The sequence below is a fragment of the Anas platyrhynchos genome, chromosome Z (assembly GCF_047663525.1).
Source record: "Anas platyrhynchos isolate ZD024472 breed Pekin duck chromosome Z, IASCAAS_PekinDuck_T2T, whole genome shotgun sequence".
Taxonomy (NCBI): domain Eukaryota; kingdom Metazoa; phylum Chordata; class Aves; order Anseriformes; family Anatidae; genus Anas; species Anas platyrhynchos.
Window position 1 is genome coordinate 47534494 of NC_092621.1, and position 72089 is coordinate 47606582.

The following is a 72089-nucleotide window of genomic DNA, read 5'->3' on the forward strand; positions in this document are numbered from 1 at the left end:
GCTTTTATAATCCTCAGGGATTCAGCAAGTGATCCAGCACCTTCTTTCAATTCAAGGAGGTATTTTAATGTTCCTGCTTTTAGGAACTAATGCTGCATATGCAATACATAAGGTAAAGTTACCTTTACACCAACACAACATATATGACAATCTGTAAGGGCCAGGGAGTAAGAATCTCAAGCCTAAAACTGTAGTTTGAACCCAGCCCATCTTCCTTCCCCTTACTGCAAAGTGTATTATTTCGGAGAGCAGAGCAAGACTACGCCTTTGCACCATGAGAGAAGACTTACTGTCTTTTTTTCTGCTACACTTCTTCAAGAGAAGTTGTCCAGAACACAGATTTGTGTCATATATTTCTTTAAATACATGAGATTCAAGCCTTTGTTTATACTCAGCAATCTTCTCACCACAGACCTCCCAAGACACAATTCTACTGAAGATGATGGGGTGATGGGGGGGGAGAGCAGGGTGTACAAGCAGAAAAGAGCAGCTGTCCTAAAGCACACCTATTCCTTCCCTGACAAAGTGAGGCATTTGCTGTTATTGCACACTGCTACACTACAAAAATGCATGCTCTGGAACAGTGGTCTCTGAAGTGGGGAGCACACAGTCCCACAGGGTGTTCAAGAGAACCCACTGTCATGCAGGAAGAAAAAAAAAAAAAAAAAGGCAGGAAATGAAGCTTTATTAACATTTAATACATATATTGACAGTGGCACCGTTGCTTGGTCTTTATGTCAGTCACATATACGGTATCCCATGGGAAGAGTGGGTGCTTCACAGTATGGAGCAGCTGACAGGGGCATCCTCATTCACTCATTTTCAGGATATTGAGACATACTGCAGTTCACATATGCCTAATTAAGTGGCTCTATGGACTGTATTTTCTCATTTTAAAGTAACTCTTACAAATAGCTTAAAATGATTCCTTCAAAGGAACTATAGATTGAAGAATCTGGATTGTACTAATACAAGCAGGAGTAAACAAAATTGCAGAGCTGATTCTTCTACTCCTAGTAAAACCTCTTTGTTATTACCTTGTAATGTGGCTGACAATGACAACCTAATCAGATTCAACAACTGCTAGACAAAATAGAACTCAAATCATCAAGACTACTTGAAATACAGATTTACATCCACTCATGTTAACGATGATCCTAAGTTTATGTTGTGCCTTGAGATATTAGCTAATGGCAGTATGAAACCATCAGGATTAGCAATACAATTAAAACAAAAAATCCAAAGCATGAAGACAACCTACTTCCCCCTCTCCCCAAGCCACCCAATGATGCTGGAAGTCATGCAATATTCAGTTCAGTACTTTAAAAAATTTCATTAAACATAATGATTAATTTATGATACTTCAGAAAAGGCTTCCAACGTAGAATACAAAAAGCCACATACCACTAGGAACATCATTTGTTCTTCATGCTTGGGTTAAAATGGCTGAAATATTGCCCCTAAAACAATATGGGACAAAATAAAACACATCCATTTTCAGAAAATACTGTTGGAAAATACACAGAAAATACTGCTGAGTGTTTGAAGAAATACGTATTAGAACAAATCGTGCAGTATGAAAGGTTTGCTACGAAAGAACAGGTCTCAGCTTATGGTATTTGCTGGATTGCTTAAATGATGCAATGCATGAACTACTGCTTGTTAGTGAGCCAGTAAAGGGAAGATGTACTGGAGAAGATGCATTCTAAACAGCTTCATTTTATAGAGGGAAAAAAAAAAAAAAAAAAAAAGTTTACAGTGAAATCCCTTCTCTACATCATTCATAGACAAGAAACTGCAGCAAATAAGTCTGAACTGGAAGCGCACAAATTGCTACCAGATGTCGTCAATGTTGTTAATTTTATAAAAACAAAGCCTTTAAATACTAGAATAGTTATAATACTTCGGAGCAAGAGAGGCACAGTACTTGAAACAGCTGCCAAACTGAAGGATGAGTATGCGTCTTCACAAGACGACAAGCAAGCATTCCAAATTTGCTGACCTTTTCAGTGATGGCAAATGCTTGTCAGGACTACGGTACCTAGCAGATACTTTAAAACATAAACAGACCATACAAACAAAAAAAACCTGTTCCTTCAAGATTAAGTTTTAGCAATAAATACTTTTTTTTTTTTTTTTTTTTTTTTTAATAAAATAAAACAGTTTTATTGCAAGAGCTTTTAGAAAACATTTGGAAATGCTTAGAGCACCACTTGACTTTGCTGCCAAAACCTGTGCAAGTACCAACTATAAAAACTCTCATACCTGTACAATTGAGCTTTGAAAGAATTTTTCTAACCTGGTTAAAAATCTTCCAAATGAAGAATCTGAATTGGGTTTTGAACCCGTTTGTTAAAAACACAAATCCAACACCTTCATTAGCTTGCAAGAACAAATGACTGACACCTGGAAAGACAAACTTACTAGTAGAATTTTAACTAAAAAAAATCAACATAATTGGTAGATGGGATTTAAAAAACAGTATTGATGTAGTAAGAGCACCCAGAAATGCAATTTTTCCAATTGTTTCTACATACTTTTTTGAGGTATCTTTTTCAGCAATGACAGCCATTAAAACCAAGTACTGAAATAAACTGACCATAGAACAACACAGTGTTGCTGTATCAACATTAAAACAAGATTTTCAAAATTTATGAACCATATTCTGTCACATTACTCACCAGTGAGCAATGGTCTCTAGTGAGACCAAAGAGGTTTTTGAACTATTAAAACACTTTTAAATTGTTTACTTCATCTGTATCTCATCCTGTTTTCATTTCAATTTTTAGGTTTTAGGATGTATATTAGCACAGCAGTACCAGGTATAATAGTTTGTTGTTATGAAAGAAATTAAGAAGTAACAAGAATTTTCTTGTTTTTTAAAAAAAAGATTTATTTTTTTTTAACGTCCTGAAAATTCTTTTCCCTAGGTTTATAAAACATTTGTAATGTAAACAAATATATGCTGTAAGTGTGCATACTCAGAAAAAAAAAATGTTGACTGATATAGATACATAATCAAAAGTCAAGACGACTGTCCTAAAAAACCACAGCATGTGGAAAATGCACTTGCATTAGCCAGTCAATCTATCCAAAGCTGTTCTATATTAACAATAAGTTCATAGAATCATAGAATCATAGAATATCCTGAGTTGGAAGGGACCCTTAAGGATCATCAAGTCCAACTCTTGACACCGCACAGGTCTACCCAAAAGTTCAGACCATGTGACTAAGTGCACAGTCCAATCTCTTCTTAAATTCAGTCAGGCTCGGTGCAGTGACCACTTCCCTGGGGAGCCTGTTCCAGTGTGCAACCACCCTCTCTGTGAAGAACCCCCTCCTGATGTCAAGCCTAAATTTCCCCTGCCTCAGCTTAACCCCGTTCCCGCGGGTCCTGTCGCTGGTGTTAATGGAGAAAAGGTCTCCTGCCTCTCGACACCCCCTTACGAGGAAGTTGTAGACTGCGATGAGGTCTCCCCTCAGCCTCCTCTTCTCCAGGCTGAACAGGCCCAGTGCCCTCAGCCGTTCCTCGTACGTCTTCCCCTCCAGGCCTTTCACCATCTTCGTAGCCCTCCTCTGGACACTCTCCAACAGTTTCATGTCCTTTTTATACTGTGGTGCCCAGAACTGCACACAGTACTCAAGGTGAGGCCGCACCAGCGCAGAGTAGAGCGGGACAATCACCTCCCTCGACCTACTAGCGATGCCGTGCTTGATGCACCCCAGGATACGGTTGGCCCTCCTGGCTGCCAGGGCACACTGCTGGATCATATTGAACTTGCTGTCTACCACGACCCCCAGATCCCTCTCTTCTAGGCTGCTCTCCAGCGTCTCATCGCCCAGTCTGTACGTGCAGCCAGGGTTTCCCCGTCCCAGGTGCAGGACCCGGCACTTGCTCTTATTGAACTTCATGCGGTTGGCGATCGCCCAGCTCTCCAACCTATCCAGATCCCTCTGCAAGGCCTTTCCACCCTCATTCGAGTCCACAACTCCTCCAAGTTTGGTGTCATCAGCAAACTTGCTCAAAATACCTTCTATTCCTACATCCAGATCGTTTATAAAAATATTGAAAAGTACTGGCCCTAAAATGGAGCCTTGAGGGACCCCACTAGTGACCGCCCGCCAGCCTGACGCAGCGCCATTCACCATAACCCTTTGGGCCCTGCCCGTTAGCCAATTGCTCACCCATCGTATGATGTTTTTATTTAGCTGTATGGTGGACATTTTGTCCAGTAGGATCCTATGGGAAACCATGTCAAAAGCCAGTTGTTCTTTAAAAATTCAAATGTGATCCATTCCTGGAATACTATTAGTAATAAACTTGACAACCACTTTTAATATTAACATACCATATTATCCGTTCAGTCACTTGTCAGGTTTAAGACATTCTACACTGGTACACAGCAAAACTTACTTGACTGCAGTCTGGTATGCAGCAAAACTGAAATACCCAGCATAAAAGCTTAGGCTTGAATTCCAAATAATTCAAAACAAAAAATACCTAAGCCTCATCAGAAAAAGCATCTAAAGTCTGTAGTACTGTTCAGATCAGAAGTGCCTTTTTTACTTTTTATTTCTAAGCTTACTTCCTTTCCACTCTTCCCACTTCTCTACCCCAGTGAACACCATGTGGACTTTTGAGCAAATTATGCATTGCACCACGCTTGATGACAGATTCAGTGCCACAACACTGGGATCAAACCATGTCCATTCTGAAGCAAGGAGGACACAATAGTGAAACCAGAAGTACATACACAGACAAAATCTAGAAAGCCCAAGATTTATTATGCATTAGGAAGCTTATTAACTTAAAAACCAAACCATATAGTACAAAAGGTTTGATATCATTGCTTAACATGGAACAAGTTTCAAAATATATATTTTTAAAATTTGTTCAGTCAATACACAATCCTTTTAAAAAACTGTATATCTGTCAGTATCATCATTACATTTATAATACATGATTTACACAGCACCCATCTGGAAAAATTAGAACTCCTTACAAATATCTACATATATTGCATACATATAAAACATTCATAGGAGTATTTCAATAAAGTTGGGTTTAATGGTCCATTTACACTGCAGCAAAATACATATATAAATCTGTATATTTTTCATAAAATGTCTCAAAAAATTAGTATATTTGTAGCCATAACTCCTTTAAAGCTTCTTTTAGAAAGGAAAATTTGATATGAATATATCCATAAGATTCAGCAGGTAAGACAGTGATATAAAGGCTAAATATGATTAATAACCAAACACTAAATAGCAGTTAAGGCAGGGGTGAAAAGAATTAATAGGAAAGATTATTTCATATGGCAGATAAAGTGACAAAATGCAATAAATATACATACTTATTGTTGTAAACTACTCTCACACCCACTGCTTTTCCTGTTTCTGAAGTCAGGAGTGTACACACTTCCAATGCTGCTCATTTTATAAGCAATATTCTATTTATTTATTTTAAAATTGGCAAAACATTAATGCAACCAGTGCTTTCAGATGCCACCTGGATTTGCTTCAACTGTGCAGAACTGATTTCTCTGGAAAGTGGGTTTAAGACTTCAATATGACCTTAATTTATGGGTAGCGACTGCCACATGTGATCATGCACCCTCAGAAGTCATCTCAGTTTTATCAGTGCATTCTGGTAACTACTGGACTTCTTGTTACTAAAAAATGTTTGAGAATGTCTTTGAGAAATAAAGACCTTTTCTGACAGACAGTACTTCAGAAATCAGAAATATATAGATCAGTCCCTCTCATACCATGAGGACTAGATGGGCCATACGTGCAGACAAAAGGCAAAAAAAATGCAAAACAACCTCGGCAGTGATGGCAGAAACTGTTCTGCCTCAAGTCTGATCATTTTGCATATGACTTTGGGAACTAAATATTCAATCTTTGAAAAATATTCACATTTTTGCCCAATATAAGGATTTGACATAGCACTTGCAGTCACATTGAATACAATCACACATAGCTGTGACCTCATAAACTAAACAAGCCCTCTGGCAAGTGTGGTATCAACCCGAAGTACCATAATAATGTGGTCTTCCCTTGCACATGGCTACATTCCTTTTGGAGGTCCACACACATCCTACCAAGCTTGCCAATCTACAATTCAGTGCATTCATTTGTTCCATAGTCTCCTCAGAAGTCAGCCTTCATACACTGCTATCTTGCAGCAATGGTTCAATGTCCTCTTCACTACTTCGGTCTAGGTTGTTGCTCAGAGCACTGCTGATGCTGTTGCTGTGTTTTCTGTTGCTGCTGACTTTGCTGTGTTCAGGAATAAATACGGCGACTAGAAAAGCTAGAAGAACAATACATGCTCCTACCAGGAATGGTGGACCAGGAATGACTGCTCTCTGCAGGGAAATAAGAACAACAAAGAATTCATGAAGTTTAAAGTACACTGACTTCTGTCTTAAGAACGATACCATTAAGACTAGAGATACTAAGAGACATTTACACTGACTATAAACTGTATGCAAACCAGTTCATATGTGCTCTGCAATATGACTTTTGTGCATCTACAACTCTTCACCTGATCTGCACACTGATAAGAAAACCAGAAACATGCGCAAAACAATTGACACGTGGCAGACTTTTACTCTACAAAATTTTATACTGCAAACTTCACATAATTTTAAACTTACTTCTTCCCTGGGATCTACCATTGCGTTTTTTTCAGAAGTCTGATCTGGTGATAATTCATTGAGCTCCACATGAAAGAGAAAGAAAATAAAGCCATACACTGCTGGTCCCAGGCCATTGCACAGACCTCTTATTCCAGTTATTATTCCTTGGACAACACCTAATGAAGAAAAAAAATATATTTTTGTTGTTGTTTTTACAATCAAGAATGTAATACTTAAAGCAAACAGCTCAAAGTGTATTCTTATGGCTGTTTCAAAATAGCACATCCTACAGTTATTTCTACATGCTAACTTCTTAAATACTTTGAAAATAATTTTCTGGATTTAAGTATCATCTATACGACCATAGCTACATGTATGTTATTATACTTGAATTCCACTGGAATCCATTTGAGTTCTTAATTTATGTGCAAGTTTAATTTTCTGCACTGCAGTTATTCTACCCTCATCCAATGAAGGTGGCAAAGGTTAAGTATGGTACTTGCCCAGTTTATTTTCAAGTGAAATTTAAAGTAATTTATCTACATATTAAGGAATGTTATTAGCAAAATATGCACAAACTGTAATAAATGGCTTTCCTTCTTCAGTCTAAAACCAGGATTTCAGTACCAGGTGTGGTACTGAAATTACTTGTGGTGGTAAATTCAACAGTACTACAATAAATTCATAATACTATATTGCTTGCAATTTTAGCCTGAAGTATTTTGAAATGCTGATTAGAAAGCTTCATTTATCAAACTTCCATGGTTATATTTTTGTTCCAAACTCAAAAAGTGATAGAGATGACAGCGTAAAAGGGGCAGTATTTTGACAGTACTAAAGACTAATATGCTACATGGCAGTATTTTTATGATATTAGTTGTCTGCATAATGCTCTCCTTGTGGCAGTAACTTGTAGAACCACAGGAAAGCAAATATGCCAAAAAGAAAGTTAAGTTCTTTCATCATAGGTTGACAAGTAAGTTGAAAAATCTTTGTTGCCACTAGGTGGCAAAACTTCACTCTGGACAGAATTATATGATCAAGCTATTGGCAGTGGTTTCCTCAATGTAAAATGAAAGATCAACATCTTTTAATTAAACTATTAATTTCACAACTTCGGTAGAAAATTGGTCTTTTAAATCTTTTAAATGTCTTTGTTAGAAACAAAAGTTAGAGCAGAGGAGGGGGCAGAATGATCAAAAAGACACATAAAATACTGCCTTACACGCCCTTCAAATCGTAGAAATCTACCTCATAGAACAGTACGTCCTTAGTGCTTCCTATATTAACTGCCCTTACCTAATTTTAAGTTGTTTAAGAGTTAAAGCAAGAATTATACTTATGATTTATATGTACGGGATTATTTAAAAGAGAACACTAAATTCAATTACTGTGTGGCAGCGTTATTCAATTCACTTAAGAGGATTCTTTCTGATTTTTATTCCCATCAATCACAGTCACGTATCATATCTTCCTCATGTTTCTGTTATCTCAGATTATTTAATTAAGTGCCCTTTTCTATTCCCTGAAAATCTGAGTATTATAGGATAAAAGGCAAACTCTTCCATGCAGAATAGATCATTTTCTTGTATAGGTTTATTCTAATTTGGTTTTAATATATGTTTTTAGTTTCTGTTAAAAACATAGTACTATTAAATTAGTACTCACTATCTGAAGTACTGACTAGTATCACTATCTGAGTATTCATTAGTACTATCACTATCTGAAGGTTACTTTAGAAAAAAAAAGAAGGGAAAAACATGGAAGTTATTTTTTGTTGTTGCTTTTGCGGTAATTTTAGGGGAAGCTAGAAGAGAACTAACTGGTTAGACACAAACTATGTATTTTGCACTGCAAATTTGATAAATGCGTGCACCTGCTTCCTCTCTACATGGGTTTGTAGTCTTCTACAGCTGCTACCAGCAAAACTCATTACTCACCAACATATGTAAAAAGTACACCTAGGTGAATATTCTGCTTTCTGAACAGGAACGTCATTCAAAATACTGAAACAAATTCATTCAGTGCTCACCTTGTTGATCTGACTCTGCATTTCGTGAAACCAGAGCACTAATTGCTGGGAATGTAATGCTTGACATGGCTGCTACAGCTCCGGCTGCCCACATCATCCTGTGTTAAGTACACAATCTGAATTAAAAGTGAGAATACCCATGTAATTACTTCCCTGTCACTTTTCTTCCCTCCCTGCTACATCCACGCTGCAAGAAGGGCCACAAGTGCATGCACATTTAAGGCTTAATGCATTTTCAAAAATGCTCTTATTATAATACCTAAACTGTAGTAATTATCTGGTCAGGGCCTTCTGCTTGTTTCTCTCCCATAAATTACTCTGAGCTTGTTGAAATAAAAGAGCATTTAAATCTATGCTAGCTATTACAATGGAGATAAAGGGAGAACAAATGAAGTGCTATACTGGCTTCTTGTCTCCAAAGGCTGTACAAAGTTTTTCATTGAGTTTTCCAGTGAAACAGTGTAACTTGTGGCATTGGGTTTAAACAGCAAGGTTTTGGTAGAAGCGGGGCTGCACGTGTGGCCTTGTGAGAAGAGACTAAGAGTTGAGCCACATTAGGTAAGAGCCAGCCAGCTCCAAAAGGCTCCTGCTGCTGGCCAAAGCTGAGCCCATAACCAAACCTGGTTGTGTCTCTATGACAGCATATTTAAGAAAGGGGAAAAAAAAAAGAAAAAAAAAAAAAGAAAAAAAAGTTATATTGCAGCAGCTGTGAAAAAGGAGTGAGAAAATAGGAGAGAAACAGCCCTGCAGACCCCCAGGTCTCCTTACAGGATGGCAGGATGTTCTCCTGGCTCCAGAGCAGAAGTTCCTCTGTGGCAAGGCCCATGGTAGAGCAGGCTGTACCCCTGCAATACATGGGTGCCACAGTGGAGCCAATCTCCACGCTGCAGACCACAGAGAAGGCCAACAGAGTAAATCTGACCTGTCAGAAGCTGAAGCCCATAGACAGCCCATGCAAGAACTGATTCCTAGCCAGGACTGCATCTCATGGGAGGGACCCCATGCTGGAGCTGGGGAAGAGCATGAGTGGCAGAGACGAAGCATTATGGACTGACTGCAGTGCCCATTCCCCTGTGCTGCTTAGTGGGGAGGAAATAGAAAAAGGTGCATGGTTTCAGGGGTGGGAGGAAAAGATGGGGAAAATGTGTTTTTAGTTCGCTTTTTGTTCTCAGTGTTCTGATCTCTTATTGACAATAAATTACATTAATCTTCCCTGTGCTGAGTACATTTTGCCCATGATACTAACTGGTAAGTGATCTCCCTCTCTTTATCTCACCCAGGAGCTTCTTCATTGCATTTTTCCCCTATTCTACAGGAGAGGAGAAATGAAACAGCACCGTGGTGGTGTTTAGCTACCTACTGTTAGTACACAGTATACACCACTCGCATAATAACTCTCTAGGAAGTGCTCTGATACATTTCATGGCTCTGTTAGCAGGACAAACTTCCTAAGGAAAGAGCTGTTGCAGCTCATCATTTCAATTCACATTACTTAGACACAGTTTCTCTAATAAAAGCAGCTCTAGATAGTTTCTGTGACCATAAACAGTTACAGCAGAAGAACAAAAGAGTAGAAAAAGGTAGAGGCCCAGAAACTGTTTGACAAAATGAATCTATAGAAATTAGTGGAAAGAACATACTACTTATCAGTTTGTGAGTTTAAGAAGTTTCACCCATTTGTGGACATAAAACTCATGGTAAAAGATTACAAAGATTAATTTCTCAAAAGGGCTGTTACTCTCCAATGTACAGTACACACTTGGAAAACTCTATCATTACTATACATGCAAAATACAAACTGAACTTTGGCAGTGTAATGCAAATAATCATGTTTAATTCAGAAAACATTTAAATATCCGTTACAACAGAATTAACTGCAAGGATTTCTTGGAGAGATACTCTTAGTTCTGTATCAGAGATGCACATATGAAAACACACACTTACCAAGACTGAGATCCAAAACCATACCAAGCCAACTGAAGAATTTGAAAGGCAAGACCCAGGAGAACCGTATTTTTGTTCCCTATTGACCTCATCAAGACACTGAGGAACACGGTCTGCAAGAGAAATTGTTCATCCAGAAGTTTAAAAAAAGTCTGATCGCTAAAATGACCTTCCAGCAGCTGAGTTCATTCATACTATTCATGCATGTACTTTCCATTTATGCAAGTCTAAAATGCAGACTACCTTAATATCAAAAGTTGATGCTACTCTTTTTAACTATTACTGTGTTTCTACTTCAGAACATCCGGAAGTGTATGTTTTGCCTTGTCTACATACATAGAAACAGACACTGAAATGTTACTATAAACAGGCTTCCGTTTCTACTCCTAAAATACTGTTTCCTTACAGGCTAGAGAGTTCCACAGAAAAACACTGGTGCCAAGTTAAGATACAGGATGAATTTACCAAGATCAACAAATTCTCAAGAATAAAAGACTGTTGGCTTAGGGGAAAAAAAAAAAAAAAGTCTTTAAGTGAACTTTAGGTGAATTACTACCTGGCTTTACAGTCAAAACTAATATGTAAATCCTATTGATCTTCTGAGTTCACTACACGCACTAAAATTTGGCCAAGCCCTTTTACTACGTTTAATTTCATATTCTGCTTACTCTTTACACCACTTCTTTTCTATTTGCACATAGAAACTAATTCTAAAAGTGGACTGCTGTTTTTCATCTGTTTGAAGAGGCATTACTGCTAAGGGTGAAGGAAAGCCAAATTCATATACAACAGCAATAGACCCATGGCAAGAAGATGACAGTTCTCAGAACGGCATCTCAGAATGGCAAAATCCATACGGACAGCCTCACTCAGTTAAAAGTGCACTTTTCTTTAACGTGAGAAATTCAGCAATGCATCAGTAAAAAGCCACAAAACAGGAACCAGAAGGATTGCAGAGCACAGCATGCTTCCTCTTTCATATACATCTTACTGACACTAGTTTTCTTATGTGTCCCCATTCTTAGATGCAAATACTTTGAAAGTTAAACAACAAGAATATGATAGTGCCATGGCTATGTTATCAGTTCTTTCTTAGGACAACCAGCATGCCATTTCAAATCAGTATTTATGAAGCAAAGCTTATTTCAATAATCTGCATTCTTGAAAGAGTTATAAAAAAAAAAAAAAAAAAAAAAAGAACAGTGGAATTTCCTCCTTCTAATATTGAAAATTATGAAGCCAAATGGCAGCCATTTTTAGCAAAATACCAAAGTATACTAAAGTATTAGTAAAGTTTTAGTAAAAATGCTGGTCTGAATAAAGTATGATTAGCAAATGTGAGTGCACATAAAAGCATCAAAACACAGCAAGGGTTAAAATAATGACTTGTACTGATAATCAAGGACAACTGACATCAGTGGAACCAGTAAACACCAAGAAATGTGTTGTTTACAGCAAAATAAGAGTTCCACTCTGCAAAGGATGGCAACAAGGTTACAGCATATTACATGTGCCATTCACCTCTGTTGTCACAACAGGAAGGCAAACTATAGCCATAAAGACACACAAATGAGGAAATACACCATTGGCAACAAGATTTACATGGATAAAGGAAAGAGACAAAATATCTCACTGAAACACTTGTTTGCTTACTATAAAGTATAAAAGACCTCCAATAAACAGCTCACTGTTGCCAGTTAAGAGATAGAAAGAAATAGACCAAAGTCTCAAAATTCCTCAACCTCCACATTGAGCCTAAATAACCACATACATATGTCAATACACGCATGTTCTTGTACGAGTTAGATAGCATGAGCCAACTGAACAGGTACAAGTAGGATGACTTGCTTAAAACAAATACCTTATTTTCCTTTCAGAAGGTCTTGCATTAACAATTGTTAATGCAATTTCTTGCATCATTTTGATCATTTCAAGCCAGCATTTCAGTACATTTACTGATTCACTTTTAGTTTCATTTCCAGTATTTCTGAAGAAAGGGTATTTAAAGAGATATTTACACAATCTACATGAATGTAACCTTTACTGACTGTAAGATATATTGATGTTCTAGAGTACTTAAGTATATAGACAAACTTAATAGTCAGAAGAGTGTTCCCCAGCATCACGTTTTGTACTACTCAACAAAACACTAAAAACAATAAAGCTTACCTGAGCTATTATTGACAGGATGCCTACCACTGCTATAAATGCTGCAATGCTAGCAGATCCAAAACCAATAATCTAAAGAGAAGCAGAAAATGCATAAAAGAAATGCCAAACAATCCAGAAATATCAGTAGCAAAAAAGTAACTTCTCAGAAGAAAATATTGATCCCTGCTTGTAACATGAATTCATACAGGAAGCGTTCATGTTAAAGAATAACTGCTTGCAAAGAAATGCAAACAAGAAAAAAAAAAGTGGGCCTTAGAAAAAGGAGTCAGAGAAAGTCAGAAAGTCATACATCTATAGAAAGAAGTTCTCTATGACCTCCCACAGACACAATAGTTCTTCAACAGGCAGGACCCCACCTCGAGACATGCAAAATGTCACATTCAGTGGGAACAAAGGTCTGCTTTACTTTATTATACACATGCTTAAACTATGGCTGGGATTACGCATCAGAACTCAAGCTTCCAGTATCATTCAATTTTTGATTTAGCAAAGTATCCCACCTTTACTCCTTCAAGATGTATTTTGACAAAAATCAGTTTCCTAAGGAAAGCCTTCAACAAGAAATAGGTCTTATGCGATTCCTATTTAAACATACTTAGTAAGATGTGAAGTGACTAACATTTACCTGTCGCAAATACAGAAAAAAACTAGAATACTGGCCAGCCTCAGGCAGATAGGAGAGAAACACTGTAATGCAGATCGGGAGAACAGCAGAATCTTTTCTAACCTTCTTCAGAGACTGGAAGAAAAAGCAAATAAAACAAGTATTAGAACATGAAGTCTAATGAAAGACTAAGGAAAGTAGATGTCACATTCACTTTTTGCAATCCATTTTTGTTCACGTATACTAGTCCAAAAATCATACAAGGAAATAATTAAGCTGAAGTTTGAAGCTTATATAAGGTGCTTTGCACCAGAGTTTTATTCCAAAATTTTCTATCTGATTTTTGAAGCTATAGTTCTATGTCAAATTGCAAGTACTCACTGAAAACATGATATAACACTTACGGAAATACATTGCATCTAACTTATTGTTCCCTTCTCCCAAGCACTAAGTGATAAAAACAAGAGGAAGCGATCTTAAGTAGTGCCAGGGGAGCTTTATAGGATATCCAGGGCTGGATATTAGGAAAAATTTCTTCACTCAAAGGGTTGTGAAGTATTGGAACAGGCTGCCCAGGGAAGTAGTTGAATCACCATCCCTGGAGGTCTTCAAAGAACTTGTAGTGCTTCATGACAGTTTAATGGTGGGCTTGGCAGTGCTAGGTTAAAGGTTGGGCTAAATGATCTAAGAGGTCTTTTCCAACCTATATGATTCAATGATTCATCTCCATAATAATCTGTTCTGAAAGATGCTAGCAAATATTACAACCTCATTACAACTGTTTCTCTTGCCGAATTATGAGAATATTTTTCCTTCTACATTTCTTACACCTGTTATGCATATGATTTATATTAAGTAACAAATACATTGTAGAAAAACTATTCTTCAACTGCATTATTTCAAGCACATCACTCATCTTTCAACATTCACAAGTTCCCAGCAAGATAATTTCATTAAGGTTATTCTCTCCTCACTTAGATATCAAGGTGTAATACAATATCAGCTCAGTAAGTGTGAATAGATGAACAAGTCAGCAGGAAGACTGCATTACATGTTTTAACCCTTCGGTATATGGCTATATGAAAAAAAAAAATCTTAATAAATTCATTCTACGCTAAAAAATTATAATATAACCAAAACTGCAAATCAATGGCGAGGAGATTTTGCAAAAACAAGCACTAAACAAACAAACAAACAAACCTAAATAAAGCACAAAGCATAAAATGAATTTGAAAAAATCTTACAGTATCAGATTTTGTGATCTGTAGCTGCGTAAGAGTTTAGCATTTCTCTTGCCATAGAAAAGAGTGAGCTGGTAAGAGAGGTAACGCATTTTCCTTTGAAGTTCACGTCAAACATTTTCAATTCAAGAAGCATTTAATCCACAAAGTTTAGTTTATTTGGTTGATATTTTTTTTTAATGTAGCTAGATCTTTTTGTGCATGAGCAGAGAACAGAGACTACCATGTTGAGACTACACATGACTAACAGTCAAGTTACCAGTACGATTAAAGATTCCTAAAGCTTACAAAACATAATTCATTAAATTATTTATTGAAGTACATCTTACTGCAAAAGGGTCTGCTTGTTCCCATGATATTGCAGCTCCCCATGAAGCAGGTCTCATTTTTTCTGGCAGGGATTCTGGTACAACTAGCAGGATGAAACAGATGTCTATAACAGCCACCAGTGTGGCCACTATTACAACAAGGTTATCTCCATAGCTGGCAGAGAGGTATGCTCCGATGGCAGGACTAGTTACCAAACTTGCTGCAAAGGTGGCAGATACCTATGTACAAGAACAGTTTACAAACTTGTTTAAGTAGTTATTCTGCCACTGTAGAATAATACCCAAATTCGAACCAATATCCCTCACCCCAGAGCACAGTTCTAAGGAAAAAAAAAGAAGTCAAAATTTAAGTCAAAAATTACTATGACAGTGAATATAGGCCCTAATAAAAAGTCTCCATCCTCCTCCACAGCCCACCATACAGAACATATGCATTCAAAGTCCAACTTTGACTGAAGCAAGGAAGGGAGCTCTTACTTTGAGTTTGAATAAATGGATTTTATTTTCTAAATATGAGAAATTTGATGAGCTTTCACTAAAAAGTTGTCAGCATGTTTAATGCCTGTCTAACTCAACTTGAGCCTCACCAATCTGGGTGAAAGAGATTGTAAAAAAAAAAAAAAGCATGTAGTGCTTTTGTTAAAAGTACGTAGGTACAACTGTACCACTGGACAGCACAGCAAACTATAATTAGTTCTAACAACAAATTCAACAGCTGTATTGCTTCAAATTACATTGTAAAGACATGCAGCTACTAACGAATCTTTCTACATTCATATACAGTGGAAAACAATAAAAAAAATCACAGCACTGTAGTTAAATTTCACTACTAAGATCACCAGAAAAGTGTATTAAAAAGCTAGATTTTTTATTTACCACTGTTTTCCAGCCTCCAAACCAAAAACACACTGCATGTCTATTCTGTAGAATAGTTAACACCAGAAGCTAGTTTAGCTTTATGACTAGCTAAAAAAAAAAAAGTCCTAAGAAAAAGCTGTAACAAAATGACTACAAGTAGGTGTTTCCTCATGGAAACAATTGCACTTCAGTCTAATACTTTATAGAATTTCAGATTTTCTTTCGCTTTACAGGCAGGCAAATGGATGCTTCAAATACACTTATGTCCCCTTACAGATAGGAAAAAAAAACAGGTGATAATGAATTCCAGAACTTTTAATCTCATTTTGTGTTCTTCTACAAAAAATATACACCAGTTCAAGAGAACTAAATCATTTATCTTCTCAAAATTGAACCTTTTTAAGGACAAAAACAAAGGGAAACCTTATTGTACAATGTACAATACTGCCAAGAATCAATGTATTAGTATCTGTATGGTGAAAACAGATGCAGGGATAAATGAAGGGATAACTGAAGTTAAAAGGCTAAGGATATCCACATACTAGACCACCAGCTGAACAAAATCTAAATACAGATATTCAGAAGAACAAACTAACCAGGAATTATATTATTTCTGGAAAGGCTAGTGTGTACAAAGAGAACTATACCCCTCTTCCCTTGCTAATTAAAAAAGCCTATCAGTAAGTTACTAAATAGTCTCCATTATGAATTTTCACCCTCCCACACTATTTTGACTGTAAAAAAAGCCCTTCTATATTACAAAGAAATCACATACAAGTACAAGTGGGGGAGAGATATTTTAAAACCAGCACTAAACGACTTGCACTGGCATCAGTATTTCTTATCCTGCCTGCAAAACCTAAAAGATATTTTGTTCCACAAGCCCTACATGCAAGTAAATGTGTTAAATTCTGAGCACAGAGCATCCTGTGAAGCAGTAAAAAAAGTCTAAATTAGACTTCCCACATTCTAACAATATGTCTTGATGCACGGTTCATTCCTTTCTCTATTAACTTTATTACTTAAAGTTAAAAGACACTGCACCAAAACACAAACTCAATACAAAGGTTATAATCTGACCTTTTTTTTCCCCAAGTTTAGTGTATCTTACCCGTCCATAGGCTGTAATTCTTTCATGTTCTTGTGTTACATCAGCTACATAGGCAAATATTACAGAAAAGGTAACAGAAAAGATTCCAGATACTGAAATCATAGCGAAGTACCACCTAATGATTTAAAAACAACAATTAGAAAGTTTAAGCTTTAGCTTTTCTCTTCAAGTGAGATTGTATCTTGGTTATGAAAAGCAATCATCCAAAACTAACTACTTAGAGCTTTACAGGAGATGAATAAAAACAGGACTGTGAAGTTTGACTTAAATATTGGAAAACAGTATTTTAATTTTTGATATCCTAATATTTACTTTACAGCAAATAAAAGAAACAGCCTTTTCCAGTCATGATACCTATACATTTCCACATTCTCAAAATTAAGAATGCTTAAATTATGAAAATGCTTAAATTATGAAAAATGAATTATCTTAGAACTCAGTTTTTCAATCAGTTATCATATGTAAAGCTTTGTACATAGCTTTGTTCAGAGTTTTGCTTTCAAAGTCCTTTCACTGAGATAAATTTCACAAGAAGTACAAATTAAACTGAAACCAAGTCTTTTCCACTCAGTTACAACTTCCAAGTTTCCTAACCAAACTTAAGGGATCTGGTTTGTGGCAATTAGAATTTACTGACCACAGAAAAGTGTAAGTTTCCCTTAGCTTTAGAACTGACCACAGAAAAGTAAGTTTCCCTTAGCTTTAGAAATGTTTATTACATCATCTTGTGCGTCCTTCAGGGGATAAAATACAGTTAAATTTAAAAATGAATTAAGGTTATCAAACTGTTTCAGAAGTTTTAGTTATGCAAATACAGTAACCTAAAACACTTTCTGTAAGTTCTACATTTAAGATCCACAGTTTTAGCACCCTTTAAACAAAAACAGCTCCACAATAACGTAATTGTGTCTTCAAAGAGAAGTGGCTTCATTCTTGCCTTACTGTCCTCATCCCACTTTCCCAAACTACTCCTGTGATTGAATTTATACTATACTAAAATATAATATCCCTCTTACTGTACGTATCACTTACCACGGACTTATTCGCATTAATGGAATTGGGGCACAGGTGAAGAAAACAGTAAGAAGAAGAAAAGACTTTCTTCCCCATGCATCTGATAGAGCACCTATTAGTGGAGCACTGAGAAAGGACAAAAAACCCTGTAATAGAAGAAAAATAATTGATGATTACATTTGCATTTCACTTTAACCAAAATATAAAAAAAATTCAGCCTAATTGGCAATATGATTTGAAATTAAATGCAAAAAGGCAATTGAAATTGTATACAATTTCTTCTGCAGTCTACTTTTCTGTGATTTAGATGTTTTATGTTTCAAATTCACTGAACTTAAATGGACTGGGGAAAAAAAGAGGCATAACATTTCTCATGCTCAATTTGATTCTATATAGTGGTAACACAGATAGTAAAAGCTTCTTAAAACATCCAAAACCTACAGTCAAGTTTCACGAAGGGGACCTTCTTAGCTTCTATCACAAGACTTCTTAGTGCTAGAACACAAAATTCCCTCTAACTTGGACTTGAACATCCTAAGGGAAACCTCCAGGTAATTTAACTGTTCTCTGAAACAAACCAAACTGAGCTGTGAAAATGGAGGGATGCTTATGGCTTCATACAATTTATTGTGCATGGGATATTGGTACTTTGAAACAACTATGAGGCTCATTTAAGCAAGGCTGACAACCTGAGACAATGGAACACCATAATGATGGTTCAGTGATATATGACAGATTACAAATACAAGTTGTTATGGAAAAAACTAAGGATCATATACTGGGTGTTTTAAAATCTTGAATATCTACTACATGCAACTGGAGAGCAGACAATAAGGAAAATGGGATATAGAAAATACTTGTATGTAACCCCATTTTCTCTATTGCATTAATCAAGAGTTACCACATTTGGACAACAAAACATTTCATAAAATCTTAGAATCGAGGCCTCAGATCTGTTTTGTATAACATAGAAGAATTATAGTAAGCAAAGTTTTTTATGTATTTGACTCTGCAAAACCCTCAGAAGTGACACCTTCCTCCTAATTAATCAATCCAACTCTGCCATAAACACAAACATCATTAAATACATGGTTTTGTAAACACCATGTTACTCTGAAAGACTATTCCAGTTAACTTTATATTTAAATTCCAGAGTTTAACTAATGATGTTCCATTTCAACATGTGCATGTAGGCTACTGTTTTAAGAAATCATTATGCCCAGTCCTCATGAACTTCTCAGATTCCTATAATTTCAGTAAGTAAATTGCTACAAAAGTTACAAAGCCAGACCATCAAAACCCAGCAAATTTAGATGTCTTGTTCAGTTAAAATTAATGTTTTTGCTCCCTGCAGATTTTGGTAAAATGCAAATATGTTTTGCCAACTAACATCCAGAACACTTTTAATGTTTCATAAACATTTTGAAGAAAATTATCAGACACCGTAGTCCAAGTTCACTCTAGTCTATCTTCCATTTTATTATACCTGTTACAGCAATACATACATTTACACCATGAGATTTATGCACTTTTCTGCTGATATGCTCTGTAATAGGAATCCTCAGCTTGCTTCTTTTAAATTATGTTCCTCATTACATTACACTTTTTACAATGTAAGAGATGAAAGAAAACATTAGGAGTAACAAGAACTTTGCTTTGCTAAGAAGTAACTTTAATAAAGTTAAAACAAAGTTATTTTTTTCAGTTTGAAACATCCCTACATTCATAGTGCATGGTTTTCTGCCATTCACCATGTGAGATAGCAAGTTATTCCTAAAGATATCATGCTGTTACAATTTGTTACAGAACACAAAGCTAAATAGTTTTTATCTATCATAAATCATCTTAATGATAAGTGCTTTGAAGTCTCTTTTTAAGATGATTAGCAAAGAGTCTTTCAAGTTTTAGTTATGCCACAGAACTTTTTACAAACTTTTTTTGTGACAACAATCTAGCACAACCACCACTGGAATGCAATGGTCTCAGACATAAGCCATGAGCTATCCTGTATCTTTTGACCATCACAGAGCACTCAAAATTTAACTCAAGAAAGACAAGCTTGGGAGGGAGGTCGGGAGGAGGAGGTTAAGAGAAACAAAACAAAACAAAAAAATAGCTTTTATACTGCATCTTAAACAAAATCTCAGTGGTTAAGTACTTCATTTTTTTAAATCTCGGTGTAATCATTGGAGCTACATTGACTTGCTTTTGCTATATTTCATCTAACATTAAGAAGCAGACATTAAAAACCTAACTGCATTCTTAGAAGGATCCTTAACAAGATTACAATACTACAACTGGTACGTTCAAATAAGGCATCTAAACTTCAAGATGTATTCTACTTGTTTCAAGATATTAACATGTAGCTGTAAATCTTGAATCAAGACAAGAAAACAACTACAACAATGGAAAATCAGTTTAAGAACTAATTATATGCTCACTGTGCAAGATGTTCTTATGTAGAACGCAGGGAAGACTCATTACAATAGAGGAAGATAAATATTTAAATGAGTTTTTAAACAATCCTACCTTAACACCTTGAACAAGACCATTCATTAAAAACGTATGATGGGTAAATGTTTCGTGTAAAACCTAAAGGAGAAAAATCAAACAAACAAACAAACAAAAAAAAGTATTTGAATTATGAGAGAAAGGAGAAAATTGCTTCAAGGTTTAATCTGGATTTGTAAAACAGAACAGCTACAGTGAGACTTGTTAAAAAATGTATCTTACCCCAGAACTATACTCCTACCTACCTACCTTCATGGGAAAATATTGACAAGGTTTTCCAAGAATACACTGGCATAATTTTTTCTCTTGAAGTAGACTGTAGAGTACAGTACAGCATAAATGTTTTGATTTGGGGAACTCTGCTCAGAAGAGGGGTTGACACGAGAAAAAACATCTCCATGTGGTACCCATAGAATTCTGACAGATAACTTCTTCAAAAATTTATTTCTATCACCGTTACTAATTAGAAGTAAAAATGAACTTTGACACATTCTTTCAAGTAAAACAGAGCTATTTATATAGTGCCTTCTTGGGCAATTGTGAATATTGTTTCCAAATTGCATGTACCCTTTGACTCCACCTCTCCCTGTCCCCCTGCAATTACGCATATTACCCAGTCCATGCAAAGTAATTACCACAGCCCTAAGAGTGATTTTGTGACAGAAAAAAAAAAGAAAGGAAGAAAGCACAGATCCCAACTTACTGTCATGAGCACAAAATGCAGATACTGAATAGTCATACAGCTACAAACACAATGAACAAATAGATGCATATAAATACTAGCAACAGATCTGAGTGCTTTATGCATTCTTTAACTATGGTTGTGAATTAATTTGAGGTGCTTTAAAGGCAGCTTCAATTCAAGGGCAAGCACGTTAATCTATACTAAACAGATTTGCCATAATTATGGAAGAGTTAAAAACCCTCACATGTGCTACTGTGTGAATTTGAAAAGTTACTGCAAAAAACATAGTGCATACACACATGCACATTTCAAATTCATTTCCTGTTTTTATCTATAAATGATTTTTTTTTTTAATTTATAGGCCATAGCATCAATAACTACAAAATTTACATGTATATCAAGAAAACCACTAGCCTGAAAAAAAACACACTACTTTAGTGTCACTGAGAAACACCAACACTATTTTTCAAGGATAACCAGCTTTCTCAACCATAGGTTTCACAGATTTAACAAAGGCAGCTGTTCCCACATTAAACAGTGGTCAGATAATTCTGTTTTAATACCCCTTTTTCTTTCTGGTATCATCTTCTGTTTAGGTATTCAAAACAGATTTTTTAACCCGTTTTCCTGTTGATGCAAATGGAGAAAAAACAGTCATGGTTCAAGGTAGAGATCTAGAAAGCCACTCTAGAAAGCAGATGTCTTCTTTTAAAAAAAATAAAAAAAACTGGGGGGAGGAGGAAGAGTAGGCCACAAGAGAGATAAAAAAAAAAAAAAAAAAAAAAAAAGAAAGAAGAGAAGGATAGAGTGGAAGAGGGAAAGAGAAAAAGCCAGGAAACTCACTGAGTCAAATCTACTTTTCTGTAAAGTACTTCCCAGTATTTTTGCTAGGGTGTAACCACTGGTGTTATTGCTTCTAGCTTTTGAAATTATTTTATGTTATTTTATAGAAAAGAGAAATATAAACCTACAAACTTGAAGGGAGGAGTTCCTTACTCAAGTTCTACTGCTACTAATACCAATATACAAAATAAAAGATTATACTAAGGATAGTGTATGGCATTAAGAGATTAATGTGATTATGGTGATTTACTAACATAAGACTACAAGTCCAAATACAAGAGTACTGCACATAAGCTTTGGGCATTCTGTGAGCAGAATATTCTTCACATGTTTTATAAACAACAAAAGATCTGAAGTGTTTAAGTATAGTATCATGTAACAAACAGTACGGCTTCACTGAAAAAACAGATATCAAAGTGAAATACAATCTAAAGCACATTTACTAAATTTAAGTGATCTCAGCTAAAGTGCAGCAATTTAATGTAATAAAGTATAAGACGTCATTTTAATCTGACTACACAGTGAGAATGTGGTTGCATACTGATTCTCCAAGTCAAAAAAATAAAAAAATAAGAGTGATCACGAGATTTGATCACCAGGCCAGATATTTCCATTTCTGTCCTTTTCTTCATTCCAGACAAACCTGCCTGAGCAAGACCAGCAAGCTGCCCATTCAAAAGTTGGATCTTGCTTACAAGAAGGTTCTACACGGCCTCCAGTACTATTCAACAGTACTACTGATCAGCAAGCTCCTCTGTATCATACGTGCATAGAGTATCAAGTGAGATTTGAAATGGTTTAAATCAAATGGCAGCCTATCAGTGAGTGATATGCTGATTAAAAATAAAAAGATCAGTAAGAATACAGAACTGTGGTTTTGAACACAGAGGAAAAGTTACTATTTGTACATTATCCCTTTAAACAAGAAGTGCCACACTAGAGCAACTTGAAGTTGAGCACTTTTGGTTAAAAAGCAATGGAAAAAAAAAAAAAAAAAAAAAAAAAGACCACCTATTAAATTTCTCCGTATTTTCATACTGGCAAGACAGGACAGCAATTTAGTGAGACACCTGCTTTATGAAAATCTGTTTATACGAACATTTTTATTAATAAACTATATTTTTAAAAATCAGTACATTATTTCCTTTTAAAAGTGATACAGTCAATTTGGAGATTGGAGAAGTAGAAAACAGTTAATAACAAGGTCTTCAAATCCAACAAAACTCTCATGGTCACGTATTCAAATTGTTCTCTGGTATTATCTGATAAAAAAAATTGACTAAGAGACTTTTGTTTCTCTTAGGCAGGCCCGTTTTCAATGAATAAATAAGATCCACATCTTCAGATAAAAGGCTTCATATCCTATTACTGCTCTGGTAAAACACTCAATTATCCATTCAATCTAGAAAATTTATCTATTCAGCTGCATTCCAGAACAATTTGAATATGTTTTTAAATCTACTTATTATATAAAAGCCTTTACATTTTACTCCAAGTTACTTACTGGTACAACAACCAACCACAATAGAATACAAAGATAACTATGAGATGTATAGTTTATTCAATTGTTGTGACTGGCAGATCAATTGAACTATGAAGTCATTATAAAAGCCAAAATCTCCACAGAGAGCCTTTCGTCAGTCCCCTGAGTTACTCCAAAAGGAAAACAAAAACTACTTAATAGTACCTAGAATTACAAAGATTTACACAAAGAGTGTAGTACTGTATTGTACTAATATATTTTGACTGTCTTTTAATCTTGCTACATCTCAACTGTAGTGTAACACTGTTCTATGATGAAGAATGTTCAGACTCCTGAAATTCAGTTAACAGGGTAAGCTGGAAGTGTAAAACAAATTAAAAGCATGACCCCTAGGAATTAACAAATTAATTTTTGTTATTACTTCCAAGAAGCTGATCAGTGGTACTTACTGTTAACATTGGAGTTGTCAAGAGGCCCCAGGCAAAGAATTCTAGAAAGATGACCACCACAGCATGGTATACACTTGGCCGACCAATGCCTTGTTGCTAGAAAAATAAAAAAATACAGAGTTTGTACACATCCAGCTCATTACATGTTCAAAGGTATCTTGCAAATGTATTTTGAGTATAACTAGCATTCAGGATGACCTACTACCAAACCCTTGGGAACAACAGTAAGCTGAAGAAGGGTGGAGAAAAATCATTACAAAATGACTAACGATGTCCAAGGAAGTTCAAAAAGTTTGCTCCCTCAAACTGTTGCTGACAAAAGAAAATTATTTTCTCATTCTGACATTGTCTTGAGCTGCTCTCACTTCCAGTGTGCCTTTAGGACTCCTTCCTCTACACCAATATTCCCAACCCTTCTACAATAGTGCAACAAACTAACTCCCCCGATATCTACAAAAGCAGCAAGCAAACAAATAAGTTTTACAAAGATTGCATTACTGTTAGACCTAAAGTATGACAACAAGCATAACCAGAAGAGCACCTGTTTTTGCACTTGAAACTGTCAAAGAACAGATTGCTCTTGTAGTCTATAAAACTACTTTCTGATGACAAATGATCGATTAATTTCACTCTTTGGAGTGCCCGCAGACTAGACATCCAGGAGCTGGTTAATACGTAGCCCCGGGCTTAACCATCACGAGCACCTGCCATGGCAGTTTTAACAGGAAACTGTGAAGACCCCAGGACTGGATCCCCACACAAGAATCCAGAAGCTTTTTCTTTGGACAAACTGGACAGAACCCTTGGGTAAAGCAGAATTATCAAGAATTGTTCCTGTCTTTCATTTCTATGTCCCTTGCCATAATAACTGTTCACTAAGTTTCTGGGTTCTATAATTACTTTTTCTTTTTACCCTAACACGTGTCCTGTAATAGATTGTTTTTCAGTGCTTCCAGCCAATCCAAAGTCACAAAACTCCCTTGGGACTGGTATTTCTTAGAACAGAGCAGTACAGTGCTCTTATCTAATACTAAAATTACTGAAGAAACCCCTATAGCCAGGACAGTCTAATTGTTTGTATCTCTAATAATTTTTAAATCTATCAGATTTTATCAAGCTCTGTTGTCACAAAGTAAAACAGATAGTATTCTTTCTACTTGGTAAGATTCAAAGCATATTTCTACACTACAGCATATTTCATAGCTTGAAGTTTTGAAGAAAAGCATTGTCTTTCATCTATGATATGATCATATTATTTCCAATTAGAAAGATTATCTTCAGGAAGCTTATAACTTTCAAGCATTATTAACATTTCTCTGTAGATTTCCACAGTTTTCAATTTCCAAATTGCGAAGATTTCAAGGGATTACGACAAAAAAAAAAAAATCTCATGTAAGAAGCCTGCAAGTACTTCTATATAACCTAATAGGATAATAATTTTAAGAATATGCTTAATTTGTGTGTTTTTTTTTGTTTTGTTTTGTTTGGCCAAAAATCAGTAAGAGTATCAGTAAGAATAGGGCTTGTTTAAAACAGATCACACTGAAGTCTGAAGAACCCTTCCAACAGCACTTTCCTCTGGAAAAGACAAGCACTTTTCTTCTAGGTAAGAGACTCCCCAGCCATTCCCTTGACTTTACTTACTCCCTCTCACTGCTACAACACTAAATGTTACATTGCACCAAAAAGCTGTGGTTTGCATTCAGCAAACTGTTCCAATACAACTGTTCCAATACTTTCAATACAGGTTTTGTTTGTTTGTTTTACTAATGAGAATGCTTTTATTACACACAATTTTGATCTGAGATTTACATGGTTGACCAAAAGATGATTTACATACATATCCAAAAAACATGCCTTTTTTTCCCCTCCGAAATCTTTTAAAAACTTTTGTGAAAACGTATTTTTTATTCTATTGATACTAAAGGATTATTTCGTGGATATTAAAATAATAGTCAAATCACTTTTGGCAGCACCATGCAGCTTACAGTTTGTTGCACTGAACTATTAAAAAAAAAAAAATCCATAGCCTTTTGGATACAAGACATAGCCTGGAAAATTAGAATTTAAATCCTGAAAGGAACATGCCCTGCCAAAGTGAAGTCAAACATTCCAAATCAGATATACTGTTACCAATCTGTGAGGCACACAGACTGTAATTTATGATTTTAAGTTTTCTTTACAAAACCCTGAATGTCTAGACTAATTCAAAAACACTAGTCCAAATGACTGCAGCTAACTGCAATAGATAATGCAAACAGGAAAATTCACCGAGAGTGTCAAATGGACCAACATAGATACCAATTCTGATGCCCATCTTTTCTGAAGGTCCTAAAAATTCTCATTAAAAAGCTTTTGGTTAATAAGCACGCATCAAGTTATTTACAATAGAAGAGTTTGATTGATAAACCTGGACCACTGGAGAGGAAAAAAAAAAAAAAAAAGAAAAAAAACTCAAACTCTTTATTGGTTTCAGAAACAAAAAGCTCCCTAAAAACACTTCACTCTTCATTTCAGGATGAGACTACTGCTAAAGCAATAGGTGTGGTTGATTTCTATACCGGTAAATATTTTGTAACAGGATGCAACTGCATGCATTTTACATAAAGAAAGAACCTGAGACACAGACACACAAAAAGTGGTTGTAAACATGGAAGTACAAAGACCTTTAGGATTCTTGAACTAGGAGATGCAGAGATAACATACTGAATTCTTTGCATATAAAAAGATGTAAATAGTTTCAGAAATAGTGCATGGTCTATCTAACAATTGTTTTTGTTACTACCACCACCAACTCGTCTCACCCCCTTTCTGCCAAATGTTAAAGTTCTAATGATAAAAATTAAGTGCCCCCAAGCAAGTCTTAAAATCTGTTAAGAGACTATTTTCTCCCCACACAAATTTTCATATGACAGCCCAGTGTGTGGGCTGAGAAGCTATGTATGAACACTATCATTGTTTTGAAATGCAGCTGCCGGTCAAGCTATTGCACTTGCATAATCAATAATGAGCAAAATATTACATAATATCAAATGCTTTTAACTATAAAAGTTTGTTAAACTTATATTAAAAATTATTATAAAAATCAGGAGTGCCAGAATTTCTGACAAAATATCTACTATTTCTGATTTTACACTTTGCTTTTTTCTATAATTCTTTAGCTTATAACAAATTTTGAAAAACATTTTATTTCTCCTGCCTCTATTAGTGGCAGAAGAATCCAGAACATTAATTTGAAGCCAAGAGGGAGAACTATTAGGAAACAATCTTTTTTTTTTCTTTTTTTTTCTTTTTTTTTTTTTAAAAAAAAAAAGCAAACTACAGCTGTTGAAGACAAATAAAGCCACGAGAAGATATCAAGATCATAAATCCAGACGGTGAGGATCTGGTTATGGGAAGTAGGGAAAAAAAGCAATACAGCACCAGTAAGAATACTTCATCTTAGTCGCTTTGAAGGATAGCTAGTACAGCTCACCCTAAAATACTCCACAATATGAATTCCAGCTCCAGATCTTCAGGAGCACTGGTAGGGTTTGTAGCATTTATTTATTCACACTATTTTAATGTAAATATTTCTCTATTAATTCTAAACAGTAATTAAACAATGAACATTGCTTGAATGGCTGCAAAGGCACTTCAGCATGGATTCTCAAACACTGTTCACTATTTTACTTTTTGTATGTAATTTATTCCAGAATAAAACCACTTCTAACTCCTCAAGTGCTCAAATCTTCCAGAGCTCTTTTTCAAGCTTTTCAAATTTGTACAAGGATGATGGACACAATAGCTAGCTGGATTAAGAAAAAGAGTTGGTTCAATGAATACAGCATACTTTTTCCCCCTCTTGGGGCAGTTAAGCATCAGAACCCATTGCCCACTGAGCCATACTTGACTTCTGCATTCTCTGTCATCAGATGGTTTCAATACACACCTGGAAGAGCCCTAGGCAACCTGCTCTGGCCTCACAGCAACTGCCATGAGAAAGAAGTTGGCCTGTAGACATGAAGTCCCTTTCCAAACTGAATTTTCTTGTTACCTCTCAGGAAGATAACAACCAAATTCAGGTTGAACTTCTGAACTGACGATTACAGGAACTTTCCTCCACTCTCCTCTCCCCCTTCTCCCAAAAACTCTTCACCACCAGACAGTAAGGTATCTCAGGAGACTATGTTAGTAGGTTGTTCTACATCCAGGAAGGGGAAGAGTTGGCAAGCAGTATGCTCTGTCGTTCCACATGCTTTCCTGTTTGAATCATTCAAACTTTGACATTCATGCTAAACTATAAAGCACACTCCCTTTCTACATTTACCTTCACTGCTATTTTTTCTATTTCCCCAAGAACTTCAACAGTTTCAAGGTCCGTGATAAAATGCAAACATTTCCTAGTATGCTTTCCTGCATCATTATTTAATCATTTTAGCTTTTTCCAGCACAAACATTGTTCCAGTCACAAAATAACACAGGTTGAAAGGGGACTTCAACATACCATCCAGTCACACCTTTGGTGGGAAAAGACAGTTTACATGAGATTATGTAGCACTATGTCATCTCAGGTCTTAAAAACCTCCAGTGATGGGGTTTCTACCACAGCCCTGGGGAGGTTGTTCTAGTGACTGATTGTTCTCAGTGTGTAGAATTTATTTTATCAAGACAAACCCTCTCCTGGTGCAGCTTGTACCACTGCCCCTTGTCCACGCCATGTGGCTTCTTGTGAAGAGAGAGCCTCCGTCCTATTTGTAGACACTCTTTAAGTACTGGGATATTGTTCCCCCAAGCTTTCTCTTCTTCATTGGCAGGGACACTTATCATTTTGAGCAGCTTGCTCTAATGGAAGGTGTCCCTGACCATGGCAGGGGTTTGGAATTAAATGGTCTTTAAGGTCTTTTCCAATCCAAACCATTCTATGACTCTCTTCCCCAGGGTGACAAGACCTACCTCCTTCCGTCTCTCCTCATGGGGCAGGCTCTCCAGCCCTTTGATCATCTTCATGTATCTCCTTTGAACCCTCTCCAGTTGACCTTTTTGAAGTATGGGAACCAGAACTGGACACAGTGCTCCAAGTGCAGCCTGAGAAGTGCTGAGCAGACTGAGATGATCTCCGTTTGTAGCATCCCCTACACATGCAGTGCAGGATTGCATTTGCCTTCATTGTTGCAGCATCCCACCGCCAACTCTTGTTCAGCTGGTTGTCCCCAGGACCCCAGGTCCCTTTTGGCAAGGCTGCTCCGCAGCCACACAGATCTCACAGATCTGTACTGGGCACTTTGGTGGTGGTGTCCCAGGTGCAGGGCCTTGCACTTGTCTCTGTTAAACATCATACACTTCTTGCTCACCCATACTTCCAGCCTGTCCAGAGCCCATAAATGGCTCTCCCTTATGAGGCATGCAACTCACCACACTGTTTGTGAGGGTGCTTTTGATCCCATCATCCAGAGGATTTATGAAGACATTGAATAGCAATGCCCGATTCCTAAGGAACATTGATCCCACTGATCCCTAAGGAACTGTAACAGGCTGCCAGCATGAGTAAAAACTATTGATCACCACACTCTGAATGCAACCTGTCAAGACAATTTCATAACTATATTGCAGGCCACCACATCCAGCCCATACCTTGCCAGCTTGTCTAGTAGAAGACTGTGGGAAATCCTATGTCACCACTCCATCCCACTAAAACATGGATGCTCTTTACTCTGAACATTTTGCCTAGGTAGCTCTCTAAGCATGTTAGATGTTTACCTTGCTCTCCTCGTCTTCCTAGTGTTTCTTGTCTAGTGATCAGAAAGAATTATTTAGGAACAATCTTAGTTCCAACCTGTTCGCTACAAAAGCTCCTTTTGTTCGAACTTGCAAAAATTCACTTCAGTTCAAAAAAAGCACCCTGAAGACCTTGGCTGCCCCTGTCACTGAAGCAATCACCAGGTGATTATGTCGTCCAGACAGGCCTTGGATATCTCCAGAGAAAGAGACTCCACAACCTCCCTAGGCAGCCTGTCCCAGTGCTCCGTCACCCTCACTGTGAAGAAGTTCTTTCGCATGTCAGCGCAGATCTTCCTGTGCTCTAACTTGCAGCCATTGCCCCTTGTCCTATCCCCACAAACCACTGAGAAGAGGTTGGCTACATCCATAAGGACGTTTGTATTAACAAGCCTTCTGAAAGTTTAAGTAAGCACTGAAAGGCCCTCACCAAAAGGTCTTAAAATAAAAAGAATGTGAAGCAAACTCTTACCAGGAATGTTAAAAAGATAAAAAATTTAAAATTAAATGAAAAAAAGAAAAACAGTTTCCACAGTAAAAAGAAGTTACCAGCAGAGTCCCAGCACTGTCCCATGACCTATGTAGTTCAACATACTCTAAGTGAGCTGTAAAAAGGGTGAAAGCAAAGTGACAAATTTCATTGAGAACACAATGCAATTCAGGTTAGAAAAGCTAGATGTCAATCATGAAGAGGAGAAATTGATGTAGTCAGGAAAACAAATTAAATGGCAGATTAATTTATCCACCACAAAAATGAAAAAAAAAAAAAAAAGTAACTCCACATCCAGAATGACTACTTAGGAATGTGATCCTGGATAGGACAGTTCCATGAAAGACACCAAATTAGTGTTCATCCATGGTTTAAAAAAAAAATGTATTCAAAGACACGCTATTAGGAAAAAGATTATCACCATACTACTACACAACCATGTGATGTGCATGCCTGATTGTTCTTACTAACCCTCTGCTTCTGGTGTTTTAACCATTTTTATTGCATCTATGTGAAGATAATTCTCCTTATCCCATGACTGCTTGTTTTGTTCAGAAGCTTTATGCAATGCATATTGTTGAACAGTGCACAGGTGGACGAGGCCCACGGTAGGAGAAGAAAATGCTGAAGTACGTTTTGCCTAACAGCAGCTGAAACATCTGATGAAAGGTACAGCTGGAATTTATTAAACTGGGTGTGACATGAAGGGTGTGAAGAGAAAACAATAGTCACTGCCTTCAGTGACAACTGATACCTTAAAAAATACAAGAAATTACGTAAAGCAGGACCCAAGACATCAGGTTTAAATTGTGTGGAACTTCACACAACTTACTATCAGAGCGTAAAATCCTTTACCACATTATTTTCCCTCCTGGAAATAAATTTCTGTTTAAGTTTAGTCTGGACAAGCTCATGAAACAGGGGTCTTCTGAGGAGCGTAAAGCAAGAAAACACCATTTCTGGTTCAGCATTTGGGCCTTACGCCACTGAAAGCAGGAAGAACATCCAAGAGAAGGACTGTCATATGCTCTGCTACATTTTAAAAGCTAGGCTTTAGGCAGCAATGCATTGCTGTAATTTAATATTTCTCATAGAATAAATACATAGACAGGATTTTACAAAATACCAAACCGCAAGCCAATTTTTCTATTGTTGAGAAATTTTCTTCCTAAAGTGAAGAAAGATGCAAGACACAGAAATTTCTCTTAAAAGCACAGATTGTCAATTGGTTAATTCATATGCTTCCCTATGGAATAGACAATTACCCAAGCTCACTACCCATTGGTTAAGCCTGGATCCTCATTATTAAAATACCAAGTCTAATTTATACAATTACTGTCATTCTGTTTCTGTTCAAGAGTAATAGAAACACTAAACCAGAGTTTGGTAAGTGTACTTACTCTTACAGGCTAGCAAACTTTTCTCTAGACACAAAACCTTCCAAATTGCCAGAACCTAAAGCATTAGCAATGGCAAACTGACCTCTAAGCAGGAATATAAGCAAGAATGATTTGTTTTTGTTAAGACAGCAGCTAGTCATGCCTGATAATGGTTCAGAATCACCATTTCTTTCATTTAATTTGATGTGAAAATTGAGCATTGATAACTTTGCTTGAGAAAGCAGTGCCATGTATCTTTAATTATTCATTGTTAAACAGTTTCTTCTGTGGGAAAAGTAGTGTTCCATAAAGGACTAGATATCCACACTGCCAATTAGGTCTACTACAAGCAAGAAATTTAAGAAACCGGCTTACTGGACTGGGAGCAGTTTTGGTGAAGTCTCATAACATTTCATGCTGCATCAGTTTCATTACACTGCATTTTTTACAAAGTAGTAGAAAGAAAAATGTTATCACTAAGGCTAAAAACCTGCAACTCTTTGGGTATATACCAGCCCATATATTTGAGACATCCAATCCTGAAACTCCTTTCATAATATCACTTTATTTAGACATCGTACGTTTTTGCTAAAACACTTCCTTAGTGGGACATTATTTTACTGACAACAGGTTATATAAAAATGAAGTAGTAATTCTTACACTATTTGTACAGAAATGTATGAGATGGAGAATATCAGTGTCCACAGTGCCGATAGAACAAGATTGCTTAACCAGTAACAAAATGTTCTCAGCATCATTTACTTCAACTTCAGAATCTCACTAAAATCGAGGTAGTGCAGCCAGCAGAAACTGATTTAATTCCAATGGAATTTATTTAAACATACTATTGTTCTTATTATTTAGAGCCAGTAACTCAATTCAAAACAAGTCATTTGCTCAGAATTTCGATTTCAGTTCTTCATTTGAAGAAAGCCAGTGCTTTCAACAGTGAGAAGTTGGCTACAGATGACAGAAAAAAGCAGAATCTTGTTATTCTGCCTGGAGGGGTAGAGCTTGGGCGTTGTGCAGCCCAATGGACTTGCTCATATTTTTCATGTCTGTTGCATCAAATTGGTAGGACAAAAGAATCAGACGGGAAATGAAAATGAAAACATCCTTCACAGCCCAAAGCAGCAACTCAAAGTTTCATTTCTGTAATTACTTCTCATCAGCAAGCCGAAATGCAAGCTTTCTCTTTCAAATGCCAGAGTTGCACTCCAGTTGGTATCAAAGATATCTCTGCAGTTACATCTAAAACCATGACTTGGACCCTCATACATAAGTCTGAATAAGCTCTTTCAATAACATGTCAGCAGAATTCATGTTCTAGCAATATGACAGCCACATGAGAACAACTGGGAGGTACAGGAAGCGCAGTAACAAAAGGAAATAGACTACTTGTCAGAAATTGTAAAGCAGACTCTACGCTGATAAAAATATAATTGTGTTACTGCTATTCAGAAGTACAGAAGGCTAGAGCCCCACATCTTCCTCTCTGGTAGGAGATGCATTGCAGGAACGCAAATTCCCTTTTCCTTTACTACGGGGCAAGGGGAAAGTCAAGCAATCAAAACCTATGACCATTTTATAAGTTAAGAATTAAAAAGCTAAATTTGCAAATTGAAACTAAAAGAGAAAAAAAGCACGGCATATTTTGGTACTCAAAGGTATTTTAATCCTCTAGCAACAAACATACAATCCCTTAATATGGAATACAGGGTAGCACCTTTGTCAGCTATAGATTTACTTCCCATTTATTTTAATCCTCTTCACATTTGGAGTAAGAAAACAAAGCTTTTTGTTTGCTTTTTTTTGTTGTTTTGTTTTGTTTGTTTGTTTGTTTTCATTTTTCTATCTCTACCTTCCATACCTTATGTTCTGTTCAAAGTTAAGTGAATTCACCTTTTTTTTTTCTCTTCTATTTACTGACATAATCCTTTGTTTTCTTTCACTACATCATCCATGCTGATAAAACCTGAACTGAAAGCAGTACTGAAAGACTACGTTTTTTTAACTAAGAATCTAATAGCCCTCTGCAAGTTTTTTGTTCCCATTGCAGCTTCAGGCTAGGTTATTGAATCACATACACATCCAGACTCCTGAACAGAAACCTAGAACAGCAAATCATGCAAGACACCAGTTGCACTTCTTGAATGACACCATACTGTCTTTCGGAAAACATAACTGCTTCTAAAAGTGACACCAAAACTCAAATACAGAAGTGGTCTGTTACAAGAAATGTGAAACAGTCACTTTGGAATTAACTTACATAAAACGACTTGTTCATGTGACTAGTGAATTCCATTTAATAGGAATATTTTGTTTAACATCCTCACTGGGTTTAATTCCATAACTTCATCAGATAACCTTGATGAGTAAGAGACAAAGAATATATTGATATAAAACAGGTGGCTTCAGGAATTAAAAAAAATCTCCAGCCAAGGTACCACATTAACACTGTAACATTAATGGTCAGCTAAAGCTATTACAAATATTACTGCATGAAAAAAAGGTGTGACCAGCAGGTCAAGGGAGGTGATTGCTCACCTCTGATCTGCCCTTGTGAGGCCCCACTTGGAGTACTGCATCCAGGTCGGTGACCCCAGCAAAAGAAAGATGTGGAGCTGTTAGAGGGAGTCCAGAGAAGGGCTACAAAGATGATGAGAGGGCTGGAGCACCTCTCCTATGAAGATATGCTGAGAGAGCTGGGGATGTTCAGCCTGGAGAAGAGAAGGCTCTGGGGATGCCTCACTGCAACCTTTCAGTACTTAGAGGGGTCTTATAAAAACAGATGGAAGACTCTTTACTCAGGCAGATAATCATAGAATCATAGAATCATAGAATATCCTGAGTTGGAAGGGACCCTTAAGGATCATCAAGTCCAACTCTTGACACCGCACAGGTCTACCCAAGTTCAGACCATGTGACTAAGTGCACAGTCCAATCTCTTCTTAAATTCAGTCAGGCTCGGTGCAGTGACCACTTCCCTGGGGAGCCTGTTCCAGTGTGCAACCACTCTCTCTGTGAAGAACCCCCTCCTGATGTCAAGCCTAAACTTCCCCTGCCTCAGCTTAACCCCGTTCCCGCAGGTCCTGTCGCTGGTGTTAATGGAGAAAAGGTCTCCTGCCTCTCGACACCCCCTTACGAGGAAGTTGTAGACTGCGATGAGGTCTCCCCTCAGCCTCCTCTTCTCCAGGCTGAACAGGCCCAGTGCCCTCAGCCGTTCCTCGTACGTCTTCCCCTCCAGGCCTTTCACCATCTTCGTAGCCCTCCTCTGGACACTCTCCAACAGTTTCATGTCCTTTTTATACTGTGGTGCCCAGAACTGCACACAGTACTCGAGGAACAGGTCAAGGGGGAATGGTCTTAAACTAAAAGCGGATAGATTTAGATTAGATGCTAGTAGGAAATTCTTCACCCAGAGGGTGGTGAAGCACTGGCACAGGCTGACCAGAGAAGCTGTGGATGCCCCATCTCTTCAATTGTTCAAGGCCTGGCTGGATGGGGCTTTGAGCAACTTTTTTCTAGTGGGTGGCATCCCTGTCCATGGCAGGGGTTTGGACTTTGATGACCTTTAAGGTCCCTTCCAACCTGAGCCATTCCATGTTTCTGTGATTTTATGAAATGCATGCATAAACATAACATAAACATAAAACAGAAAGCTACCCTCTCTCCATTGCTAGAGATTCTGATTTGTGGGGGAGATGAGGGCAGGATGGGTGACACATGTAGCAGACACTGGCTCCCTGACATGAACTTAATATTGTTTATAAACTCTTGGCACCAACAACGCTTTCAGAAAATATTTTATGAGTAAACAAATATGAAACACACCACTCAGGAACAAACAAACATGAATTTAGTCTCAAAACACTAACAACTAGCAGGCCGGGCTGCAAATAAAAATTTAGTGATTCCAACTTATAGAAACAGATCTACCGCAGGGCTTTGCCCAGTTTTGTATCCGCACCCCTTCAGAAACAACACCACGTCCATCTGCTCCCTCACCGCCTGCACCCCCGCGGGCTTCCCCGCTCCCTACAGGCACAGTCCACAGCAGGGAAGGGGCTGGACCTGCTGGCCTGGGAGCACGCTGCCTGCAGACGAGCCACCCCCCTGTCCCCACTTGCTGGGGACTGCTCCGGAGGTGTCCCCAACCTGCAGCCGGCTTTCCAGGCACGCTAAGCCTGGCGTGTGCAGCTCCCGACCCCAGCACCGCCACCTGCCCGCTGGCTGCCGGACCACGGGCAGGGACCCCCGGGAGGCCCGTCCTGACGCCCGACCCCGCGGAGCGGCCGGGGCCGAGCCCCCCCGTGGGGGCAGGCGGGCAGGGGGCCGCCCGCTGCCCCCGCTCGCCCCCCCGGCCGCCGCGGCCCCGCACTCACCGCGCCGCAGCCGCCCGCCTTCAGGCCGGCCCGCGTCAGCAGCATGGCGCAGACACCGCCTTCCCGCACCGCCGCCGCCGCCGCCGCCGCCGCCTCCTCCTCCTCCTCCTCCTCCGGCTCCCCGTCCTCCCCGTCCGGGGCTGGCGGCGGCTCGGGGCTCATCTCGCTCGCACCATCCTCCGCGAGGGGCCGGGCCGGGCCGGGCCGGGCCGGGACAGGGCAGGACGGGACGGGGGATGGAGGAGGGGGGAGTGCAGGGCGCCCTCCTCCCCGGCCGCCTCCGCCGCGCCGCCTGGGCGGGGCGCTGCCGCCGGGCTCCCGTGACGCCGGGAGCCGCGGCTGGCCGGGCCTGCCAGGAATTCCCAGTGATAGGAGCAGAGGGAACGGCCTCAAGTTGTGCCAGGGGAGGCTCAGGTTGGCAGTGAGGAGGCATTTCTGCTCAGAAAGAGCAGTCAGGCACTGGGACGGGTTGCCCAGGGAAGCGGTGGAGTCACCGCCCCTGGGGGTGCTCAAGGAAAGGTTGGACGTGGTGCTTGGGGACGTGGTTTAGTGGGTGACATTGGTGGCAGGGTGATGGTTGGACCAGATGATCTTGAAGGTCTTTTCCAACCTTAATGGTTCTGTGATTCTTGCGCTGTGTTGGACTCCAAGCAGTGTCATCCGCACACCACTTTTTCATGAGAAATTGAGTTTCCTCTCATTAGGTATCATGTGGCCAGCTGGTCAAGAATTATTTTGACGCGTCTTACCTCGTAGCTCACTGTGTGTGCACAAATGGAGATTTTGAGATAATGTAGTACTGGAAGTAAAGTTTGTTATTAGAAGTAGGCCATCAAAAATCAGCGCAGGAAGTGAATTGTCAGTCCAGGATGAAGTGTTGACCTGGGAGTTCAAAAAGACTTTCATCCTGCATTCCTTGCATCTCCATATACTATTGGAGTCAAGTACTTCAGAAGTACTTCAGATGTTCACAGCTGAATACAAAGGAGTTTTTTTTTCCAAGACCACAATTGTTCTGTTTGCTGGAGTAGTAAATGTTAATTTAAAAGGGCATTTGTGTTTGTTATATATCTCTTTTCTCAGTTTTTAGAACGCAATGTATTTGTGCATTTCAATAAATAGAATACAGCACATTTCAAAATTTCCTTTCAGTGTATTGCACAACAATTCAACAAGCATTCTCTTTCAACACAGTAGCATGTGTTGACTTGAAAACATTCCTCAGTTTTTATGTGACCTTTCCTGAAGCTTTGTTTTGTTTAAGTATCAACGTTTTAATAACACTGGATACCCTGAACAAAATACCTATGCAAAATTATTTCTTTTTATTGTATTGTATGTAAGAATTAGTAAGTCAACACATATTCTTCAAAATGACTTTTCCCTGTGTAGGGTTTCTTTCCACTTTTGTGGAAACATTACCTTTGTATTTTGAAAATTTTTAAAAATACATTTCATTTAGGTGGCTTAATCCAATTTAGATACAAATCAAAAGAATATCTTCCATCAACTATTATGGCCCAATAAAGGCATCTATTTGTAATTTTGCCATGACGGTCCAATTTCATTCTGGTCCAATACAGAATTTGATGTTGAAAGGTGTTTTTTTTTGTTGTTGTTTGTTTTTTGTTTTGTTTTTGTTTTTTTTTTTTCATGTCTTAAGCTAGATATATTTATTAAGAATTGGTTAAAAAAGTAATTGGATACAAAAAAGGAGGAATAAATAGTCAGTTTATAAAGAGAGTAATTAGTATAGCCCCCATTGACTCTGTGCTCTATGATGTTTAGAATATTCTTAAGCAATATTTTTAAATTTTGTGGAAGAAGCAATTAATAACAAAGATATAAAGTTTATTACAGAATCCAGTTCAGCATGATCAAAATTGTAAAGAGTTGTAAAGGAATATCATAAGCTTGAATAAATGGTAAAATGTCAGCTGAAAGTAGCCTGATGAATGGAGTTCAGTTATCTAGGGGAAAAGAATTCTAATTAGTTATAGGGTTTATAGATCTCTGAATTAGCTATTTCTTCTTAGGAAAGACGCTAGGAACCTTGTAAATAGTTTTCTGAAAGCTCAGAATTGGTACCAATTAAGGGCTTTTTAGCATTAGAAAGTTCCTAAACTGCTGACTGCAAGAAGGTGGGCAGGTCTATTAGAGAAAATATCAGACTTCTTTTGCTCACTTTTTCTACTCTTTTGCTCTGTAAATATAAACTAATGTCTCAGAACCAGGATACGTGGAAATTGGTGTAGCTTTGCAAATTGTTCTTGTATTTTAAGGTATGAATCTTTGCACTGTTACACACTCACTCTTTGAAACAGAAGCCACAGCAGTACCATCTAAATAGATTTACAAGTATCCAGTAGCAGGTCTAGCAGAGGTATGATTGCCCTATTTTTGTCACTGGGTGTATACTGGAGATAACTGATGATAATTTGTATGTCAATGCCTATAACCATTGTCACTGATCAAATAAATATAAGAGATTACACAATCATTTGAGCATTATTCAGAAACTGACATTCTTGGTTGGGTCCAGTGAGACTAGGCTCGGGAAAATATTCTCTGTAAACTAAGAGAGTGCTCTGCACAGCTGTCTTGGCATGATGCTGATGACAATGCTCAGTGAGTCGTCAACAAAAACAACATGAAAGCTCATCAGTGAAACAATGGTGTGTGCAAGAACTGGGCCAGGTTTTTCTGCAGAGTAGACTCTTACCATAGTTTCTGCATGTTACAGTAACATGTGAGCCATGTTACTGTATATTACAGACCTGTAGCACCCTCCAGCCTCTGCTTGCTCCATACATCGCAGTTCCTAGTGAGAAGTGTCTTGAATTGAAAAGCCAACTTTCGTTTTCAGTTTCATCATGTTATTAAAGGAAAGAGGAACCAAGCCACTGGAATGTGCTTAAAGTGCAGTTCAGCTGTATACAGAGCCAAAATTCATTATTGAACTGCTCAAATTCATTATAATCTAATCCCCAATATTCACTACAGTAATATTACTTTATTTTGCACTCTTGGATCTCCTTATAATTTATTAATGTCTTATGTCTACAGACAGCTTAGAGGGAAATCCATGAAGTCTGTGTACTCTAGGAACCATTGACCAGCACTACCTCTGCATTGTACTTTCCTACCCAAAGCCACTTCTCATAAATTGGATGCTTTTTTTTTTTTTTTCCACTGTTACTCTAAGCTTTATCAAACCTCATTCAGATAAAGCAGTAGATTGTATTCCTGCAAGCATCAGCCCTTTCTTACTGATAAAGTAATCATAATGGTAGCAAAGATAGAATACTTTAAGCAGAAATGTGCTGTAGGCAAAACCTGGCAACAGCTTTTATTTGTTGGTCTTTACACTGTTCTCAAAATTAGACTAAGAAAGAGACCAAACCCTATCAGCCATTAAAAAGGAACCCCACTAGATGGGGATATAGTTTCAAATGAAAAGCATTTTGTCTTGAGGACGTGTTGTTTTTTTTTTCATGTTATTTTAACTTACGTAATTCTGTGCAGTTAGAATAAGTTCTCTTTAGAATTTTTTGAGCATTCTTACTTATTTCATGCCCTTTCTGCACAAGCTATTATAGGCTTATTTGAGAAAATTATTGGTGTATGGAGGACACTGTTGTCCCCATTCATAGATTTCAGTGGCCAAAGGTCGGTTACATTTTTGCTTAGCATGATTTTTCTTTTCCACACGTAGCATATAATTTACAGAAAATAATATCTGGAACAAATCATCTTCCTTTGTAATTAGTAGCATAGGTGGTGTCATAATCTAGAAACAGTTTGGAAGAGAGGTTTATTTATTTATTCATTCTTATAAGGGAAGACTGTGTAGACAGGGGTGCCCTATAGCTGATTGCAAAAGCCTCAGAAGGCAAATACAGAAAAATAATATTGAATGTAAATAATAACCGCATTCTTAGGTCCTTGTTTTTTTATAGTTTTAAAAGATGGTTCTCAGATCAGAAGACAAACTGAGGTCATTAAGCAAAGCTAATTTTTAACATCACCTAGTTTGTGATTATTTTAAATTCCATACTAATGTTATGGTACTGTATTTGATGTTTTTATACTTGCACAGTTTCATTCCTACATCAATTTAATTATTATAATGATGCCTATAACAGAATTCCGATATAGTAATGCCTATCCATTAAGAATGGTGATAGAAATCTCAAGGGTCTTCTGCACTGTATTAAAGTTAATTGAATGTACTGCTAAACCATTTGTATTTCATTTTTTAATACAAATGATACCACATGAAATTTAGCTTTTAAAATCACTGGGGAAAAAAAAAAAAAAAAGAGGATTGTGTGGACAAGAAAGGGAACACAGAGAAATTAAAAGCAATCTAGTGATAATACCAAATGTAGTGAGTTCCAGTAAGAGGTACTAGAAAATTAATCAACATTTTTAAAATTACCTGAAATGTGTCAAAACCTAGTTTTTGAAACATCTTTTAACATCTCCCTTCCCCACCTGTAGCAGGAGAATAATGCAGATTCTAAGAATGGAATCTGTGACAGTAGAACCTGTAGATATTCATTACACTATGAGTGAAAACAACAGATACAGCAAGTGAGAAGAATTTGGGATGAAGGAAAAGAGAGTAATAACGTAGGGGATATTTTTGACCTCACTTCCAACTCACTGATTTCTGATATCTAAGCTGTTTTTTATTTGTTTTTCCCTCAACAGAAGAGTTTTGTAGCTTGGAAGCTGTCAGAAATCCTGTCCTTTAGTACGTGAAACAATAATACTCATAACAATCAGTGGGTGTTTGTTTTCTCCTAAATTCTTTTGATGTATAATAATAAATAAATCACTTAGTTAATGCATTTCCAAATATTCTTACTAAACTTTTAACAATATTTTTTTTTCCATGTAGTTGAAACATTAGCAAGTGGACATGGGACTAAAAAGAGGTTGTTGGAGACCATCCAAGCACCGTATATGTTATATTAATTTAGCTATTACTTGTCAAGTGTCTTCCAATTGCATTTCTGATTGTATATAAAATATACAATGTATATATAATGTATAACTATACGTATATAATTTTGTATATGTATATGATTATATATGTGTGTATATTATATACACATATTTACATATACATATATTATATGTGCATATATATTATATATTATATTATGTGTATATGTGTATAATGTATACAATGAATATATAATCCAGCTTTGATGAGATTTTTGTTTGTGTTGCTACTCTTGTTTGACCTGCTAATAATAAATTCAGCTTTTGCTTAATGGTTTTATTTCTTCTCTGCTTAAACATTAGTTAAAAATCATCTGGCCCTCAAATATTTTAATACATTGAGATTTTGAACATTTATAATTATTTTTTGTTATTACGCAACTAAGGTGTATAACATCACAGTCTTATCAAACTATGATTTTGGTTTTGCTTCCAAAAATGTTTGTACTTTTAACAGTACTCAACAGTACATACACAGTGAAATAATATATATATGAATGCACCTCTTGAATATATAAACAGCTTGCAGAGTGGTTTGGGGCCCTTATGGTTTAAGAATCCAATAAGCGCATATTATTTTACTTTATTGGTTGCTACAGAATAGCTTTACTAACCTCCAGGAAAATTCTAGTTTTTTACCTGTTTTGTATCTATTTTTCTTAAAATAAATAGAATACCTGGGAGATGCTTAGGATAAGTGAAGATCAGTACATTTTAGTAATAAAATTATCCAGGAATACCTTTCTCAGTAGGAATTTTCACCATTCTTTTTAGCCCAGCTATTTTGAATATATAGGTTTTATTGATTTAAAATTATTCTATTTACTATAGTGCAAATAAAAAGCTGATCAAAAGACTGATCGAAAAATTGCTATCTGAAGTTTTATTCCTTGAATTAAGAATTTATGCACATGTTTAGACGAGGTCACTGGATAGTCCAACTGTATTCCCTCTAACTAGGCTTATGCCTAAATCCTTTGTTTTATGGGTACACAGAGGTCCATATTCCAACAGAGGATGCTTACAGCCAAACTGAAACTTCTGCTCTGAGGGGACATCTCAGAGCAGAAATGAAATGTATGTTCATATATATTCACTGGATCAGGCTGTGATATTTCAAAAATATATGTACTAGAAATCCAAAAGAATTTAGGGTGAGAAACTAAATATTAGGAAACTATTCCCATAGAAGCGATTCCAAGTGATTTGTGCATGGAGGTTTTATGTACTGTCAGGAGGGGAAGTTACACAGCCAAATGATAATTCAAATTTTCTCAAGTTCTGAACAAAGGTGTGTAAATGCAATTCAGGCATTCACTGAGAGGCAAATCCTTTCTAGGGGTAGGTGTCTTAACTTCCCGGGACTCCCCTTCTTTAATGTAGTGGTGGTTGCAAGGCATCCCCATTTTATCCAACACCTGCCAGAGTCCTTAGCAAGTCACCAGTTTGAGATCATTTCTGTACTCAGCCTATGCAAATTCAAATACATTTCTTCTGCTATGTAGGCATGTTAAGTTGTGCAACCAAATTAAGGGCAAAAAAATATCATTATTTTCAGCAATCCATATGATTATTCATCTTTCCATTTCATGGAAAATGATGGATGTGACTTTGCAGTAGCAAATAACGTAACATTAATGTTTGGATCTGTTCCATTTCTAACATCTTTGTAGATATAGCTGTATTAGATTTGCTTTATTATTATTATTTGAATTAAATTTGCTATAATGCTGTGTTCGGTGATGTTGTTTAGAGCCTTTTTTTTTCACTACTACACTTTTATTTTCAGTACTAATAGATATTATTTCCTTTATCTGAATACAGAAATATTTACTTACATGTAGTCACCGTAGAATCATTTCATGCATTGCATGCTGCTGTATATTTCTATTCTTCATGGATTGCTTCTTCAGTAGCAATTTATGTGTTGTTTCTTATCCTAGGCACTTGTAGTCACTTGTGATATTTTACATACCTCTTTAACTAAATAATAATAATAATATTAAAAAAAAATAAAAGTGGCATTTTTAAATTATTGTAAATAAAGATACTAAATTCAATTTCTGTCTTTCTCTACTGGGATGTTCAGCCAGCATATTTCAATGATTTCTACATGTCGACAAGGGAGATATTATTAATCTTTTTTAGCTGGCAAAGTATTCATAGATTTGTTTCTTGCTTTGGATTTACACATATTTCACAATAATTTGACAGATGTTCAGGATGTAGATAGACTGTTATCACCACAGAAATGTGAAATGTTGCTGAGACCAAGATTCAGACCACTTAAAAAGCATTTTTAAATCACATTATTTTTATATTCTGCTATTTCACCATCACTGCAAAGTAGAAATCTTGCTAACAGGGAAAATAAGAGTTGGGTCAATATAAAATAGATGGCTTCTCTGCTGGTCTGTGCATCTGTAGCATTCAGCTCTGGTGCCTTCTGCCCACCTGTGTCTCTGTGCAGCTCCCTGAGTTATACACTGATATTCTATGTATGCATATTTAAATATATGTGTATCTCCCACATATGTATATACACTCATATACAAATGTACATAAATTAAATATAAGGAAATAACTATAAGAAATAAAAGTCTTGAAAGGTTTCCCAAAAAAGACAGCACAACCCACCACCCTCCACTGTCTCCCTCCATGCTCTTCCCTCCCTGCCCTTGCTTATCTGGGCAAGCAGTGTCACCAACTCCCTACAGCACAGCCAATGCCAACATTCTGCTGGCTGTGAACACTAGGGCTGATGCCCAGTTAGTGCTGCACAACTGTGACGTGGTTATTATCTTCCACTATTCAAGTAAAAGAAACAAATTGATCTATCACTACCAAGTCTACTACTAAAATAGTAGTAGATATGTAGATATCCTGAATATCATGTCCAATCTGTCTCTTCAACACCTGCAGGGATAGCAAATCCACCACTTCACTAGGCAGCCCAGTCCAATGTTAGATCACCCTTTCCATGAAGAATTTCTTCCTCATATACAATATAAACCTCCCCTGGCACAACTTTAGGCTATTTCTTCACATACTATCACTTGTCACCTGAGAAAATAAACCAACACCTTCTCATTGCAGCTTCCATTCAGGTAGTTGTGGAGAGTGATAAGGTCTCCCCTCAGCCTCCTTTTCTCCAGATTAAATAGCCCCAGTTCCCTCAGCCTCTCTAAGGGATGTGTCTTGTTTTCTAGGCCCTTCACCAGCTTTGTTGCTCCTCTCTGAGCATGTTCCAGCAGCTCAATACTTCTCTTGTAGTGAGGGGCCCAAGACCGAACACTGTACCCAAGGTATGGTCTCACCAGTGCTGAGTATAGAAGGACAATTACTCCCCTAATCATGCTGGCCAAACTGTTTCTGATGCAAGCCAGGATACTCTTGGTTTTCTCAGCCACCGGGGCACACTGCTGCCCCATATTCATCTGGCTGTCAGACAGTGTTCCCAAGTATTCCTCTGCTGGTCAACTATCCAGCCAATCTTCCCCCTCCCTATTATTACTGCTTGGGGTTGTTATCACCAAAGGGCAGGATTGAGCACTTACCCTTGTTGAATACAGTTGGACAAAGCCCATCAATCCAGCCTATCCAGATCCCTCTGCAAAGTCTTCCTACACGCAAGCAGGTCAACACTCGCACCCAACATAGTGTCATCTGCAAACTTATACAGTGTACACTCAATCCCCTCATCAGTATCATTGATAAAAATATTAAATGAAACTAACCCCAATACTGAGCCTTGGCAAACACTATCTGTGAACAGTCACCAAATGGATTTAACCCTATTCACAACGACTGTTTGTGCCCAACCATCCTACCAGATTTTACCCAGCAAACAGGACATCTACCCAAGCCATGAGCAGCCAGTTTCTCCAGGAGAACGCTGTGGAAAAGATTATCAAAGGCTCTGCTATAGTCTGAGTAAGCAACATCCACAGCCTTGCTCTGAGTGGGTTATTTTATCACAGAAGGATGTCAGGTTAGCCAAGCAGGACCTGTCTTTCATGAACCCATGCTGACTGGGTCTGATCACCTGGTTGTCCTGTATGTGCCATGTGATGGCACTCAGGACAACCTGCTCCATGACCTTCCTTGTAACTGAGGTCAGACAGACAGGCCTGTAATTCTCTGGATCCATCTTCCTGGCCTACTTGTAGATGGGTGTCACATTCACCAACCTCCAGCCAACAGGAGACTGCTGGTAAATTATTGAAAGTGTCTTGGTGAGCACTTCCACCAGCTCCTTCAGCACCCTTGGGTGGGTCCCATCTGGCCTTACAGATCTGTATGTGATCAAGTAGTGTGGTAGATGGCTAACCATTTCCCCTTGGATCACAATGGCTTCATTCTGCTACTTGTCTCTGTCTTCCTGCAACACAGGCTGGGTATTCTGAGCACAATTGGTTTTGCTAATAAAGACTGAGGCAAATTCCATACTGTTAGTCTGCTTTTCCTGCCAGATACCTAGCATATAGAATACTTTTTCTTATAATGCCTTTTAAAATACATAATTGAGTTTTGGATTTTTCTGCAACAATGCTGCAGAGAATCTTGACATGTTTTGGAGAGGACAGGAAGGAAAGATAGTGAGTTAGTAGCTCAAAGAAAATTTCTTCCCAGTCAACAGATAATCCATTTATTCTAGAAGCATCCATGTCACCAGACATAGCATGTGTTATTTCCTAAACACAAGATAAATTATTGCAATAATACCAAGGTGAAACTATATGGAAAAACATAGAATCATAGAATCATAGAATGGTTTGGGTTGAAAGGGGCCTAAGAGGTCACCTTGTTCCACCCCTCCTCTCATGAGCATGGACACCTCCCACTAGACCAGGTTGCTCAAAGCCCAATGCAACTTGTCCATGAACACTTCCAGGGATTGGGCATCCACTACTTCTCTGGGCAACCCGTTCCAGTGCCTCACCACTTTCAGACTAAAGAACTTCTTCCCTCTATCTAAACTAAATCTACCCTCTTTTAGTTTAAAGCCATTACTCCTTGTCTTATTACTACATTCCCTTCTAAAGAGCCCCTCCCCAGCTTTCCTGTAGGCCCCTTTTATGTACGGAAAGGCCACTATAAGGTCTCCTTGGAACCTTCTCTTCACCAGGCTGAACAACCCCAAATCCCTCATCCTGTCTTCATAAGTGAGGTGCTCCAGCCCAATGATCATCCTGATGGCCCTCCTCTGGACTTGCTCCAGTGGGTCTGTGTCCTTCTTATGTTTGGGACCCCAGAGCTGAATGCAGTACTCCAGGTGGGTGTTCTGGTCTAGCTGGGAGTTAACTTTCCCTGCAGCAGCCAATACAGTACTGTGCTCTGCACTTTTAGCTATAAAAACACTGGTATCACACCAGCGTTGTGTCTGTTGCTGAGCAGTGCTGGCACAGTAGCAAGATTCCTTCCAAGCACCCCCAAAGCTAGTAGGCTGGGGGTGGGCAAGAGGTGGGGAGGGGACATCACTAGGGCAGCTAACCTAAACCAACCAACAGGATATTCCATGCCATATGATGTCACACCCAGCAACAAAAGGTGGGAAAGGGGAAGGAGAGGGGGAGGTCTTGTTATGAAGATGTCTGTCCTCCCAAATGACCAACATATGTATTGAAGCCCTGCTTCCCAGGGTGCAGCTCAACATTGCTCGTTGGAAGTAGAGATTTTTTTTGCTTCCCTCTGTGCTTCCATATGGCCTTTGCTTGTCATTGGGGTTTTGTTTTGTTTTGTTTTGTTTTTTTCCCCTCTTTCTTTTTCTGTTAATTAAATTACCTTTATCTACCCACATGCCTTTTTTTCTTTCTAGTATATTTTCTTTTGAATAGGGGGAGTGTGAAGGGTTATGGTGGAGTTTAGCTGCCCAAAAGGGTAAAGCCATTACAGTGGGTTCTCACAAGAGCAGAGTAGAGGGTGAGAATCACCTTCCTTGACCTGCTAAATATGCTTATTTTGATGCAGTCCAGGATATGACTGGCTTTCTGGGCTGTGAATGCACATTGCCACCTCCTCTTCAGTTTTTCATCAAGCAACACACACAAGTCCTTCTCCTCAGAGCTGCTCTCAACCTATTCTCCACCCAGACAGTACATGTGCTTTGGGACTGACCAAGCCCAGACACAGGACCTTGCTCTAGGCCTTGTTAAACTTCATGAGGTTTGCACAGGCCCATTTCTCAAGCCTGTCCAGGTGTCTCTGGATGGCATCCCTTCCCTCCAGCATGCCTACTGCACCACACAGCTCAGTGTCATCACCAAACTTGTGGAGGGTGCACTCAATCCCACTATCAGTGTCACAGATGATGTTAAACAGCACCAGTTCCAATACTAACCCCTGAGGAATGCCACTCATCAATGGTCTCTATTGGCTATCAGGCTATTGAATGCATTTCTTTAGTGCAATCATCCAGCCAGTTCCCCACCCACCAAGTGACTCATCCATCAAATTCTTGTCTTTCCAATTTAGAGACAACGATGTTGTGTGGGACAATGTCAAATGCTTTGCACAAATCCAGGTAGATAATGTTTGTTGCCCTTCCTTGATTCTCTGATGCTGTAAACTCATCATAGAAGACCACCAAATTTGTCACGCATGATCTACCCTTACTGAAGCCTTGTTGGTTGTCTCCAGTCACCGCCTGATTTTCCATGTATCTTAATGGAAATTTACCGTGTAAATTATTTATATAACATTCTTATTCAACAGTCATTCCCACTGCTATGCCTTTGCATACCATACCGCAGGTGGGGGCTTGTACCAGAGAAGGATATGCACTTTGGTTAGACCATTTGCTTAATTCTTTAGACAAAAGTTGCAAAGGTCAGAATTAGTTATTGCATTAAGCAGCACAGGCTATTATTATGGATGGACTGCATAACATATAAAAACAATGAAAAAAATAGTTATGAGAATCAAAACATTTGCTCATAAGACCTACAGCTGCCTGTGTTGTATCAATGCCTCTGAGAGGTAAATTGCAACTGTTCAGGCCATGATGCTTAAAGGAAAGTTTGTGTAATTCTGTGATCTGCAGCTGCAGGATATGGATAACTTCCCACTTTTGACCAGCCACTGTGGAAGCCAATTGCAGTTTGATTTGACTTTAAGTTGTGTACAACCATAACAGTGATATGCATGAATACTCAAAAATGTTTTTGTCGTGGTTTAACCCGGTCGGCAGCTAAACACCACGCAGCCGTTCGCTCACCCTCCCCCCTCCCTCTCTGGGACGGGGGAGAGAAATGGAAAGTGAAGCCCGTGAGTTGAGATAAAGACAGTTTAATAAGACAGGAAAATAATAATAACAAAAATAATAATAACAATAATAATAATAATGATACAATGGTGATAATACGAAAGTAATAATAGTATGTACAAACAAGTGATGCACAATGCAATTGCTCACCACTCGCTGACCGATGCCCAGCCTAACCCCGAGCAGTCCGGCCCCCTTCCCCCGGCTAGCCACCCCTATATATTGTTTAGCATGACGTCAGATGGTATGGAATACCCCTTTGGCTAGTTTGGGTCACCTGTCCTGGGTCTGTCCCCTCCCTGCTCTTTCTGCACCCCCAGCCTGCCCGTTGGCAGGACAGAGCAAAAGGCTGAGATGTCCTTGGCTTAGTATAAGCACTGCTCTGCAACAATTAAAGCATCGGGGTGTTATCAGCACTCTTCTCATCCTAAGCCAAAACACAGCATTCCACCAGCTACTAGGAAGAAAATTAATTCTGTTCTAACTGAAACCAGGACAGTTTTTTTCATGGATTAGCTTCAGAGCTATCTGTACAGCAATAAAGACTTTGTTTCAGACATTTCTATTAATAGCCATGAAGTGGATTGTATGCAAATATAGTTAATAATCAACAACACTGTTGCCTGTGAACTGAAGAAGGTGTTATATATATTATCTTTGTATTTTATAGGAATACATTCAGGAGTAGACGTTCAGTTAGGTTTTCTACTCAAAACTGTTTGAGGGTACTTCTTTGCTAGGTATTTTGCTACTAAGTATATGAAAATATGATAACCAATTAAAACAAACTTAGGTAACTGTCTTTTTAAAAACTGTAAAACATGTCATTGCTAATGAATAACAGGTCTTACTCATGAATTATTAGTGTAATCAGAGAAGAAGACCTGGAATATTAGCAAGCAGGCATTTCAAAAGTTAGAGTCCAGAGTAATTATAAAAACTAGTTGGACTGAATGTTTTTCTCTGCAGCTTGATGTAAAATTACCTCATAGCAGGGGAAGGGATTGTGGAAAAAGCAACAGAATGTTATCACTTTCCATTACTGTATTGATATTTCAATTTCTATGGCAATTAGAAAAGAGTTGCTCAATATAACAACACTATATTGTAAAATGTAGGATGTACTATAGCTCCAGTTAATGTTGAATGGAGAGACATGTCTGTCTGGTCATCAGCTCACTAGAGTTACTAAAGTAATCTCTGTAATTTACTCAAAATGCAAGAACTGAGGGAAAAGTGATCATTCCATGCTTTATCATTTTATCCTTTCCATATAGACGTGTCCCCACAAATGCTTAGTAAAGAGGAAATAAAAGCAGACATGAGTACACTTCACAAAACACACAGACAGTAGGACTATGACATATATTTTTACATACATATATTATACATATATATATAAACTATTATATAAATAAATATTTTATATCGTATAAATACATGTATATATCACACAGAATCACAGAATTTCTAGGTTGGAAGAGACCTCAAGATCATCGAGTCCAACCTCTGACCTAACGCTAACAGTCCCACTAAACCATATCCCTAAGCTCTACATCTGCACATCTTTTCAAGACCTCCAGGGATGGTGACTCCACCACTTCCCTGGGCAGCGGCATCTTCTTGCCATGGAAAACCTATTTAGTGAATTGCTTAGTTTATAGAAAATTACTGCATTTGGGAGATGAAATTTCAGATGCAAATCACATGTTTACAGGTCAAGTACTTCAGATTTCATGAGATTTCACCAAATTTCACCATTTGCCTTTCCTAAATTTTACCTTTTGACGGTTAGTTGTGCAATATAATCTAAGACATTTATTTATATACATATATACGTTGGCAATACCACAACTGCTGTTCAAAATTTATACGCCAGATCAGGTTGCTCCATTTATGACACATTTTTAAATAGAAAATGCTGCTTCCTACCTATCCTAGGTTTATTTTACCTTAAAATCTATGAATTTTAATGAATGAAAATGAAATGTAAGCAATTAAAAGTCCTTATATTTTAGTGTAATCATACATTGCACTCCAATTTGGAATACTAGGATCATGAGAAATCAACAATAAAAGACAAATGAGACATATTAAAACTGTGCCCAAATAAGATTAATAATAATGATAAGAAGAAGAACAATAATAATCTAATTTATTATTTATTTATTTAATTGTTTTAAGCATATCCAGGTCCAGAACCTGACAGGCTCTTGCACCACTTACTTTAGAAGGTTTGTAAAAGACTCGTATTAGGCAGCAATTTGTCAGAATAATAAAGACAATTATTTTTTCTACCCACTGTAAGAGTTTCAAAAGCTTTATATCTGTCACTTAAAACTAATAGTTCCATGTTTATGTCCTTTTCAAAATAATTCTGGTTTTGTTGGTTTTGTTTGGGGGGGTCAGGGGAGGTGTCACAGAATCATAGAATCGTAGAGTCACAGAATTGTAGGGATTGGAAGGGACCTTCAGAGATCATCGGGTCCAACCCCCGTGCCAAAGCAGGTTCCTTAGAGCAGGCTGCCCAGGTAGGCACCCAGACAGGTCTTGAAGATCTCCAGAAAAAGAGATTCCACAACCTCCCTGGCCAGCCTGTTCCATTGCTCCGTCACTTTCACCATGAAGAAGTTCTTTCTCATGTTGGTGTGGAACTTCTTGTGCTCCATTTTGTGGCCATTGCCTCTTGTCCTGTTCCCACAAACCATTGAAAAGAGCTTGGCCAAATCCCACTGTCTCCCACACTTAAGATATTGTAAACATTGATAAGATTCCCTCTCAGTCTTCTCTTCTCAAGGCTGAACAGACCCAGGTCTCTCAGCCTTTCTTCATAGGGCCCCATATCATCTTTGTGGCCCTTCACTGGACTCTTTCCAGGAGATCCCTGCCTTTTTTGTATCAGGGAGCACAGAACTGGACACAGTACTCCAGGTGAGGCCTGACCAGGGCAAAATAGTGTAGGAGGATCACCTCCCTTGACCTGCTGGCCATTCTCATTTCAATGCATGCCAGGATCCTATTGGCCTTCTTGGCCACCAGGGCATACATGACAGGCACAACCTGTTGTCAGCCAGGATCCCCAGGTCCTTCTCCACATAGCTCCTCAACAGCAGGTCATCCCCCAGCCTGTACTGATACATGCAGTTGTTCCTTCCCGGGTGCAGGACTCTTGTTAAACTTAATTTGGTGCTTACTCTTGTTAAACTTCATTTGATTTCTTCCTGCCCAGCTCTCCAGCCTCTCCAGGTCTCGCTGAATGACAGCACAGCCTTCTGGCATGTTCGCCACTCCTCCCAGGTCTGTATCATCAGCGTACTTGCTAAGAATGGACCCTTATCAAGGTCGTCAACTAAGATGTTGAACAAGACCAGACCCAGCACCGACCCCTGGGGAACACCGCTAGTCACAGGTCTCCAGTCAGACTGCACTGCCAATCACCACCCTTTGAGCTCAGCCAGTCAGCCAATCAGCCAATTCTCAACGCACCTTACTGTCCACTCCTCTATCCCACACTTTCTCAGCTTTGCTAGTAGGATGTCACGGGAGACAGTATCAAAAGCCTTTTTTTTTTTTTTTTTTTTTCCTTAAGGGAGTACTGTATCAGTTATTCTGGTTAATTGATTCATTAAAAGAACACATTGCATAACAAACACTACACTCTTACTTTAAAATTAAGGAGATTTAACAACATCAGAGATCAAGATACTGATATGCCTAGCAAGACAACGGCCTTATGTAATAAGCGTTTACACATTGTGTAATAAAACATGTATTAACTAGCAGGCTATCCAAAATTTTAAAGGCTGATTATCCAAAAGTGATCACCTTAAAGGGAATAGGCATATTTTTCAGCTCTGCTGGGTGACCACAGATTCCTTTGATATCACCAGAGAAAAAGGCAGTTCAACAGCTTGTTGATGCGTGTGTAATTTAACAGATTACGTAAAAAATACAGTCTGTTAGAAATATTGACAAAGTCCAAGAAGATGTGACTTTTTTGCTTAAACCTAAAACTGCTCAACAGACAGAAAATCTGATTATAAAGAATTAAAATGTATACAGCTACAAACCAGATCGGTGTTCTACTGGAATTTCAGCTAGCATTTCCCTTATCCAGTTACGACTATCTGTTGCTTGTGCTACTGTTCCTCTGTTTCTCAGGTATGAAAGTGAAGTTTACTGAGACATATTATGGCTTCTAAATTCATACCAAGGCAGCAAAACCAACATCTTTTTTGTGTATATCCCTGACCTTATGTATCACATTGTCATGGTTCCGCTCAAATGGGCAGCCGAGCTCCACCACAGCCGCTCTCTCACTCCCCCTCCTCAAAGAGGAATGGGGAGAAAATATGTGAAAAGAGCTCAAAAGTTGAGATGAGAAAATCATGCAGTAATTATTGTAACGGGCAAAACAGACTCAGCATAAGAAACCAAAACCTTGCCACGGAAACCCACTACACACATATGTCACCAAGTAAGGAAAAATTCAGTTAATGTTTTTGTTTGTTTGTTTGTTTTTGTTTTGTTTTATATATATAGTCTTACTTAAATAAAAGAATATGAACTATAGCAGTCATTTAAGCAGTTTATAGAAGCCTAGAGGCTGAAGCACTCACAGCACATTTCTTTGAATGCTGGATTCATATACTGTCAAACATTGTAGAGCAGTATTCAATGGCTTACTGCAACTGGGATGGTCACAGCTTGCCCCTAAATGGAGGTTTCCCAAGGGGGTGTTCCACTGTGAAAGTAACTATCTCCAGTTTTTGGTTTGTAATGCATGATACAAATGTCTTGCAAAGGTATATCTTAAAGTTTTTAATAGAACATTACAATTGATACCATTCTATAAACTGCTTGTTATTTTGAATTCCCCTTTCAGTTTGAAGAAAAAGGTCCTAAAAAAATATACACCAGAAAAAAAGCTCTCAAAAATAGCTAGTGATTAATAAAGAACCAACTTAATGAAAATTAATGTGTATGCTCACAGTATGTAGTATAGGTATATCTATGTAAGTTACAGGTAAAGTGAAATTGTGAATTCTGGTGGTAACACGTATTGATGTCTCTTTTTATTTTCAGAAAGTTAAAAATTAAGAACATCTGCCTCCAGGACAGAGCATGTTAAGCTTTAGCAGAATCAGTTAATTCCCTTGCAGCTGTATTTACAACTATGCATATATATATATATTCAGAATTCCCCTAGGGTGATTACTTGGCTCTCCTTTATAATTCCTTTGTACCTTTATTTTTATTTTTGATATATCTTTAAAGCCTTGGACATTACTTTCAGAGTTTCAGAAAAGCTTAAATATAAAGCAGTCTTTGAACTGCTAGGGCAAGCGTATTTTGCAGTAAATTTAGAAGCTTTTCGCCTTTTAGAGAGACCTGGAGTTCTCTATAATTTTCCAGAGATATAAGGTGACAGAAAGGAAGAGCAGTAGTTTTGCAAAATTTGATTCCCTCCTCTATTTGCAGTTCAAATATAGACAGTCATGTAATAATTATTTTAGATCACCATGCACTTCTGTGTTGCTTCCTCCTCAAAAAACATGTGAGTATTGATAATTGTTTTTCCAAGTACTACAACTCTTGTTTCAAGGATCTATTTCATTTAGAAGTATTCTTCTTCACAGTCCTCCATGGCAAAAGATGGAGAGGGGCTAAAAAGATCAGCCAATTGTGTGTGTTACCATTAAAACAAATAAATAAATAAATAAAATATTGAAATTAAAATAAATGAAGTACTCTGTTCCCAAAACGAGAACACCTTTGGATCCTCTCCTTCTTCAACAATAAAGGAACAATTAAAAATGACTTTTATTTCTGTTTTTAAGTTAACTGGCAGCTTTTGTATTTACAGAAGGAATTCACATACTCATTTGACACACAAAATGTTTCTGAAGGTTCCCTTTTTCTTTAGAGATTTCAGGCTTGTGCTCCCTCTGCTAGCATGATAGATGTGCATTTCATGTCACGGTAGATCTGGCTTGCCTCTAAAGGCTCTGAGGATCCAAAAAAAATGAACTCTTTGTTTCCTACAAACCAATATAACTTATAGCCTGCACCCTTAAGACTTTGCCTGAAGTCACTAGTCCTCAATAGAAGTATAAACCAACATCTTCTGAAATTTACAGGGGCATAGCTTTAATTGCAATCAACCGGACACTTCATAGATCACATTAGAAGGCTAGTATGGACCTCTCTAAACATCTATGTGGAGTTTGTAGTTACCTTCTTTGACCTAGACCTAAAAGATTTAAAGGTTTAAAGATGTATTCCTAGTCCAGCCTAAAACCAGATGCTAACTGTCTTTTCATTCTCTTTTGGGGAACTCATTAGAACATCTGCAGTGTCATTTAGCCCAACAACCGTTAAGTCACAAGTTATTCACAAGGCAGTAGAAGATAATCCATAAAAATATTGCATTCAGAGAAATATCAAGTGCCTGAGGGAATTTGTGACAACTGAGTCAACTGAGTCAATTTGTGACTGCCTTGAGTATCTTCTGGCATAATGTGTCACTTTTTTTTTTTTTATTGCTACTCTACAAGTAGTTATTGGCTTTGTTGTTGTTGTTTTATAATATAGAGATTTTATATATATACTAGAAACTTTTTACTTACCTACATGACACAGCTCTTTTGCCAGCTGCTTTAAAAGTAGAGGTGTGCAGTTGTGTGAGTGCATTTTTAAAAGTCTAAATGATCTATAGACTAAAAACCTTGAAGAACACTGGTTAAGGGAATAAAATTTAAATAGTGTGGTGCAAGGTTCCCAACTTTGAATAAGTTAATGAATTGGGCTTAATAGGCAAGGTTTTGCAGGAAGCTGCATGTGTTGGCCTCTGTTAGCAGCACCCAGAAGCTGCACCATTAAGACTTGGGAGCTTCAAAAGAGACCCACCACTCTGCAGAGACAAGCCAGGCAGTGATGTTTGTTAGGCCTCTGAGTGAATTTAAGACGGGAAAAAACTGCTGTGCAACAGCAGCTGGGAGAGAGGAGGGAGAAAATGGAAGATGAACAGCCCCTGGACACCCAGGTCAGCGCAGAAGAAGGGCTGGAGGTGCTCCAGGCGCTCAGCAGCAGTTCCCCTTGTAGGAATAAAAAAGTTGTTTTTTGCACAGAGTTACATTGTTTAAATGTAAGGAATGTGGTATTGAAATATGCTTGCAGTGAAAAGCAAGCTTACCAGACAAACTTGTAAAATGCAGACAACCAGACTCCTTAGAGCAATTAGGCAAAAATCATGATGTCAAGTCAAGTCAGATAAGTGAAGAAACATTACCACTTCAAACAATAAAAAAGTCAAAAGAAATTTGAAAATTAACAGGCCAGCAACTGAAGGCCATGTATTGTCTCTGAAGCATCAGATAGGTTGTGAACCTGGATTACCCAGTCAATGGGGAAACAAGAGAGGGTCCAGGTCGTCAAGGAATAAAGTATATAAATTGTACTCTGTGACTGGTAGGTGTGCTCCTGTTTGTGGGATGCCTGCCATTGCAATCATGAATAAAATTGCTACTTCACCAAGATCATTGCCTGAGCCTAAGTTATTAGCTACAGAGTGTTTCTCATACCCTGCAGCCCGTGGAGGAGCCCCCGCTGGAGCAGGTGGATGTGGCCTGGAGGAGGCTGCGGCCCATGGAGAGCCCCCGCAGGAGCAGGCCCCGGGCCGGAGCTGCAGCCCGTGGAGAGGAGCCCCCGCAGGAGCAGGGGGTCTGGGGGGAGCTGCCGCCCACCCGTGGGGAGCCCGTGCTGGAGCAGTTTGCTCCTGGGGGATGGATGGATGGACCCCGTGGGACGGAGCCGTGTGGGAGCAGTGCTTGAAGAGCTGCTGCCCGTGGGCAGCCCCCGCAGGCTCAGTTGGGGAAGGACGGCATCCATGGGAGAGACCCCACGGGGAGCAGGGGCAGGGAGGGACCATGAGGGAGTGGCAGAGGTGAAGTGCTATAGACTGATTGTATCCCCCATTCCCCATTCCTCTGCGCTGCTTGGGTGGTGGAGGTAGTATACTGTAGATGGGGGGAAAGGCGTTTTTAGTTTGCTTTTAATTTCTCATTCTTGTGGGCTGTTATTAACTGGCAATAAATAACATTAACCTTTCCTGTGCTGAATTTGTTTTGCCTGCAACCATAACTGGTGATCTCCCCGTCCTTACCTCAACCCACAAGCTTTTTCCACATTTTCTCCCCATCATTTTGAAGGAGTGCGAGACAGTAGAATGATCATGCTTAGCTATCTACTGGTGTTAAAACACCACAGTTAGGGACGGTTGCTCTTGTATAATAATGTCAATATATTCCTATGCACTTCTGTAGTGCAGCATGATGCAATTAAGTGAAGCAGAGTATTTGCTAGTACAAGTTTCTCTGATCTAGAGAAAGTTCTCCTCTCAGTGTCAAGCTTCTCAGGAAACACACATCTACAGAACTCCATATGGTTGAGTGCAGTAAACATTCTGACTGCTAAGTGGAAACACACCACAGAAAACATCCCACAGCAGAAGATCACATTTGTTAACAATTTTGAAATCATTTGTAAGGTTCCTTAACATTACCCTTGATTTATGCCATTGTCTTCACTGATTCTTGCACAGGCTTTTACCATACGGAGACAATTAGGGCACTGTAGAGAAATACATTCTTAAAGAAAAAATTAGTTTTTCTCTTTAAAAAGAAACTTTCAGGAATCAGAACATTTTGGCATTTTGAAGAGCCCTAAAGATCTGGGGGTCGTGGTAGACAGCAAGTTGAATATGAGCCGGCAGTGTGCCCTGGCAGCCAGGAGGGCCAACCGTGTCCTGGGGTGCATCAAGCACGGCATCGCTAGCAGGTCGAGGGAGGTGATTGTCCCGCTCTACTCTGCGCTGGTGCGGCCTCACCTCGAGTACTGTGTGCAGTTCTGGGCACCACAGTATAAAAAGGACATGAAACTGTTGGAGAGTGTCCAGAGGAGGGCTACGAAGATGGTGAAAGGCCTGGAGGGGAAGACGTACGAGGAACGGCTGAGGGCACTGGGCCTGTTCAGCCTGGAGAAGAGGAGGCTGAGGGGAGACCTCATCGCAGTCTACAACTTCCTCGTAAGGGGGTGTCGAGAGGCAGGAGACCTTTTCTCCATTAACACCAGTGACAGGACCCGCGGGAACGGGGTTAAGCTGAGGCAGGGGAAGTTTAGGCTTGACATCAGGAGGGGGTTCTTCACAGAGAGAGTGGTTGCACACTGGAACAGGCTCCCCAGGGAAGTGGTCACTGCACCGAGCCTGACTGAATTTAAGAAGAGATTGGACTGTGCGCTTAGTCACATGGTCTGAACTTTTGGGTAGACCTGTGCGGTGTCAAGAGTTGGACTTGATGATCCTTAAGGGTCCCTTCCAACTCAGGATATTCTATGATTCTATGATTCTATGATCTTTGAAGTGTTCCTCCTGCAGAAAAAATCATCCATTTTAGAGATAAAGAGAGTAAGAAACAGGACTGTTTTGGTGATTTTGTATGTTTATTTTTATTTATTTATTTCCAAGTTTATGGTTAGATAAGGCCCAGAAGCTTGGAGCCTTTGTTCTCAGTATGCCCCCTTGAATTGTGCATATGTCATTGTGTTAGAAATGACTCGTTCTTCAAAATAGGATTAAATAAAAAAAATAGGATTTATTAAAAGAATAGAGGTAAGCAAACTGTGCTGGGTGCACCGGGAGTCTCCGCTCCACCAGGACGCACACCAGTTACGTCAAGTAGCTGATTTTTATGCTCCTAGACTAATACATATTCATTACTACTTCTAAAAAAAAAAAAAATAGGTTATTATAATTAGCTTCCAGGGCCCAGTCCCTCCTACTGGAGCATGCGCATCAGTCTCCGGTGGTCCCTCTGAGGGTCTCTAGGGGTCTTTCATGCTGAAGGCTCGTAGTCTTCCTCCAAGTTTTTTCTCGTCCTTCCCCTTTGTACTCCTTGGCACTGTGTCAAGTGTATACAGCATCCCCTGCAGGTCTTGTATCCTAACCGTCCTTCAGCTTCTTTTTTTTCTTCTTAATCTCTTGGCCACCTGGCCAGATATCAGAGGCCTGCATAGTATCCCATAACAGTCACTAGTTGTTATCGGTTGTTCTGAAAACCCCAGACATCAAAGACTTCATACAAACACAAATAGCTTTGTTATTGACACTTCACCAGTAATTAAAACATTCTTCACCAGCCATTCACGGGGACAGTCACACCTATAGCAGTGTTAAATTAATCTTGAAGAAGACAAAAAAAAAAGGCTGTAACTGTTAGAAATAGAAGTCCGGAATAACAAAGGCAAACAGGTTCATAAATTTGGGGAGTATTTTCTGAAGACTTGATAAATTGACTAGAATGAGGGGGAGACTGGGACACACTGCATCTGTGGTTCAAGAATTAAATTGCCAGTGCAGGGCCCAGAGGCAGACAGGGCTGTTCTTTATGGACACGAATTGTTAACAATTGTAATATGTATCCTCATAAATAGAAGAACTGTAGTAAGTTCATAGAACTTAGGACTGTTTTCTACTTTCAAAAATTTCCTATTTTGTTGCTTGGAATTGATTATATATGGTGCAACCAAAACAAAAAAAAAAAAGCAAAAAAACAGCCAAATGGTTACATGTGGTTACATGTCAGGGAGTCCTTAACCATGAGAGACATGTGGAAGAACTGACAGGAAAACCACTGACATCATTGTATTTTGAAATCATCTGTTTCTGAAACACATATTTATAGTCTTAATATAAATGAATATTATAGTCTTAATATAATTGAATATATTAATAGTCACATATTAATAATCTTATATAGTAAAGTAACCATCTAGATGGTTACTTTACCTATGTATGTCTAATTTTGCATCATTATATAGACATATGCTTTAGACAGAAAAGTATATCAGATATTATATATAGCTTTCAAAAGCAGTATATGCTTCTGAAATGCTAACATGGCATATGCACATTTTAAACAATATACCTGTAGAAAAATCAGCTATGTTTAATCAAGAAAAAGTATGCAGCAGTTAAGTATGTGCAGTACGTATACAGAAAAGCAGCATGGTGTTCCTTAACAAGAAAAGGTTAGAAAAAAATCTCTGTAAATAAAATGTACTTAAAAGTATCCATCACACCAAAGCGCTGAATATGAAATCTTAGTGTCAGGAAGATGATGTAAAGTATCCAGAATGGTATTTGTAGAAAAATGAAAACTGTCAACAATTGCTATAAAAATTGAAACAAAACAGAGAAAAGAAAATCTATGGAAATACAACTAGAATCCAAATCACTGTATTAGGTGAAGTGAAGTAAGAATCACATGGTTCCACTTCAACATCAATAATGAAGGCATCAATGTGCTTTTTGGTTTCCAGGTTTTAAATCTATAGAATAGTTTTCTTCAGTTACACTGTCAGATTTCCTTTTTTTTTTTTTTTTTTTTTGGGGGGGGGTAAGAAGTACTACTTCCCTTAATGCAAAATTCCTTTCTATTATTTTTTAGTTAGTTTGTTTTTTTTTTAACTTAACAATAAAATGCATTTCATATGTTTCCCCATTAAAAAAATGCCATGAACAAGCTGCTTAGGGTGTTCACACTGTTTAAAGATATATCGTAAGGAACAAACAATACCTTTTTTTTTTTTCATTTATTCAGCAATGAGCTGCAAGTATGTATTTTAATTCTAAAACTCAAAGGATTGATTTTTGTCTAACACTTCTGAAGGTTATAAAATTATTTGAGGGTTTTCTAATATGCTGAAGAATAAAATGGAAGTTTTAGATGCAACCGATATTAAGGTAGAAATTTTCATTAGATGACATTTATTTTGCCAGAATCCAAGAAACATTTTACATACATGATTTTCTATGAAGGATAAATGTGAAAACATGCCGGATTTTATAGGTGTTCTATTCATTAACTTGGGAAACTGGTTTATGAACCAATCAATCAATGTTTGGTGTACATTTCAGTGTAGTGGAAGGAAAGTTGTATTTATTTGCAGGGTGTTCAGTGCAGGATGCTGAAGATTGTCTTCCAGGAAGCTGCATCTTAGCTCTTAGGAAATACAATAGTTCAAAGTGAATGCCATTTATAAATTTTCTAAGGCAATGACAAATGCAAAGGACTGTTTTGTTTTGTTTTGTTTTCAATAAATTTTCAGATTTTTGTTTGTTTGTTTGGTTTTGTTTTGTTTTGTTTTGGTAATATAAACTGGCAATGAGAATTCCCATGCATTCAGCTTTTGGCCTAATAGAACCACCTATATCCTTATCACCTCCCAAAATATCAAAGCTATAAAGCTATAATAAATGGCATAGTAAATGCCAACATATTGATATATATTATAATATCTTATATATTATAACATCACCCATCTATTTGATCAAGGGAAACCAGATGGTGTAACCTTTTTGGATTTCAGTAAAGCTTTTCACATAGTTGGCCATAGGATTTTGCTGTACAAAATGTCCTGCATACAGATAGACAAAAGCATCATAGGATGGGTAAATATTTGGCTGATGGGCAGGGCTCAAAGGGTTATGGTAAATGCAGCTGCATCAGGCTGGTGGATGGTGACTAGAGGAGTCCCCTAGGGCTCCATTTTAGGGCCAGTCCTCTTCAATGTTTTTATGAATGATTTGGATGTAGGACTAGAAGGTGTTTTGAGCAAATTTGTTGATGATAGTAAACTGAGAGGAGTTGTTGACTCTGTTGAAGGTGGAAAGGCCTTGCAGAGAGATCTGGATAGGTTGGAGAGCTGGGCGATCGCCAACCACATGAAGTTTAACCAGAGCAAGTGCTGGGTCCTGCACCTGGAATGCAGCAACCCTGGCTATAAGTACAGACTGGGTAGTGAGATGCTATAGAGCAGCTCTGCAGAGAGGGGATCTGGGGGTTTTGGTTGACAGCAAGTTGAATATGAGCCAGCAGTGTGCCCTGGCAGCCATGAAGGCCAACTGTATCCTGGGATGCATCAAGCATGGCATCACTAGTCGGCTGAGGGAGGTGATTGTCCCGCTCTACTCTGCACTGGTGTGGCCTCACCTCAAGTACTGTGTGTAGTTCTGGGCACCACGGTACAAACAGGACGTGAAACTGTTGGAGAGTGTCCAGAGAAGGGATCCAAGGATGGTGAAGGGCTTAGAGAGGAAGACATATGAGGAGCAGCTTGGCCTGTTGAGCCTGGAAAAGAGGAGGCTGAGCGGAGACCTCATCACAGTCTACAGCTCAATAGGGGGAGTGGAGGGGCAGGAACTGATCTATTGTCTATAGTGACCAGTGATGGGACCTGCGGGAATGGTGTCAAGTTGCAGCAAGGGAGGTGCAGACTGGACATCAAGAAGAGTTTCTTCACTGAGAGGCTAGTTGCACACTGGAACAGGCTCCCCAGGGAAGTAGTCACTGTACCAAGACTGTCAGGGTTTAAGAAGTGTTTGGACTGTGCATGTAGTCATATGGTCTGAATTTTTGGGTAGACCTGTGTGGAGCCAGGAGCCGGACTTGATGATCCTTGTGGGTCCCTTCCAACTCAGGATATCCTATGATTCCTATGATCTTATAATATTATACATTATTGAATTCTTATAATGTACAACAGACCAAAAAAAAAAAAAAAAAAAAAAAAAAAAAAAAAAAAAAAAGCCTTAGAATATCATGGTTTTACAAATATGAAAACTTAACAAAATCTATTTTGCATTCTGAATGTATATCATATTATTTTCCATTAAGTGAATTCTGTCAGGTTACTGGACTTTAGCTCTACAGGGAGTGAGTTTCTTAGTGGTTTAACAGAATGAAGATAGGAATAGGTTAACCATCCTTATTGGTGTAGCTGTTGCTATAAGTCTAGAGCTTATTTTCCCAAGCCACACAGAGACCTAGTTGGAATGTAGCTTATTTAGGAATGCCTCTTCATGTCTGCTTACTTCATTCACTGGAAGAAGCTTAGCACAGTGGGGGAGGTTCCTTGCTGAAAGCTTTCCAAATAAAAGGCAAATTCTGTGCCATATGTCAGTTCTCAGTGTACAAAATTTCAGTTCCCACTTCAAGCTTAATAGTTCCACAAAGGAACAGTTTGAACTGGCAAGCAAAACACAGGCACAGCACAGGTCCTTTCAACAGCATCATTTTCAAAGTTCATATATAAACAGTAACTTTAAGAAATGCACCTTTAAAAGCATTCCCATATATTGTGCATAGAGATTGGTGAAAGAAATATCTTCAGAATTTACAAAGTATTGCCATCAACATCAGGGAAAGCTCAATAAATTTTGAAGTATCCCTTTCCTTTCATCTGCAAAAAAATAAAAAATAAAAACAAAACAAAACAAAACAAAACACCGAGATACCAAGAATATGTAACCCAGTGACAAGACATTTCAATAGGATATGGGATACACTGGCATAACACATCTCTGAATCAGAATGGTCCGTGGCTGAGGTACCCACCCACCTACTAGACTATGAATGTATTCACTCTCTTTCTTTCTCTCTCTCTCTCATGATCTATTTTCAGGTCAATTTATATAAATGGAGTAATTGTAGTAGCAAAGATCATGAGATCTATACCAAAACTTTTCTATTTTTTTGAAAATAAATAAATAATAAAGGCTAAAAAGAGGAAATAAATAATAGATAAATAAATAGATGGTAGGTAGATAGTAAATAAATAATAAATAAATAATAAAGTCTTCTAGTCAGTTTATGGACCTACGATGTGAAAGAGATAGCTTCAAGTTCCAAACTCAAGCAGGCAGGGTTAAGTTCTGAATGTTAATGCCTGGCTTCTCCCTTCCCTCCAAACAAACATCAAGAGAAGTACATGAGCTAATTATAAAAAGGCAAATACAAAACAAATAAAGAAAACATTTTGATTTCCTGAAATAATGGGAAACTGAAAGGCAAAACTCCAGCAGGCAAAGTGACATTGAATCAGACAACTTATATGAAAAGATGCGTATACATTATGTGTTGTTTCTTCCATATCACACTTATGGGTAATTTCCATCTCCAACAGATGCTCCAGTGGCTGTTGTAGATCTGACTTAAGAAAGGGAGAGAAAGCTCACTGTATATGTGTGTCACTGAGTATGCAGTCACAAGACAGGCAGTGGAAAATTCATCACTAAAGCAATTGTGAAGATGGAATAGCAAGTGAAGAGCCAGAGGGCAAAATCAGGCTCTTTGTATGAAGTGCTTTGTATGTGAACGGGACGGAGCATGGGAATTTTGGAACTAATCTAAGTTCCAAACAGATACAGAAAATTTTTTTCTTCTCAATTATTCTGTTTTCTTGATATATGAATGACATGTTATCACACATAGCAGGGTAAGAGATCTTAAGTCTGGGTTGCTTCCATTTACCATTACAGTTACTAATGATGGTTGTGGGTGGTTGCACACTGGAACAGGCTCCCCAGGGAAGTAGTCACTGTACCAAGCCTGTCTGAATTTACGAAGAGATTGGACTGTGCACTTAGTAACATGGTCTAAACCTTTGGGCAGACCTGTGTGGTGCCAGGAGTTGGACTTGATGATCCTTATGCGTCCCTTCCAACTCGGGATATTCTATGATTCTATTCATTCTATTGTATGATTCACCCAGGGTACTTAAAGAGCTGGCTGATGTCATCACGGGACCTCTCTCAATTATTTTTCAATGATCTTGGGAATCTGTAAAGGTCCCAGTAGACTGGAAGCTGGAAAATGTTGTCCTGGTTTTCAAGAAGGCTAAGAAAGAAGAGCCTAGCAATTACAGACCTGTGAGTCTCACGTCAGTGCCTGGTAAAATTATGGAGATGATCCCTGAAGTTATTGAGGCACATCTGGGGGACAATGCAGTCATTGGTCCCAGCCAAGATGGGTTCATGAGGTCCTGCCTAACAAATGTGATTTCCTTTTATGATAAGATCACCCATCTAGTTGACCAAGGGAAATCAGCTGATGTGATCTTTTGGGACTTCAGCAAGGCTTTTGACACAGTTTCCCGTAGGATCCTGCTGGACAAAATATCCAGCATACAACTTAACAAAAACATCACTGAATTTACGAAGAGATTGGACTGTGCACTTAGTCACATGGTCTAAACTTTTGGGTAGACCTGTGTGGTGCCAGGAGTTGGACTTCATGATCCTTATGGGTGCCTTCCAACTAGAGATATTCTATGATTCTATGAACACATTTTTTAGCAATCGAGCAGCATAAATGCTTAGGTTGACAGAAAACCTCTCACACACTGGGAGATTCTGTGATCCTGTGAATGCAGCTTACAGACTTCTGGTACAGCCAAGAGGATTGTGCAGTTTTACTTACTTATTTTCCTATTTATTTATTTTGCTTGACCGTGGTTTTCTTGACCTAGTTTGCTCTTGGGTAGATGAGTAGACAGAACATGAGTAACTTAATTTATGTTTTTTTGCTTTACAGTTCCTTCTAATTACTACTTATATGCCTTCAGATTTTTACATATATCTTTGAGTATAAGAATTTTGTTAACATTGTTCATGCATGGTGACATTTTGTGCATTTCGTTTTGATCATTCACTTTTTTTTTATATTCTTTTAAATGTTTTTTTTTTTTTTTATTCTGAGATGAACAGCATGTGTAAAATCTATCACTTCTAAAGAGGTGACATAAAATTATGAAGTTCAATGAACTTGATGCATGAGTTGTCACTGTGCTAATTCATGAAAAATAACTATGGGATTAAATTCAGATCTCAGACTGTATTTAATGTAGGTCCAAAAACCTGCATTGCTAAAGAAGGACCATGATCATTTGCTGGGATTCTAGAAATAATCATTCTTGCATCAACACTGCCCACTTCTGTCTGACCAGGTAGAGTATAGACTCCTCTTTTTATTGTATACAAAATGTTTGTCTCTGACATGAACTGTGGAGTTTAAAAGTCAGAGATATGCACATGGGAAGTCACTTCATTTGCTTGATACAAGCTTATTGCCACCACTATTAAAGAACAGATAACATTGTGAGAGGGGTTTGTTTGTTTGTTTGTTGTCATTTGTTTATTTTAAGCAAAAAACATAACTATGGACTTGAATTTTCAGGTGTTCTGTAAAATACAATAATATGGATTGTCTTAGATGTACTTATGTAAAACTTGCCTCTTTTGCTTCTCTCCAGACGTAATTCAAGACTAGACCTGTATGAAGAACTAAACCAGAAGATTTTAAATTTTCATGTTTTTATTCATTAACATGTCTGCCCCAATCTTGTGATTTAATATTGCTAAAAAAATGTATTTAGATTCCTTTCCAGAGAGTCGAATCTTCTGGCTGAAGCTTGCTATCTCAAAATCTTGTAGTTATAATTGCTCCACTTGTCTTTTTGTCTTCCCTAGCATTTAGCTTCTAACACAACATCACAGTATCATCTGTACTTCTCTGTCTGTTTCACTTTACTCTTTTAGTCTTGCAGCTGGTTTCCATTGCTTCATTGTGCCAAGCAGAATCTTCTTTACTGTTTTTCCCAGGCTTTTTGCAGCTCTACAGTGTTAATTTCTTCCTTTTTTTTTTTTTTTTTTTTTTTTTTTTCTCGTTTGTCAATTTATACTATGTTTAACAACTCATTTTTTGCTTTGTTATTTAATTAATGCCTCAGCTGCTCTCTCAATTTTTGCTCTTTATGCTCACACTTCCTAGCCTGATCCAAAAAATATTAGGCTTTTCCCCTCAGTGATTCCACTAGACTTCTGCAGGTAAGTGTAAAAAAGCAATTATAAATAAAAGTCAAGTTGTTATAGAATAATTAATGCATTTATAGAAAAATATTAACACATTTGTAATCACACATTCAAATACACTCAACTGCTTCCTGTCTTTCCATTACCCCTTTTGTCCCACCCCTCCTTCTTACCACATACACATACAACTGTACAGCTGGATACCTTCTGTTGTTGTTGTTTAAATATTGATTATATTGGATATAAGCATTATTTTCTTAAGGTTGTTAAATTCATGACAATTCCTTGTCAGTAATTAATATATGTGCTGTCAAAGAGAGTCCAAATTCTTTATTAGAATCCACAGCTTTTGGATGTCAGTTATGTGTTGAATCAATTGTTCTGCTATTACTATGACTTTTGGTGTAAAATTCCATACTATACCTTATTACTTTTCAGTTGAATCCCCCTGAAAACTACTAGTTCAGAATGTAGTAAGAGTTTAATTATGAGTTATTTTAGGACTACCATAGTTGAGAATAAAGAATTACTTAATTACAAGTTTCAAAGTAAAATGGACTCACAAATGATGAAGAAATTTTCAACTAATTTCAGCTTCAAGATGAAATTCAAGCTTTAAGCAACACATGTGGCATAATTATTTACTTTTTTCCAAATTTCCCACTGGAAAACTGTTTTTTTGTTGTTGTTGTTTTTTGTTTTGTTTTGTTTTGTTTGTTTGTTTGTTTGTTTGTTACATTTAAACACAGAGAAATAAAGCCTTCTTATATTTAGACAATGACATGATAATTTAACATGTGTACTTATGAATCATTTAATGGAAAAAAAAATAGGGCACTCTTGTGCTACTAAAATAAACCTTATTTTAAAAGTCAATTAACTGAAACAAACTGAACAAACTGAATTCAAAATAGCAAATTCTTTGATGTTTTACATGAACTGGATGAATAAGAAAAACAGAAGGAAAAAAAATCTTCTGCAAATATTTCTGCAATTTAATTAACTAGAAGTATTTAATTGTCATTCAAAAAATGATCATGACAAAGAAAACAGAAAGAAGAAACTCTGAAAGCAGCTTTAAATGCAAATCGGAAAGCAACTTTTTTTTTGTCATTATTGCTGTCTCTATAATTCTTATATAATACATAATTTTAGGGCTGTACATATTTTTATTCTTATGGAATAAGAAATAACACTTGTTATCAATATTCTGCAAAGCACTTCTTATCATAAGAAATGTGTAAGTGATGAATATGTGGCTGCTATAAAATAAAAAAAAAAAAGTACAACAACAAAAAATGTAGTGTTTTTAAAGGTAAAAATCTTTATTAATTCCTCAGACAGACTCCTTGCAGGCTTTCATTCAGAGTGAGGCTTTCGGACAGTTTAAAATTAAAGACTAAACCCCAGTAAACTTGACAAAAATATGTACAATTTAATGTTGTTAAGCCTGCAATTCAGCTGGAGAAATGCTGAAAAAATTATTGTTCATCATCTACTGCCTGGAAGAGCTGAATGAGATTCTTCAGACTCTGAGGGAAATTTGAAATGAAGATGAAATTTGCGGTCTTTGTCAGTGCTTTTTTTTTTTTTGGAAACATTATCGTGACATTTGGAGTCTTGATTTCATTTTACTGGCATGTCAATAGATGTAGCAGAATGTTAGATAACCATTTTTAAAAGTTTCATTAAACATCATTATTTTTGAATTTTATTTAAGGGAATTTGGAAACTTGAAAGCAATGTGATTTTCTGGTTTATCCAGTATAAGGACAGAATCTGGATATTATTATAGCTAAAGACCTACTTGTTTCACCAGGGCTCATACTCATTGCAAGACCTTTCCTTTGTATGCTACAGTGAAGGTATACTAGCTAGCAGCTAGCAGGTTGAATCTTCCAAAACAGAGTCTTGGAAAATGGTAATAATAACTGTTACCAAATGCTTACGTTTATTTTCCCTCTTTGGAGAAACCAAGCTATTGCCAGTAATGAAAGGTTATTCCTTAACTAACACTTTCTGTCAGTCATTCCAGCCTTTTCTCACTTTCCAACATTGGTAGAACTGAGCTGGACAGCTCACAGGAAATTAAATTGCTGCTGCTGTTTTCTGCCTTCTGCCATCTAACACTTCATGATGCGAGTGAGGGCCCTGACCTTTAGTTTGAGAATTATACTCTATAGAAGTGAGTTAATCATCGTTATGGTTATCAAAATCACAGTCTCTTTTTCAAAAGTTTAGGCTTAGGATATAACAGGAAATTTTGTGGGGAAACATTTACTGTTTGTTTTTCTGTTCTGTGTTCTTAATTTCTCATTTCACTACCTCGTCAGTTTCTAGCCTGTGAGGGGGGAAGACACCTTCGTGTAACTCAATGTTCCTGAACTTTAGTATTTATTTGGTGCTAAAAAATACAAAAGTAGCTCACCTTCCTTTAGGGTTTACCTAAACAAAGGCTGACAAAATGGTAGACTGATGTTATTAGTTTCAGCACAGATGTTTGTGCAGGGAATTTTGAGATTCCAAGTCAACTGGTGGCCTGAGTGGATAATATTATAATCTTATGTAATCTTCCTTTCTCTTTCTTTCCTTCTTTCTTTCTTTTTCTTTCTTTCTTTCTTTCTTTCTTTCTTTCTTTCTTTCTTTCTTTCTTTCTTTCTTTCTTTCTTTCTTTCTTTCTTTCTTTCTTTCTTTCTTTCTTTCTTTCTTTCTTTCTTTCTTTCTTTCTTTCTTTCTTTCTTTCTTTCTTTCTTTCTTTCTTTCTTTCTTTCTTTCTTTCTTTCTTTCTTTCTTTCTTTCTTTCTTTCTTTCTTTCTTTCTTTCTTTCTTTCTTTCTTTCTTTCTTTCTTTCTTTCTTTCTTTCTTTCTTTCTTTCTTTCTTTCTTTCTTTCTTTCTTTCTTTCTTTCTTTCTTTCTTTCTTTCTCTCTCTCTCTCTCTCTCTCTCTCTCTCTCTTTCTCTCTTTCTCTCTCTCTCTTTCTCTCTTTCTCTCTTTCTCTCTTTCTCTCTTTCTCTCTCTCTCTCTCTCTTTCTTTCTTTCTTTCTTCCTCTTTTCTTTCTCTCTTTCTTTCTCTCTTTCTCCCTTCTTTCCTTCCTTCCTTCCTTCCTTCCTTCCTTCCTTCCTTCCTTCCTTCCTTCCTTCCTTCCTTCCTTCCTTCCTTCCTTCCTTCCTTCCTTCCTTCCTTCCTTCCTTTTCAATGAGTATTGCCTATACTGTGCACTGAAAGTGGCAAAGATCTTTAAGAAAAAATAAATAGGTACACATGAATCACAGAATTGTAGAATATTCTATTTCAAAAAAGGCCTTGAAGTCCAACTATCAGCTTGACCTACCAAGTCCCAGAGCTAAACCATGTCATTTAACACCATGTACACATCCCTTTTAAACACCTCCAGTGCTAAAGACTCCGGTGTCTGACAACTCTCACCATGAAGAAATTCTTCCTAACTTACAGTCAAAACCTCCCATGGTTGAGACTGTTTTGTTGCATTCTGTTGCTTGTTACCACAGAAAATAGACCAACATTTTCCTCACTGCAACCTCCATTCAGTTAGTTGCAGGGAGCAGTGAAGAAATCCTCAGCCTTTTCTCCAGACTAAACAATCCCAATTCCCTCAATTATTTCTCCAAGTCATGTTTCCTAGTCTCCTTTCACCAGCTTTATCGCCCTTCTCTGCACATGCTAAAACTCAATGTCCTTCTTGCAGTGAGGGCCCCAAAACTGAACACAGTGCTTGAGGTTCAGTCTCACCAACACCAAATATAAGGAGACAATCATTTTTGTAGTCATGCTGGCCACACTCTTACTGATACAGGCCGGGACACTATTGACCTTCATGGCAATCTGGGTACACTGACGGCTTATAAAGTTACAGCTTATATCAGAGTATGTACTAAAGAGATCTGTATCAGTCTCACATGCTTTCTGACTTTGCACCTTTTGTAGGGGAAAAACTATATATTTCATTTACTAGTTGAATTTCTGAAGTCAATAATAAATCGACTGTAAATGGTTAGAAGGCCAGGGGATAGGGCTGTTAAAAATTTTGCTAGAACCTCTTCCATTTATTCTATTTCTCCGAATATTCAAAATCAATATCAGTCACATAAATAATGCGTTACTGTTATACAAAATAAGGTGTTTTGTTTTGTTTTGTTTTGTTTTTCTATAACTTTTTAATTTACAGGAGACAAGAAAAATTACAGGGCAATAGGCAGGCTAATGTTTCAGCATTCTGATACTATGTTACCTATGTTAGCAGGGACCATAATTTGTTAGTTTTGTAATGAAATTAAGTGAAGCATACTCAATGGTTCTTCTCTTGTTCAAATAAGACAAAAAACAGCTATCTTAACAGCACTGGTACAGAAACAGCAGTGTAGAAATAAAGATTGATACATTTTCTTAAAATATGAATCCATGTCTAAGCAACTGCTGGGACCTTTTGGTGAAGTAGTATAATGTATTACCACATACATGTATAACAAATCTGGCAGGATGGTGGTTGGCTGAGTTTGTAAGATTCTAGTCTGAATATTGAACAATTCAACAATTTTAACAAATGCCAAAACCATGCTTAAGAAAAACATTTGGACTCAATCAATTTACAGTCAAGCGACTGCTGCCCCCAGGTGTCCATCAGACACAGATACAAGAGCAGGTCTGCAGCCGTAGGATATTTAAAAGCAGGCGGGAATGGAATATGTAATCTGGTAGTGAGATGACATGAGGATCTGGCTTTATTCTAAACTGAATCATGGAGATTGGCAGAACTTTTTCACTGAGTTAACTTGAGAAGCCAAAAAGTTATTATTTAATCTGTATCCTGCAATTCTTTTTAAAGGTCATCTGAGTTGTTGACCTCTTTCAGTCTTTCCAAGTAAATGACTACAGCAATTATTAAGTGTCTTCATATATAGCCTTTATTAAAAAAAAAAAAAAAAAAAAAATTGTTATAAGAAGAGTGTGAAAGGGATAGATTCTACTGTTTGGATATTCAGGTCAAAAAAAGAGCTAGCACAGATGTTAAATATCTGACTCATTTTTAGTTCATTTAAATCTATTATTTAGTTTGCATTTTTATATGTAAATTTTAAGAAAATTCATTATTATTCAATGAATAAAAAGTAAATATTTGAGGAAGATATGCTGAATTCTACATACTTCACACAGAAATTAAATTGTAGTTCTATAAATGTTGAACTCAGCAAAGGCTTTCATCGGTATATATGGAGTATATTCTACCCTGAAGTCCAAATGTGCTCCTGCATTGTACCATCAAGGGAAGGTCATCAAACCTTTCAAACAATTTTTAAAAAGCCTTATAGGGCTTCTGTATGTCATAAATAGCCAAACCCAAAACTGCTTCTGCAGCCAAAATTGACTCAGTATCATACTGCTTATATAAAGAAGACTAAAATCAACAAGGTCATAGTAGATCACAACTTCCCACCTTTGTCTTTTTAGAAAAAAAGAAAAGTAGGAACAAACCAAACAGTAGTTAATAAAAATCCTAAACTATGCAGTAGAAATTAAATAACCCATAAAGTGAACGTTCAGGTAATATATCTAGGCAAGCTTTTTAAATATTTGGAGAGTCTTTGAAAATATAGGCAACTACCAATGAAATATTTTCTTAGCTAAACATAAAGGTTGCCAGCTCAACCAGATTCCTACTTATTTTTAGCATATTTTCCTGACATTTAAAAGTTTAGTTTAATTTGCAGGTCTTCTCAGCCATCAAATATGGCAACTTAGTCTTTTGATAAAACAAAATAATTCTTCTCTTTGTCTCATGTAAGAAATTATGACAATGAGTTATCCTGGAAAAAAAAAAATGTTTGTATTAAGAAATATGATGTCTTTTCTGCTTAACATGAAGCTTTAGATTTCTTTGATCATATAGAAAAATACTGTGGTTGAACATATTTTTAAGTTAAGGGTTTTCTAATATCAATAAAATCAAATTATATAATGTACACAGAGATGGATTCTTTTCTTTATTGCCTTTTTGCTTGCAGAATCAAGGGAGTTTAGTTGTAAAATTAATTTTATAACTATCTGTCATCCTCTGTGCATTGTTGTTTCTGTTTTATGCTAAATACATTTGTAATGACTGACAGAATCATGAGTACTGCAAGTTTTAGAATGACTCAGATGTATTAATG

The 72089-nt window shown here is 37.7% G+C and overlaps 1 protein-coding gene across 1 annotated transcript; it reads right to left on the reverse strand.

The window, feature by feature from the left end:
• Positions 1-4764: 4764 nt before the first annotated feature.
• Positions 4765-36225, reverse strand: MFSD14B (major facilitator superfamily domain containing 14B). Its single transcript, XM_038170553.2, has 12 exons — positions 35935-36225; positions 23924-24019; positions 20482-20544; positions 17971-18098; positions 16939-17053; positions 14970-15188; positions 13421-13534; positions 12793-12864; positions 10624-10736; positions 8680-8777; positions 6666-6823; positions 4765-6374 (listed from the first exon to the last, which is right to left on the reverse strand). Exons 1-12 carry the CDS (start codon positions 36094-36096, stop codon positions 6171-6173), a joined length of 1542 nt encoding a protein of 513 aa, XP_038026481.1. The 5' UTR covers positions 36097-36225; the 3' UTR covers positions 4765-6170.
• Positions 36226-72089: the final 35864 nt, after the last annotated feature.

Bases quoted from the DNA above. Each gene is read 5' to 3' on its own strand.
- MFSD14B (XM_038170553.2), bottom strand. From the start codon at position 36,096: ATGAGCCCCGAGCCGCCGCCAGCCCCGGACGGGGAGGACGGGGAGCCG. The intron at 18,099-20,481 runs GTAGGATTGTTT...CTTCTATTACAG, and splicing joins GTCTTGTTCAAGGTGTTAAG to GGTTTTTTGTCCTTTCTCAG. The intron at 12,865-13,420 runs GTAAATGTTAGT...GCTTCTCTTTAG, and splicing joins TTTTTCTGTATTTGCGACAG to ATTATTGGTTTTGGATCTGC.